The 71,811-nt window shown below is 39.3% G+C and overlaps 2 protein-coding genes across 7 annotated transcripts; one reads left to right on the top strand and one right to left on the bottom strand.

Moving 5' to 3' along the window:
• Window positions 1-6,044: 6,044 nt before the first annotated feature.
• On the bottom strand, window positions 6,045-24,011 carry NDC80 (NDC80 kinetochore complex component). 2 transcript variants are annotated; one of them, XM_065668074.1, is made up of 17 exons: window positions 23,742-24,011; window positions 22,266-22,376; window positions 21,715-21,801; window positions 20,893-21,016; window positions 20,600-20,772; window positions 18,037-18,139; window positions 17,134-17,223; window positions 15,986-16,079; window positions 14,712-14,818; window positions 13,491-13,635; window positions 13,012-13,217; window positions 11,244-11,396; window positions 10,867-10,956; window positions 10,255-10,347; window positions 9,217-9,347; window positions 8,566-8,668; window positions 6,045-8,210 (listed from the first exon to the last, which is right to left on the bottom strand). In XM_065668074.1, the coding sequence occupies exons 2-17, from the start codon at window positions 22,364-22,366 to the stop codon at window positions 8,088-8,090; spliced, it is 1,923 nt and encodes a 640-aa protein (XP_065524146.1). In that variant the 5' UTR covers window positions 22,367-22,376; window positions 23,742-24,011; the 3' UTR covers window positions 6,045-8,087. The 2 variants fall into 2 exon arrangements, with proteins under 2 accessions (XP_065524146.1, XP_065524145.1); XM_065668073.1 differs by lacking the exon at window positions 23,742-24,011 and adding an exon at window positions 23,450-23,684.
• METTL4 (methyltransferase 4, N6-adenosine) lies at window positions 23,855-41,703 on the top strand. Of its 5 annotated transcripts, none has more exons than XM_065668076.1 (10): window positions 23,855-24,001; window positions 24,624-25,132; window positions 25,871-25,933; window positions 28,362-28,728; window positions 30,655-30,724; window positions 32,546-32,720; window positions 32,929-33,035; window positions 33,631-33,719; window positions 37,393-37,533; window positions 40,545-40,625. In XM_065668076.1, the coding sequence occupies exons 2-9, from the start codon at window positions 24,704-24,706 to the stop codon at window positions 37,518-37,520; spliced, it is 1,428 nt and encodes a 475-aa protein (XP_065524148.1). In that variant the 5' UTR covers window positions 23,855-24,001; window positions 24,624-24,703; the 3' UTR covers window positions 37,521-37,533; window positions 40,545-40,625. The 5 variants fall into 5 exon arrangements, with proteins under 5 accessions (XP_065524148.1, XP_065524149.1, XP_065524151.1 ...); XM_065668077.1 differs by having other exon boundaries at window positions 37,396-37,533; XM_065668079.1 differs by lacking the exon at window positions 37,393-37,533 and having other exon boundaries at window positions 23,857-24,001; window positions 24,624-24,781; window positions 40,545-41,703.
• Window positions 41,704-71,811: the final 30,108 nt, after the last annotated feature.

The raw sequence follows: 71,811 nt of genomic DNA on the forward strand, positions 1-71,811 counted from the left end.
CCCTTCGTGTTATCTTTCACATCCCTAGCCAAGTTTAATTCTATCTGGGACTTAGCTTTCCTGACATGGTCCCTAGCTCCCTAGATAATACATCATTCTTTCCTGTAAGATGTGCAAGAAATAGGAAAATTTCATAAATACATTGTCACAGAAAAAAAGTCCTACTACATGTGTGAGACATCATGCTTTTCAAGTTGATATTGCTGCTACACGGTCTTAATTTGAGTATCTTCCATCCTTTTTGTAGCTGGACACCATTGCTACTTGCTTTGTCTCTGTAAGTCTCCTTCCCCCTTTTACTCTTCTTGTCAGCTCTGGCTTTTGCCACTCTTTTCACGCTCCTCCCCTTCACCTGGCTACTTTCTCTTGAAGCATCAAGGAATACCTTCAGCACCAGATCCAGAGGCAGTGGCACCATGGATTCTAAGTCAACCTGCCAGACAAGACTGGTTGATGGATAGTCGTCCAAATGCCTCTGCATGGTATTGCCTCATGCTCTGGATTTTGGGATTGTGACACAGTAACCATTACCCTGCCTTTCTTACTGTGTGCGTCTTGCTGGGCAGAGATTCAGTAAGCATGCCTCACAGAGGTTTTGTTGCAGCACACACAAAAGAGTTTGGATTTAAGGAGCGTCTAGCCTAAGCATTTGTGTGCTCAGCACCCATTATAAAACACCTGTGGAATATTTGCTAAGTAAACAGGCAGGTGGGAAGTGTTCCTCATTGCTGGAAGAGATCCTCTGTGATGCTGAATTGCCATTCTCTGATTTCTTGTTTATTCCTTTACAACTTTATATCTTCCACATTGGTGATTTTCCTCTTAAAAAAACTACGCTTGCCTGAACAGTTTAACCTCTGGCTGTAGTTTTCCCTTTCTTATGCTGTGTGACTTGACTCTGCAGCTTTCGTTATGGCTCTCTTACAACTAATGGCCAAACTGCTGGGAGGAGGAGAGGACAGTAAGTCACTATACGTATATATATATTAGTCAAGTGGAGCCCACTACTTCGGTGTCCTCTCTGCACTTCAAATGTAGCATACTGCCCCTTGCTGATTAAGACCAGTCAGATAATTAGAACTGGTAACTCCAGATGCTCTTTTCAAGGCAGAATAATGAAAGCTTTTCCTTTCAGCTGAGTGCACCAGTAGTCACACAAGACTGCTGGTATCCAGTGTTCTCAAAAGGGCCACGTGATTTCTGCTGATACAAAGGCATTCACTATCCTCAACCTTGCTATGAAAAGTGAAAAAAAAATTCCATACATCTTGTTTCAAAATATTTATACACATCCTATCACCACCTATCTTTCCTTCTGCTTTGGAATTTTGCCAAACTGGTAAATATTTCTGGAGATGAAACTGGCATAACAGGTGATTTCATGTGCCTTTTAGCCCTGTGCAAAGGGTTCTTAAGACTGAAATGCAGATAAGACACTGCCAATTAAAATTGTGATCTCATGCATGAGGAACTAGGGAAAACACAGAGACCACGCATCACAAAGAGTCCTTGTTGTCACAAAGCTGTTGATAAGGACTTCAGGAATGGAGACACAATACCAACAGTTATCCTGTAGTCAGAAAAGTGGTCCCATCTATTTCAGGCAAATACTGGGACTGGTAGACTGTTATGAGCTGGGGTTCACAAAGGGTCTGCTCTCCAACAGGGAGTGGAGCACAACAGACCCGGTATTTGTCAGGCATTATGTGGTACTCATGGTCAGACCACTACCATGGATAGTTTCAAGTGTGAGCAATAAATCTAGACCATTTTCTCTGCTTGGCATTCTTTGCTGCTTTCTGATTGATTTGTAGAAAAACTCTAAGAACTCGCTAACAAAGTGTAAGTTGACAAGTAGGTTTTCTTTATTGTGGAGCAGGGAGACATGGGGGGATAGCTCCTCCTAGTGCATCTCACTCAAGCACCAAACAAACCATGATTATATAATCATCAAACATACAAATTCACTCCCGCATGCGCACAATAATGTGGTAGTGGTCTTTGGGACCCCTAGTGGTCGTTTCTTCATCATCTTCCTCTTCATCAGTTCGTCTTTTGGCTGAACTTTGGAATTGGCCAGCCTTATTGTCCATTTGCCAGCTCCTTAGCTGATTCTAACTGGTTTCCCTAAACATTAACTGAAGAGGTCTCTTCCTTATCATTGTTATAGAGTCTACCTGGGGTCCAGGTCGCTTAGTTATAAGCAAAATGTTTGTTTTATTTATAATGAGCTACTCTTCATTCTGCTCTTTCTCCGTCTTAATTCCCCCCATTTTACTTCCTTTTGCAAATTCTTTTGCAACTATTTTATATAATTCCATTACCACTTAAAGTCTTTCTAACATATTTTGCTGTTTCTACTTGATGTTTAATCCTATTCCTCTTCCGTTCTTCATAATTCATCGATTGTTTACAACACCAAAAGAAACATTGAATAGAGATACATGTGATCAAGATTACAGCTATTATCATTTACACACTTATGAGCAGTTGTTTTAACCAGGAGAAATTGGGTAGCCATGATGTTATTTTTTTTCCAGATTTCTTCAAATCCCCATGAGGTGTCATCCTGAGCAACCTTGTAAAACACTTTGTTTCCAATCTCTTTTAGACCAGTAGTAATTCTCCTGCTTTGATCTACATAAGAAAAACAGCTATTGTTAATTACCAAACAAACTTTTCCCCGAGATACCAATAAAAGGAGGACCTCAAAAAGGCTAGGCGGATTTGCCAGGTTAATAAATGGTTAGAACAGTGGTGCCATAGTCAGGGGTTTGGGTATCTAGAACATGGGAGTCAATTTGGGAGGCCAGGTCTACTGGAGGCTCATAGAGCTGGTCTGACAATGAAGGGCAATAGTGGTTTTAGTAGGAGGCTTACCAGGCTGGTCAAGGATGCTTTAAACTAGATGTGCTGGGGAGGGGGGCATCATTCCATCCCAACACACCCAGTCAGTTACCAGCACCTACAATAAATGCTCGGAGCAATGAAGAGATATTTCAGCTGCTCCAGCCAATGAGCCTGCTTCATTTGGAGCTCAGCTCAGATGCCCCTATAAAAATGCCTGTAGTATGAGGAATAAACAAGAGGAATTAGAGATGTGTGCATGTCTACAAGGGTATGATATAATAGGCATCACAGAAACGTGGTGGGATGGCTCCTATGACTGGAGTGTTGGAATGGAAGGTTACAGGCTCTTTACTGGCAGGCGGGGGGGGGGGGGGGGGGGGGGAGGAATTGCTATTTATGTTAGGGATAGGCTGGAGAGTATGGAACTCTGTCTGGGAACAGGTGAACAGTCAACAGAGAGTTTGTGGGTCAGGGTTAAAGGGAGAACAGCAATGGGAGACATTACTGTGGGGATCTGTTACAGACTGCCTGATCAAGAGGACTCTGTGGATGAAGCGTTCTACAGACAGATAGGAACAGCCTCACGCTTGCAGGCCCTTGTCCTCATGGGGGACTTCAACCACCCTGACATCTGTTGGAGGGACAGTACAGCCCAGCACAAGCAATCCAGGGGGTTCCTCGATTGTGTGGAAGACAACTTCCTTCTGCAAGTAATAGAGGAGCCGACAAGGAGAGGTGCCATGCTTGACCTTGTGCTCACCAACACGGAAGGGCTGCTTAGAAATGTGATGCTTCAGGGCAGCCTTGGATGCAGCAACCACGAGATGGTCGAGTTTGAGATCCTCAGGACAGTGAGAAGAGCGTGCAGCAAGCTCACTGCCCTGGACTTCAAGAGAGCAGACTTTGGTCTCTTCAGGAACCTGCTTAGTAAGGTTCCATGGATATAGCCCTGGAGGGCAGGGGGGCCCAAGACTGTTGGTTGATATTCAAGGATCACCTGCTACAAGCTCAGGGGTGTTGCATCCCAACTAGAAGGAAGTGCAGCAGGAGGGCCAGGACACCTCCATGGAGGGATAAATTGCTGCTGAGGAAACTTCAAGGGGAAAAAAAGAGGCTTATAAAAGGCAGCAGCAAGGACAGGCAGCCTGGGAAAAATACAGTGATGTTGTCTGGGAAGCTAGGGACCAGGATAGGAAAGCTAAGGCCCAGTTAGAATTAAACTTGGCCAGGGATGTGAAAGATAATAGGAAGGGATTCTATAGGTACGTAGATAATAAAAGACACACTATGGACAACGTGGGTCCTCTCCGGAAGATATCGGGAGAACTGGCTACCCTTGATCTGGAAAAGGCTGAGGTTCTTAATGACTTCTTTGCCTCAGTCTTCACTGGCAAAGGCTCCAACCACACCACCTGAGTCTCGGAAGGCAGACACAGGGACTGTGAGAATGAAGACCTGGGGCCCACTGTAGGAGAGGATCTGGTTCAAGACCATCTTAAAAATCTGAACGTGCACAAGTCCATGGGACCTGATGGAATCCATCCGCGGGTCTTGAAGGAGCTGGCAAATGAAGTTGCTAAGCCACTGGCCATCACTGGCCAGACCAGTCAGTCTCACCTCTGTGCCTGGCAAAATCTTGGAGCACATTCTCCTGGAAGGCATGCTAAGGCACATGAAAAACAACAAGGTGCTTGGTGACAGCCAGCATGGCTTCACTAAGGGGAAATCCTGCCTGACCAGTTTGGAGGCCTTCTATGATGGGGCTACGGAACTGACAGACAGAGGTAGAGCAGTTGATGTCATCTACCTGGACTTGTGCAAAGCGTTCAACACTGTCCCACACGACATCCTTGTCTCCAAATTGGAGAGACATCAATTTGATGGATGGACCACTCGGTGGATAAAGAACTGGCTGGATGGCCGCACACAAAGAGTTGTGGTCAATGGCTCAGTGTCCGTCTGAAGACCAGTAACGAGTGGTGTCCCTCAGGGATCGGTGTTGGGACCAGTCTTGGTCAACATCTTTGTTGGTGACATGGACAGTGGGATTGAGTGCGCCCTCAGCAAGTCTGCTGATGATACCAAGCTGTGTTTTTTGGTTGATACCCTGGAAGGAAGGGATGCCATCCAGAGGGAACTTGGCATGCTTTTGAGGTGGGTTGATGGCAACCTTGTGGAGTTCAAACATGCCAAGTGCAAGGTCCTACACCTGGCTGGGCGCAATCCCAGGCACAGCCACAGGTTGGGCAGAGAAGAGATTCAGGGCAGCCCGGCGGAGAAGGATTTGGGAGTGTTGGTTGATGAGAAAATGAACATGAGCCGGCTTCAGTCTGCGCAGAGCTCGCAGCCCAGAAAGCCAACCGTATCCTGGGCTGCATCAAAAGGAGCGTGACCAGCAGGTCGAAGGAGGTGATCCTGCCCCTCTGCTCTGCTCTCATGAGACCTCATTTGGAGTACTGTGTGCAGTTCTGGTGTCCTCAACATAAAAAGGGCACGGAACTGTTGGAACAATTCCAGTTCTCCAACAGAGTCCTACTCCAACAGAGTAGCACCACAATGATGACCAGGGGACTGGAGCACCTCCCATATGAAGATAAGCTGAGAAAATTGGGGCTGTTCAGCCTGGAGAAGTCTGCATGGAGACCTCATAGCAGCCTTCCAGTATCTGAAGGGGGACTATAGGGATGCTGGGGAGGGACTCTTCATTAGGGACTGTAGTGATAGGACAAGAGGCAACAGGTTAAAACTTAAACAGGGGAAGTTTAGATTGGATATAAGGAGGAAGTTCTTCACTGTGCGGGTGGTGAGGCACTGGAACGGGTTGCCCCAGGAATTTGTGAGTGCTCCATCCCTGGTGGTGTTCAAGGCCAGGTTGGACAGAGCCTTTGGTGACATGGTTTATGGTGAGGTGTCCCTGCCCATTGCAGAGGGGTTGGAAGGAGATGATCCTTTCCAACCGTAAGTATTCTATATTTCTGTGTTCAAGCAGCATTGAAAAATTCCCTCCATTGTAAAATATGAAGACGCATCAGCTTATATATACTTGCCAATATTAATTGGTGCTCTGCTACAGCATAAAAATCCCCACAGTATTTTCCTGAACCTTGGTCAAAGCCTGAGCTGATTCTAGAGTCAACTCAGTTTTACTGACACACAGGTCAGTACAGCTGAATAACAAAAACATTTTGCCAACATTACAAATGTGGACCTTTTATTTTTGAAGGCTAATTTAATAATATTACATTTGTCAGTACATGAAAATGTTGTGACCTTGATTCTTTAATCTGTTAGCATTGGGTTGGAATCAGTCCTTGTAAATGACATTTATTTTGCTTTCGTTTACTCAGTTTACCAACTACCACACATGGCAAAGAACCTGTGAATACTAATGAACAGAAAAACAGTCAGTTACAGAAGCACAGACAAACAGCTATTAATAGCCCCTAAGTAAACACATATTTTAGAAGAACATGATTTTTTTGTGTGGTTCACAGTTTTCCTCAGAAGAATACTGCTTTAGAAAGCCTTTAAAGAGAAGGAACTGAGATTTGATAAGGACGAGGCTTCTACAGAAAAAAGGTTTGTAAAGGCAGAAATGAGAGAGGATCAAAGAAGGAAGCAGAAATACTACCCACCTGGCAGAAAACTTTTACAGCTGTCAAATTAAATGTCTGCAGTACAACAAAAGAACAAAGTTAGAAGCTTAAATAATGCCATCATTATCATAATATCTGAAACAAGTTATACCAGAGCCAGAAGATTCACACACTATGCTAGAGATTTGTATATCCTTTGCAAAAATAGTCTAGAAATAAAGACAATTCAGTTTCAATTTGTAGTCTGCATTCAGATTGAGTTTTGGTCCAGCTTAAGTTTTGCTGTATATCCTAGGGATCCGAGTTTCATTCAAATATTGTATCTCATTATAGAATTGAGGAACAACTTCATTTAGCTATTGGCTGCTAAATCCCTTTTTTCAGACTGTGAAGTTGTTTTTATCTTTTTATTTTTTTTTAATCAGTGAACTCTTAGAAACACTGGAATACTTCAGTACTTCCATTAGAAAATGCTACCATAAACTAAACTAACCAAGACATAAATGCTGAATTTTTATTACATTTTTTTTTAAACAGAAAAGTATATACAGAGTAGATAAGATACTACTTCCACATAGCACCGACAAAGAAGTACACGTTCAAGAGATGGGTTACATTTTCTTCAATGTATTTGGAATGGATTTCTCCATGCACTAATTTTACTGCTACGTTTCTGAGGAAGAAAAATAAATAAAACAGAGCCTGTCCTACTGTTCCAAGAATGCAGACTCATTTTGGACCATTTTGATGTATCAAACATTAGCAAAATCTACAACTGACTTAGCTGGACTGCCAGAATTCACGTTGCCCTACTTGAATGTGTAAACCAGAGGTAGATTTAAGTAGTACAGTGAGGTTTCATGTGCGACTATGAGCAGAGACCGAACTTTATTTTCAAACTAAGTATCTTCCTTTAGACTATTTATGAGACTGTAACTACTGATCTTTTCAAAGAGGTTTTCGTTAAAAAATATCTTATGTAAGAGGGGCCTTAGGGCAGTTTCATAGATAACTGAACAAGATGGAGGCTGAAATACACTCACATTTGGTCTTGCTACTAAATGTGAAAGGCTTAGGGATGGATATGCAGTCATGCATGTGTGCTAACTATATATGTATACTAGGAAATGCACAAGCTATACTCTAAAAGGGAGAGCATAACTTTTCTCAGTTAGAAATATTACACATCTACAAAAACCAGTAGTTATTTTTAAGTAGCAGTATTTCAAGTTGTCACTACCCTCTGCATTTTTGCTGTTACTTGCAGTTCCATCTGTAAGTCCACTCTGATTTGTTACTGTAACAAGTTAACTGTACTCTTGTCTTACTAATGTTCCCAGGAGATAAATGATTTTATTATAAAGAAAAATAAAATTTAGTTGTTCCACAGCTGTCTTGTAACAGATGTTTGTAATCATGTTTAATACATAGCAAGGAGGAAGTGTAAGCAAAGCCTTTTCTAAAAAATGTAAATATATTGGTTAATTTTTTTAACATATTTGTGCCCATATAACAAAGGAGATTCATAAAAACATTTATTTATACTTAAAACCAGTTCTGCTGCTGAACACAAGAAGGACTCATCCTTTTAGAAGGCACCATACAGAGCTTCAGAAAGTTTCATCTTCACCTTTTCAGCAATTACAGACTTTCAGCCTTCTTTTTACAACTGTCTAGAATTCCTGTCAAGGTTGACAACAGATCTTCAGACATTAACTCCTTATGGTCTTTCTCAATTTTCATATTCTGTTCCTCAAGGTATTTCTAGAAGAGTTATAGAAAGTTTATTAGATCATGGTCTCTATTGAACTGGTTCTGCTAAAGCATTCTAAGCAGTCATTGCACAGGTTAAGTGATTTCAGTTAAACACTTACCTGAAAGTTGTCTGCTAGAAGCAGATTAAACCTGACAGGATATTACTGCTGAAATTTAATGATCAGTTTTGATTACTTGTGCCAAAGGTTTTGTCAACAAATTTATGTAACTAGAATCCACAGACTCAGTGGAGCAGCTCTAAAATAACTTACTTTATTGGAAAAAGTAAGTTCCAATTTCTGTGCATTTAGCTGCAGTTGCAAATGTTTCTAGAAAGAATTAGGAATATCAAGTTTTAGCTTACCTCTGTAGATAGTACATGACTAGCAATGACTTCCAAAAGACGATGCAAGTTATCACCAGCTTTCCTTCTCTCTTCTGTTTTTGTCTGCAGAACAACTTGATACCTGAAAAGTAAAGACACTCAAAGTCACGTCCATAATTATTAAATTCCTGACATCTAAACCAATCACTTCAAGTCTGATATATTGTCATCATTAGCCATAACGTTTTTCTATTAGCCTCAACTTGAGCCAATATAGATTTATATATTAATACTCAAGTTAGAAGAAAAAGGACCATATTATGCTAACCAGTAAGAAACAAAGTGCCTTAGAGTCAGACTAGAGTCAGAACAGTTTTTCCAGACTGTAGGGCTGTAAAAATGTAGCTGTCACATAAGTTTGGAAACAAACTGATTACTTTACTATAACCATATATATGAAAAAAAATTACATGGGTATCAGGACTTCTGATACAGCAGAGAAATATTACAGCAAAAACACTAAATGTGGAGCAGAAAAATCTTTCAATTGTGAATTTGTGAAATTAATATACTGAAATGGATACCATCTCAGCAAGGAATTTTATGCTAGGATTCAAGAAAATGTCTTTATCCCCAGAACACAAAAATCCCAAATAAACTACACAAACAACTAGAAGTTATGGGCCTTACTTTCGTTGCAGATCATGCAGTTCATTCGTGGCTTCACTGAGACCTTCATTGATACCCCTCTCAAGTAATTGCTTATGCTGCTCTAACAATTCCAGTTCGTTTGCACATTTTTTCTCTTCCTCTTCTGCCTCCTGTAAACATAAGAGAAAAAATAAATAAATTGCATAGCTCAGGAATAATTAGGATTTTTTTCTCCTCATTTATATTACCCGATTACATTCTGAAACTTGAATGCGGAATTCAAACAAGTGACTCCAAACTCAGAACTAAGAAGAGAAAACAAAGACATGCTCCAAACCTAATGTTTCAGGTATAAACTAAGTTGATTGCACTCAGCCACCAATGCAGACATTAGCAATGAAATAACCCTGTTTTGTGGTTGTAGCTCACGGATTTGATTTAGAAGAGCAGTTATGCAAGACATTAGATTAGTTCAAAAGGCATTTTTCTCCTGGGCACCACAGCCTCACCAAAGTCATACTGATAGCTGGGAGGTACTGAAGCAGCCACTTAGCATAGGGTCCACACCCTCACTGGGGAGGGAAGAAAAAAAAACAAAACAAGCCCCCAAAAGCCAAGAAAGCAACAGTTTTATATTATTACAACATTTAGTGTGCTTTTAGTCAAATAATTTCTTCCTTACTTTTTAATGTGATTAAACATGTTTACTAAAACCTGTATTTATTATATATGAGCTGATTAGACAAGGCAGATTCTGTTAACTCTAAAATCTCCTTCAAGCACATGCTTTGAAAAATCCTGAGGTCAGGAGATGATTGCCACTACTTTTATTACTGGACGTAGTAGCTTATGATATACGGAATCTGCCGAAGTATGATGCCAGATTCTCTTACAAGAAAGTGAGAGCTGACTCACTTAAGGTAGCACAGAAATATTTCTGAAACGAATTAGAGAATCCTGCAAGAGGAATGTAACGAGGCCAGGCCGGAGGTCCAAACAAAAATACAAATCTAAAACTTATGTATAAAGATTAAGGACATTAAGGATAGATTGTCATCAACCGATAAAAAGTTCTACCTTAAGCTTCTGACGGTAAAGATCATCCAGTTTTTCAGCTTCTTCTTTTAGCGTTTTCACACTGCTTTTCTTGTCCGCTACCATTACATTCATCTAAAATGAAAACATGACTGAGAAAATAGAATACAAAAAGAATTCCACCATATAAACCCATGCCATCACAAACAACATGTGATAGCCAAGAAATATTTAATCCTGAACCCAATATTGCTAAAAATCTTCCTCATGACAACATGTCAGCGATGGTAAGCCACACAACAGATTGGAATGGGCAACTTATTAAAACCAAACTTTTCCAATATTTATGGTCAAATACACGTGAACTGTATAATCTTCAAAGCAGAGAATATATATTATTTAAAGCAACAGAAGGAGACCATAAGTCTCACAGAAACTTTTAGGTTCCACCATAATTAAAGCAACCTTCTCACAGCACCCCCCTTCCACCCCCAAAAAAACCCACCCCCTACCCAACAGCAACAACAAAACCCAACAAAACCAACCCAAACAAAATCCAACCCACCACACCACACTTAACCCATGCAAAACGCCAAATGAGAACAGCAGGTGACATTACAGTATCTTAGTCCTAATCTTCATTAACCAACAGACCTGTTCCAAAGTATCTTCCAAAGCCATTTTCTGCTGAGTAGCTTTCCTAATGTCTTCCTCAGTCTGGTTTATGATCTCCATAAGGGGACCCTGTAATACACATACAAGATCTGGTTAATGGAGTTTTTTAGTTTGAACTAAGATGCATCTCAGTATATCTCCTCCCTTTCCTGTTTTTATTTAGGCTGCTATACCCTTCAACAGCAATTTTCCTTCCTATATTATAATGCAGTTATGGCAATGCATCACAAGCTTTTTCAATCAAGTTTCATTGAGAGGTTAAGAGAGACCTTCCCAGCATTTCCAAAAAAAAATTTTTTTTTTTTTTTTTTTTTTTACAAGTGGTAACAGAAACATTTAGTGTTGAGTCTACTCACCTTGATCTGAGTTCTGTATTTGACTAGGCAACTTGGTCCTGCATCAGGATTAAACTGAATCTCAAAGTCGTGGCCTTTGGAATTCTCAGCACTTACTGGAATTAATTTCAGCTTTCGAGCCAGTTTATGATACTCCACCAGTTGCATTTCTATCTGTTCAGATGAGAAAAGGGCAAAAATAATACAGAAAATATAAGTGAAAAGTTTTGCAAAAATTACAGGGCTTTAAACAGGTGTCTGAGTTGCTGTGTAGAAACATGATTCCATGTCATGCCACAGTGTGCAAAAGCTGTATGCACTGGAGCACCTCCCGTATGAAGACAGGTTGAGGAAGTTGGGGCTGTTCAGCCTGGAGAAGAGAAGGCTGCGTGGAGACCTCATAGCAGCCTTCCAGTACCTGAAGGGGGCCTATAGGGATGCTGGGGACGGACTCTTCGTCAGGGACTGTAGTGACAGGACAAGGGGGAACGGGTTAAAACTTAAACAGGGGAAGTTTAGATTGGATATAAGGAGGAAATTCTTTCCTGTTAGGGTGGTGAGGCACTGGAATGGGTTGCCCAGGGAGGTTGTGAGTGCTCCATCCCTGGCGGTGTTCAAGGCCAGGTTGGATGAAGCCTTTGGTGACATGGTTTAGTGTGAGGTGTCCCTGTCCATGGCAGGGGGGTTGGACCTAGGTGATCTTGAGGTCCTTTCCAACCCTAACTATTCTATGATTCCATGATTCTGTGACAGTCTAGCAGTTTGCACTGCTTGGATTAAATGTTAGTTTACGATTCTTTCAGAATTTGCTCTTGAAGGTTTCCAGTGTGTATGGGTAAGACAACGGTACACCTGTTTTTTTCCCTGCTCATCTGCTGTACTTTTTTCCTGCCTCAGCTTTTTGAGGCTTAGTTGACAAGGAAGGAAAACCATGCTTGAAAATAATACAAATAACTAAAACTGATCAGTCATCATGTTGATATGTGTTCCTTGTTAGTTTTGACAGGAAAAGCCACATATCCTAATAACACTTGAGCATACCTCTAGCCTAAGCTTATTAAATGCTCTATGTTCTGATTAATGAGTGCCATTTACATGAAAACATCAAAAAACAAATATTTTTTACAGTTATGTGCTTCATACTTAGTAATATTAAGTTAAATTCTTCATACTGTGCAAGTGTTTGATAAAGGTTAACCCTGCCAAATGCAAGTTCTTTAGTTCTCCATCTAGCAAAGCAGAAGCTTTTAAATCACACCACTGACAGGCCCACATCTTTTCATCTGTTTGAGGGAACTGAATTTGTTCCTTAAAAATCTATTAGACCTTCCATATAAGGGATCAATCTGGTCCCAAATACATGCCGATACTGATTTAAAGCTCTAATTTTGCATTACTTCCTTGCCATGAAATCTTAATATTAGCCTGAAACTGCTAATGTTATAAAAGTTCTTGATGTTATAACACAGTGAGACCTGACAGTGGTACATATTCTACCATCCTTATGATGCAGGCAAAAAAGAAAAAAATGGAAAGGATACAGTTCCATTATGCTCAAAACAGAAATGTGGGGTGGGGTGGGGGGAAACAACAACAAAACGAACACCTTGCATTTTTTCAGCAAGACAGTAAACGGAAGCCATTCTTGTCACTTTAGGCTATTAAAGACATATCTATGCTGCTGTTAAGATTATTTAGGAAAGAAGTTAGAAATAGTCCAAGTCCCAGGTTTAAGCTTGTATGATGTAATCGGAGAACCACCTCTCAGTGTAGTAGGGTTTTCACATACCGCTTCTTTACTCCTAGCATATTTCAGCTCTTCATTCCACAGCTGATGTTCTTCTGCCTCTACTTCCTTCGTCAGCTTGTTAATGGTTTGCTGCAACTCGTTTCTCTCATGATTTATTCTCTCAATGTCCGCAACTGAGTACTTTTGGTTATCAAAGATGTGCTGGAGCCGAGCATTCTCCTGCTTCATTGCTTCTACTTCCATTTCTAAGTTTACAAAACATTTGTTAAATGTGTGTAAAATACCAGCCTATATAGTTAAATCTCGTCTCTCCGTATTTTTATTAGTAAATAACCGTATGTCATTACTCCAGTGTACAAGCAGCTATCAGCCAAAACCCAATCTCTACTAGCAATCCATTTTGCAAAGTTATTTGTGCCATCTTCATACACTAAGTATCTGTCCTGACACTGAGATTTACAATTATTTTAAACCTATTTCTAGCTTCACTATTGCATTTGTGACCAAAACCTTCTTACCTGCTGTCTCAACTTCCTCATTCACACCTTCCTTTTTTTGATCAAGGATGGCTATATGAGATTCCAGATTAGCTAAGTAAGCCTGGTATTTCTGGACATCTGATTGAAGAGATGCTTTCACATTTCGTAGTGATACTCTACGATCCTAGTAAATGGATTGAAAGAACAGCCATTATTATTTTAATCTAAAATAATTATCTTACTTTCCAGACAAGACAATAAGTTAATTGGTCAGCTTCAATAGTATAAACATAAAATTAAAGAACTTTAATAAATTTTACATGTGACAGCTGAGTCAAGTTAAGCATCTTTAAAAAATAAAAAGGTCTGAAAATATGGTTTGTAACTTGGTTCCTGTGTTTAGTCTTTGATTTGCATCAGGCATTGCATTAATAAATTTCTTACTACAGGTAATTCACAGCTTAAGTATAATAATACACAAAGGGCAGAAATCTACGGGAAGCTGGGAACACAAGCAGCACATTTTCCACAGTAGCCAGGGGTCTCAATTAGCCAGCTGCACAGCCGCTAAAGCATTTTTGAACTCCTGATGCATTAAAAAGCAGAATCCAACTTTTCAAACAAGAAATTTTCCCTAAAATATATTGTTACTGTTGAGTCAATGGAATTGTTAAAGATCACTCAGTTCCAACCCCCCTGCCATGTGCAGGAACACCTTCCACTAGACTAGGTTGCTCAAAACCCCATCCAACCTCGCCTTGAACACTGCCAGGGATGGGGCAGCCATGGCTTCTCTGGGCACCTGTTCCAGTGCCTCACCAAACCCACAGTGAAGAGTTTCTTGCTAATATCTCATCTGTATCTATCCTCTTTCAGTCTGAGGCAACTACCTTCTGTCATATTACTACTTGCTCTTATAAAAAGTTCTTCTGATCCCTAAGCAGTTCTCATACCAACATGTTTTGAAGAAATAATGCTGAAGTTCAGAGGAAAAAAAAAAATTCAACTATTTTATTACCATTTCAGTCAATGCAAGATTTTCTTACCTGAAAATATCTGCATAATATCAGTGACTGAAAATTCCACAGTAAATACCTTGTACTATAACGGTATAGAGTCTGTAATAACCTAGCCTAATTAAAATCTCTTCGAGCACTGATAATAATTTTCCATTTTTTAATATATCATCAGCATTTTTGCTTAACAATAACAGAAAATGCAACTTCACCATATAAACAAGTATAGACACATTTTACTAACCGGCTCGTTTTCCTTTTCTTTTTCTAGTCTTGCAATCTCTTCATGAAGCCTTTTGTTGTCAGCTGCTAAATTTTCTATCTGGAATTCATCTATATTAAATAAATCCTCTGGGGAGGTGGAAAAGAGGGTGGAAGTTACAAGTTAATGTCACTGAATATCATCACCTAATCTGAGTATCTGTGCTTTAGCTTCAGCACAGTAAATACCCATTATCTGGACAATTATTTTATGGAAACAAAACCACCAATAAACGAACCCAACCTAAACAACTAACAAAGCCATCAGAAAAACCACACACACTTCCATTACAAAGCAAATAGGCAAAACCCCCCAAACAAACAAGATACAAAGTGAGGACTGAAAAACTTGTTTGTTAAGAGGTCAAAATCACTCATGTGAGATCAGTTTCCAAACTGTCATATAGCCCACACTACAAGATAGTGTTTGTTAGGTAAGTTCCATCTATTCCAGGTTCACAAGGTAGGCTGATTTGTATACTCGTTTCTCATTCACATACTTCCTTGCCTCTTGAGACATCTTTTTCCCTTACTTCCTTCAGTGTTTGCTAAACAATGCCATGTTTACTTTTTCCTACTAATATCTAGTAACAATCTGGTAGCTTGTAATCTCTCCAATTGATGGCTCCAGCTTGCAATAGAAGTGTCCTTAGTCTGTCTTTTCATAGTAGGGCACAAAGCAAGAACTACTTCCTCCTTGTTCTCATATTCTTTTTTCATTTCTGTAGGTGATGAAATGAATAAGTAAAAAAAAAATAAAAATTAATACTTTTCCATCTCCCTGAAGATAAGCATGGCTGCATGGTGAATCATACACGGGAACCTTAACAACAGAGTTTGGAACACTTGCAAGCTGTTTTCAGAGCTTTTAGAAGCTGAACTTCCTTACTCATCAAATGTGCACCCTCTGGTAGTATTTTTCTTTTTTTAACTCTTAATTTTGTCAGACAAACAAGAACATCTGCATAGATGGAATTTGTATCTGAAGAACTGTATACTGCTTTGCTGCCACAAAGCCATGAAAACAATAGGATTGTACAGGTATAGCTGATAGTAGAGCATAACCCATCTGTCCAAACTAGTAAAAATGCACAAAAAAAAAAAAGAAAAAAAGAATTGAGTCAGAGTGACTGAAAGGTACTTTGGAATTTTGGCTTCCCCTACTTCAGGTCACTTTCACTTGCAGCAGTTTTGCTCACTTTACAAAGAGGAAAGAAACCAGTAACAAAGCCACTTCATTAAAACATGAAAACTTACTTAATTTTGACTGCACTTCTGCATCCAATTCTTCAAAAGTATCTCCCCCTTTCATGAATTGCTCATAGCACTTCACACAGTAATCCATGAAAACCTGAAAACAGTATGAAAAGTTTTCATTTCAACAATTCAAAGGGCTGTAAAATATCTACATAGTCTAAATCTACTCAACCAATGGGACTGAACTGACATCAAAAATATCTTTCACTGGTTTGACAGCACTTCCATAAAAAAAGAAAAAAAATCCCCCCCCTCCCCTCCAAAAAAACCATTTTCCCCTCCCTTAAAACATAGAATGTCAACAGATTATATCCTGGCAGGAGGCGACATCTAGAATTCACATTAAGAAAGGTCTGGAAATACTTGATACATTTTTCTGCAATACCTAACAATAACAGTAGATACCACATATAAGAATTTATTATCTTGAAGCATATGATGCTTTCATGCTTGTTTATGAAAATGGTAGGTCTGTTTAACAGACCTAAATAGGACCACTATACTTGAGATATGCAGACGTCAAGAGTACTGATCTAGAATTAAAGAAAGGTTATGCAAGAATTTACTTGAGACTTTAAATTACAGATCTTTCAGAAGCAATTACAACAGTATTGTAAATTTTGTCTCAACATACATGCATATGCATCAGGGTATAAGCACACAGTTTTAAATCATTTTTACTTGTCAACTGTTAGATTTGTAACCTTTGTCCAAAATTATGATTTAATTTTGTTTTTTTGCACATCGTATAATCCCTTCCAAACATCTGTTGTGGGCTGACCCTGAGTTAAATCTGAGCAGTACTAATAATCCCTGATAAATCTGAAAGAAAGCAAGCTGCTAGATTTTTAAGTGCCTGAATTACATTGCCACCCTATTCTGTGTCTCGAAAATCAAATATTTTTAAATGGTGAACTGAGTAGGAATCTGCAAGAGCTACCAAATTTATGATGAAGTCACTGTCTTTACACTGTACTCTGTTAAACTAGTTGATCAGGCTTTTTATATGATGATACTATACTTCCTAGAGAAAATTGTGAATATAAATCGGAACAGAATATATAAATTCAGATAATTTTTTTGTCTCATATTTGTGTTGTTACAGCATATAGAAAAATTCAGTTGAACAGCTCTGATAATCATGGTACCTTACTATGTACAATTCCATCATCTGTCTCTCCTCCCCTGTTCTGTCCATCATCAAACGATGGCGCATTTTCCCTCGCAGCAGCGTACAACTGAAAGGCACAGGTGCATACAAAGAGCAAGTGTGAAGATCTCCATTAGTTTTCATATTAGTTTCATGTTCGTGATAAGAAGCAGAGTAACACTGGATTAGGATTTCAGCAAGTGGGTGTAAAGATGCTGCTTCAGAATGTGACCAATCACATCAGTGTATAAACCTGTGTTTAGTTGACTTAAAAGGTGAAGAGGCATTATTAACTCCAAATTCAACACTGACAAATTGCCTTGCTAAACCAAATGTATCTTTTCAGCATAAAAGATGGTATTTTTACATGTGACCAATTCAGTAGTGAACTTGTCACAGATTCCAAGTTTTGTTCAGACCTGAGCCGGCAGCAGCAGAGTTAACACTTTCAAAACCAAACAAGCAAGCTGCTCCCAAACACAAACCTACCCCATTCTGTAAAATGATCACAGAACACTTGAATAATTGCTATTGAAAATTCCATCCTTAGATTTCAAATATAGAAGATGGCAGATCTCACAAGAAGATAAGCACTGAAGATGCATGAATAAACCCATTACCTTTTCATATTTTTATATGTAAGTTATCATCTCCCTCCACCTCTCTCATACACAAATTTATCCAGTGCACACAGTTAAAAAACTACCATACCTTAACATTAAAAACTCAATATTAAAAGTAAGGCTAAGGACTAGCTCCCAGACAGCAGGTAAGAACACCTACTTTTTTTCTTTATATAAATATCAAAGAAATATTTAGAAAGCATTTAAGAGATCTATATTGAAACAAACATTCCAGCCCCAAAATTGGAAACATTTGGCTAAAAAAGGACAAATGTTACCTTGACACAATCAATTAACCACACCAAAGCTGCCACAATCTGAGGCCACGTGTGTGGTGCTCCCACTGTGTACATGGAGCTTTTTGACAAAGCAAAGGGGTACCTACAAGGTCGAAGAAAATACATTTTTTATAGCTGTGGAAAACAGTGATAAACAAGTAGACATGAAAACAACAATTTACATGTAGATGAAGTCACAGATGAAGAACAAACTCAATTGTACTTTATACTGTACATCAAAGGAGGTAAGCCAAGTTCTTACAACACTATTTCATTCAATTACCATGGGTTTATTTTGTAATTCAGAGAATATTTCAAGTTGGAAGTGACCCATAAGAATTGAGTCCAACTCCCTGCTCCTTGCAGGACTACTGAAACTAAACTATATGACTAATGTTGTCCAGATGCTCCTTGAACTCTGATAGTGTGGGTGCTGTGACCACTTTCCTGGGTAGCCTGTTCCAGTAAGCGACAACCGTCTTGGTGAAAAGCCTATTTCTAATGTCCAATCTGAACGTTGCCTGACACAGCTTCATTCCATTTCCTTGTGTATTACTGCTGATCACCAGAGGGGAGATGAGCACCTCACCCTCTGCTGCCCTTCTTGGGGAAGCTGTAGACTGCAATGGTCATCCCTCAGCCTTCTCTTCTCCAGGCTAAACAGGCTAAGTGACCTCAGCTGCTCCTCATAAGTCTTGCCCTCAAGGCCTTTCACCATCTTGGCCACCCTCCTCTGGACACACTTCAATAGTTCGATGCCTTTCTTACATTGAGGTACCCAAAACTGCACACAATATTAAAGGCAGGGCCACACCAATCAGTGCAGAGTGGGACAATCAACTCCCTCTACTGGTTCACTATTGAAGAAATAATTGATAAAAAATGGACTTTTGCATATTCAAAGATTAGGAACAATTAAGGCCTCATACAAAAGCAATGTAAGCTATTCCTTCACACAGTCCTTAGTCCCTTCATACGCTCCTTAGCCTCTCTTACAGGGGAGGGATGGACAGTACAGTACTAAGGAAAAAGGAGTGGGTAACCTGTAAGCATGAGGCGATTCATGATGAGACAAAGACCTCAAAGGAAAGGCAAACATGAGGGAGGAATAGTCAATAGATGGTGTTTAGACTTCCAAAATAGGTGTGCAAGCCTGGAGGATTTCTTAACATATGAAAAGAAATTAGTACATAGGAGTTCTGTTCTTAGAGGGCAAGATTCTTGCTTCTTGGGTCTAAGGAACTTTGAAAACAAAACAGCTGATTATCAGCTTCATGTCATGCAATTACAGAAATGAATTTTAGAATAGTTGCATATCAAAGTATTAACATGCTAAAAACATGAAGCATGCTAATTACAGACATTTTCTCAATCTTCTGTTTGTTAAGGAGCACAGAAGTGCAGACTTTATTCTGTCTTTAGGCAGACTGCTGCCCAAAAATATTTTAAGAACATTGAACAGGAAGCTACCGATAAACTGATAGCTATAAATAAGTGCTCACAAGCCATTCAGGCTAAGAATCTTTAAAAATTAATTACTTAAGTCTGTTTTACTTAAGTTTTAAGAAAACTTAAAGTGAGGTCTCAGAACAAGTCTTTTTATGGAGGATTGCACTCTTGGTGCAGCAGAGTAAAGCCTCTTGAGAACAACCTCCTTTTCAACATCTCAGCTAGGTCAGCAGTTTCAAATATTATAGGCTAAACCCAGTTTTATAAAAATACCAAGAAGTGAACAGAACAGATTTGTACCTATATCTAAGGAGTCCTGGTGCTTTGACACCATCATGGGCTCGAATTTACACTAGCAAATTACACTTCACTTTTTTTAATAAGACCTAAATATTCGCCATTATCAACAAGCAGAGGATTTTCTTTCTTGGAAAGTGTTGGTGCATTACTGATTCCAAACACTTTTGAATGAGATTACAACATCCAGCTACTTAGTGGTTTTTCTACCTCAGTGGTAATTTTTATTATTTCTACTCTCTGCTTCAAAAGCGTACAGAGAAATTATAGGAAAAGTTATTTTTAACTAATCAAACATTCTGAAACCGTTTTTTTTTTCCTGTTCTTGGATTTTAACAGAATGAACCAGAACAGTCTGTTAAAAACCTTTTCATAGAATCACAGACTGGTTTGGGTTGGAAAGGACCTTAAGGCTCATCTAATTCCAACCCCCTTGCAATGGGCAGGAACACTTTCCACATGTTGCTCAAAGCCCTGTCCAACCTGGCCTTGAACCCTTCAAGAGAGTAGAAGATTTCTGTCTTTCAAAGTTTAAAAAAAAAATAAAGACAAATAATTAGATTTTACATTTCAAAGCAAGCTTCCAGCAACCTGAAGTTCTGCAAGCTCAAATACAAAATGTAAAGTCTGAGAATCAGAGAATCAGTTACTTCAGAGAGTAAACTTGGAGCTAAACAAAATTAATCACAACATTGTAGTTTCAGAGGAATAATGAAGCCTATGCATTCTCCCCAGCTATCACGCAGAATTCTTAGCTTTTAATTTTCTAGCTGTGTCATATCTATTTAATATGACAGACTAATAATAATAATCTTACCCAAGCTCTTTAAAAACTTTGGGAACTTCCTCTTCAAATTTGGAGTCAGGCAGTTCATAAGAAGGGCAAAGAAATCCATAGACAAAAGTGAAGATTTTTAAAAAATCCTTAACAGATGGAGACTGTAGTGATTTCATGGAAACATTATGGGCATAACCATTCTCAGCAAGAAACTGAAAGAAACATGGCATATTAGTCACTAAAAATCTAAAGTTGAAACCATGAAAAAGAAATATTCTTATTAGCATCTTTTATGCCTAACAACATATGTTTCGAATAAGTTTAAAAGTTACCTCACAAAGCTGCTTGATACATTGTTGGATGAATGCCTTGTCATGAAGTGGCCTGGGATCCTTGATCTTTTCTGTACCAAACACACCATACTGACTGTTGCGTGAGCCTCCAACCCCACTAGTTCTAAGAACAAAAAATAGATACAGTTCTTGTGACAATACAAATAAAGAAGGACTCCCTAAGTATTTAAGTCACTACAATTGCTATTTTTATGTTTCTTTTGCATTTGTTATTCAAAAGGATGCCTGAAAGTTTCTATGATGACTGGAAAAAACAATAGCAACCTGGAATCAATGATGCACATGTTCAACAGAGGGATTACTGCATCCTAGGTGAACATTTTCTTCAGTTTATTGAGCAAAATATAAAGACTGAAGTACTTAAGGAGTATTTAAAAGTAGTTCTCTGCAACAGCGGTGTCCTACGAAAGAAGATCCTTGCAAGACAATAGAACACAGAAAATCATGAACTAAGCTGAAAGATTATAGACTTTTGGAAGGTTTGCATCTCAGAAATTAGGAGAACCTAAAGCAGAGTGTACTGAAGACACTGTTCTTCCTTAAACAGGCAAATGTAGGGAGGATCTCTTAAGGTCTCCAACGCTTATCATTCCCAAGAGGAAGAACAGCTCTCGGAGCAATTCCTACTCCACAGCATTATTGTTTAGTGATCAAAGAATGAAGGATGGCAGACCTGAAGATATGCTCACCCAAGGTCCATTACTTGCTGTAATGAAAAGCAATCGAGAGAGAAAGAATACAAAATGGTGTGGGAGTGTTATTGTTTTAATTTACATTACAGAGATCTAAAGCCCTTAATACCTCTTGCCAAAAAAGCTGACTTTCCTTTCCGAAGTTCCAGGTGTAGGTTTGCTCATGCTCAGCTTCCCAAATGCACTTCTGTCCTTCCTGAGGGATAGGGAGAAGGAGTCAAGTGAATATTTCTAACATTTCACCTTTTGCTCATGTAAGAAAACTATAAACACATGCATATAAGCCTAAGCATCTTCAGCATATCAGCATCTCAGAAAAGCCAACTGATTTTGATACATTATTCCTCAATTAATCATTACTACTTCTGCAAGATATGCAAGTATACATTTCATACACATGCCCTCCCCCCCAGCCACCTCTAAAGAAATATATATGGAAAAGTGCTACAATTTGAGATGTGTCATGGGTATACAAATAGATTAAAGAAATTTTTTTTGCAGAACTGGATCACTTGTGCAAATATCCTTAGCTGCAAAAAATTTTCTTTTTGCTGTTCATGTTTTTTTTTCAGCTGCTACTTAAACACCGAAACACACTACAGTAAATCTCTTTAGAGTTAGTTTTACATACCTATTCTTAGCAAGATAAGCAACACTTACATCTGAGGCGTTTGAAGACCCATCTTATTGCTGTCCTGCACTCGCAGTGCCATCATAGACTGCCGACCAGTGCTGCCAGCAATACTTGAGCTTCGTCTCATTGTGACTGAACTGTAAATCAAAACCTATCAGTATTGGAAAATGCAGGATCCAAGAATATTTACATTTTAATCATCACAATGACTTTATAAAGGAGCAAAACAAACAAGTAGAACTGTACTTTGGACCAACCAGTGTTGACAGTTTAAAAAAATATTAGGTAAAAAAATATAAATTAACGCACTCACACACACTGAAAAAGTGTTTATCTCTCTCCAGAACTGTATAGCAGCAGCCACAGCCTTTCAAATTAACTATTTTATTGATAAAAGTGACAGTGCTGGTTGAAAATGTACTGTTTTTGTCTTTACTTATCTGTAGTAACTTCTAACCTACAAGTTCCAAAACCAAAACGGCTTAAGAAGTTTTTCAGTCTAATCAGCTGGGAGGAAAGCCACGTTAAAATGACTACTGTTTCTAACATTCTAGCCATTCATCTATTCCTTAGCCCCTAATTCTGAGCCTGCTTGCTGATTTTGCAAAATGATCTCACAATATCATAGCACAATAACTAGAAACCCTATTCTGAAATAGCATTACAGAATCATAGAATGGGTTGGGCTGGAAAGGACCTTAAGATTCCAACCCCCCTGCCATAGACAGGGACACCTCACACTAGACCAGGTTGCTCTAGGCCCTGTCCAACCTGGCCTTGAACACTGCCAGGGATAGAGCATTATGGTTATCTTCAGACTATACACACAAAGTGGAAATCAAACTGGAAGCATTGAACTATCCCCCCAGTGCCATTAAGTGGAACTTTGAGGCAAATAGAATTAATTTTGAAAAAAAACACCAACTTTTGCCCTCTACAGAGTATCTAGTTTGGTATGGGCTCAAGTGACCGAACTATAAGTAATCAAAAAACCCCTTCATTACAAACATTACCATAACACATTATCAATACAAACTGTGTTTACACAATCACATTTCTAGTTCCACTTCTAGCTCTCAATCCATGACAGAAGTTTAGCTTAGGCCCACTTCACAGGGTGGTTTACCCACGACCTCATACAAGAATCTACATTGTCCCATTCCTTTACCAGTGATGCAAAGCAAACAGTAAGTTGTCTTCACAAACATACCAAATGGCTGGTTTAAAAGCAGTTTGATAGTCCACACGTCAGCAGTAAAAAGGAAGGAGCACGGCAGAACTGGGCACAACTGCTTCCACTTGCATTAACAGCGCGTTTAATCCGTATCAAAGGCAAACAGGGACGCTAACAGCGTTTTACACGCCAACACCCCGACACTCGCGGCAGCCGAGACCAGCCCCCCAGAGCCCCAGCCTTCCCCCCGTGCGCGGCTCAGCCCCGGCCCTATTATCCTCGGTAAGAAAGGCCTGCACCACAAAGAACCCCGTCCCAGCAGCCCGACCGTTACGGCGAGCGGTGCCTGAGCCGTCCCCTCGATTTCAAATGCACCCGCCGACGACGTCACGTAGCGCGCCGTAGTTCCTGCGTCATAGAGGAGCGACGAAGAAGGGTAACGGGTGAAGAGACACGGGGCGTGTTCTGTCGCTTCCTTTTGACTGGCCTTTCACACACAGACTGCCGGGTTCACCCGGAAACTCTTAGGGGCACAGGTCGTGGCCGTACAACAAGATGGCGGCGCTCAGCTGTGGCGGAGCAGTGAAGGTAAGCGGTTGGGGTGTTGCTGTGCGATGATGAGTCCTGGTGTTTTTCTCCCTGCACAGCGAGGGGCGAGAGTGGAAGGCAGTCCCCTTTTTATTCACCGCCGTAATGAGCCTTTAGCAGCTTTATCACCCCGCGGCGGTAAGGAGGGTACTGCGGCGCCAGGCTGCTCGTCCTGCCGAATTGCGGTGGGATGTGGCATCGGAAAGGGGGTCCCGGCAAAACCGAGCTCGCTGTCCCCGTGTACGCGCGGGTACGAGCACTGTGGCCCTGCCTGCGCCGCGCTGGGGCGGCGGCTGTCCCCGGGCTTGTGTTACAGCTCTGGGCGCTGCCGTGTGAAATCCTGGTCTATGCAGCTGCTGTGTCATGGTGCTGTGTTCTAACTTGTTAAAGAGAATAAAGTTCACTGTGCTGTATGAAGTCGTAGGGACTTTCTCGAAAACTTATCAACTATAAAAATGTGGAATAAAGATAGAACAGAAGCGACAACTAGGAAACCAGCTGAAGGCAGGAGTTTCTACACCATGTGCTGAGTGCACATGGAGATGCCTGTCAGGAGATAAGTGCTGCTTTATTAGACAATGGTAATTCTGAAAAGTGAACTCTGTAAAACAACTTCCCACAGGAGGAGTTTGCTCCAGGAAGCATGTGTGATTGCCAGCTACAGTTTCAGGGAGTTGATTTTTCTTCTTGAAAATCAGAGCCATGATGTCTGTGGTACATCGGCTGACGGCGGGGTGGCTTGTGGATCATCTGTCTTTCATCAACCAGTGTGGCTATGAGGTCTGTGACTCCTTTGCGTACCCTGATGGTGTCACTCTCGATACTTCTGTCATATCTACTAGAGATTGTCATCCTACTTCTGCCTTTGCTGCCACTTCCTCAAGTGATGGTCCTATTCCTGGTACTGGAGATGCAATAGAAACAGAAGGTAAACCAGCAAAAACAAGATACATGTTCCGGGAGGAATTCTTTAATGTTTCTAAGCCCCATATAGCTGCAGCTCTTGAGGAGCAGCTGTGGCAGGGATGCCTTGAGGCAAGTCTCACAGAACTAAAGGCCAGCAGCAACAGAGGGGAACACCAAGCAGAAACCAAGAGTGGTGTCGGAGGTTCTCTTGCCGGTGCTAGGAAGGTATGTTCTCTGTAATACAGTAAGCTACAGTAACCCCTTGGTAAATAACATACCACTAACACTGTCTTGCACACTTCAGTTTCTTGAGATTATGTAGGAGATAAGGAACTTTTCCACCATAGATGTCAAGATGCATGGCAAAACATCTCTCACAAGCACTCACAAAGGTATTCTTGTGTCCCTTATGTCAGTAATATGCATCCTTTGATGCTAGAAGTTGTGTGTTGCTCACAGAATCTTCTGATGTTGGCTGTGATCAGGCACTTGAGCTGAAACTGTGGTAGCTGTCAAGATTGTGCAGATTAACAAGAAGGGAAGGACAGTATGAATTTACTATAAATATGTAGATTGCTCAGTCCTGTTCCTTATGAACAAAAAAGTGTTGCAGGTCTAAACCAACAAATGTAATCCTGAAGGTGTGGCTAATTTTCTCCTGTTACTGGTAAGCTGCACTTGAAGCCCATACCTTCAAGTATGGGTCCAAAGGAGGTATGAACATGAGCTGTGCATGTGCTAGGTATGTTCAGGTCCCAGTGCCATGAGTAGCGTAACAGCTTTAAGCTTATGTACCTTGAGAATGCCTACAGCAGACGAGATATTTTGAGATCATATTTTTGCTTATTGGAGTTGTGATAGAAAACCATGTAATTCTTCTGCCTGTAATTCATTTATATTTGATTATTTTTTTCCTTTCATTGTGGAGTAATATTTTTTGTTCATTGTTTGCTCTTTGTGCAGAAACGTAAAAGGAAATGTGTATTCAACCAGGGTGAACTGGATGCTTTACAATACCATTCAAAGGTAAGTCTGAACTGAAGTATAATTTGCAAATACATGACATCTGACTTCGGGCATGTACAGAGTGCAACATGTGGTTGCAGGCAAGTTCTGTTCTTGTAGCTTATTCCACTAACGGTAAGCTCTACTCTCTAGTCCTTAAATGAATAAGGGCTTACAGAAACTGTCTTCTGTGTAGATGTATGTGAAATGAACTAGACATTAAGCTGTGGCTAAGACAGTTCAGAGAGCTGGAATCTGCATTCACAAAATATCTTTTACTGTTATAGCAGGGGGATTGGAACTAGGTGGTCTTAAGGTCCTTTCCAACCCTACCTATTCTATGATATGATTGTGATATGTTGTATATTAGTTGAACATGAAGTGACTGATTTGAAATAAACCGCATAGTGTGGTTGAAGATTGATGCAACTTTAGTGTATCAGGACAGTGTGCTGAAGTTATTCAAAGTTTCTCTGACCAAATGTACTCCTAGATGTCTCATTCTGCTAATGAGAAGAAATTTTCTTCCCATCCCCCTCTCTTGCCCCCCACCCCCCAGCATTTTACATTGTAATACTAAAGTATCATGAATGAATTAGAATTCAGGTCTCTATTTAGGGTTATGTCTGTGATGTACTGATGAAGTTACAACTGAATGAAACTGAGGCGTGTTAGTAAATCCTGGAAGTGTAATCTGTAGATGATGCTTGATGCATTCTTGATGCTTTCTGAAATAGTGTGAACTTCCTTTCTGACAAAGGTGTTAGTCATATTTGGGCTCTTGTTTAATTCTGTTCCTCTTGGAGTATATTTAAATGACTAAATTTTTCTTCTTTTACATGGCAAATTTTTATAGTAAACATGTACAGTTTGCTATAGTACAGTGTAGAGGTCCTGTAGTTGTTGTGAATAGCCATGCATGTGCAGGAATTGCCTTAAAGGGGCAAAGAGAAGTTCAACAGCAAGAGCAGGTTTATAAGTATGAAAATCTTTAAGCTAAAATAAAGTCATTCAACAGTAGGAATAAGGGAACAAGGAAGAGAAGTTTGATGTCTTGGAGGCCTGTGTAACTTCAAATGATTTTTAGTGAATATGCAAAGAAGACACTGTTTTGAAAAGTCTGTGGTCCCAGTTAGCCTCTGATACTAATCTCAGACTAGAATGTATTGGTTTTTCCTGTACTTGTGTTAAAGGCTGTAGCTCTGCAAGTCAATTCAGATTATTTTGGCACTGACTCGTATCTTCAGAATAATTTGAAAAAAAGAAAAAAAAGCCCAAATTTGTGTCTGCTACTGTAAGTAGGCATTGAATCCATTTATGATTTTCAGTCAGAGTCAACATAGGAAACAGTAGAAAAGATGCTAAATTCCTTCAGCAGCCATTTGTTTAAACTACTGTTTGATAGTTAAGAGGCTTTGTCCACCTGTGAATTAACACGAGTGTAAAAGAAAAGCTGTCTGCATTAATTCAGCTGTACACCTTGTAGCATTTATAAATAGACATTTATTTTGTTAAAGCAGTATGAACTTTTACTATCACAAACCTAGGTACTGAAAAGCTGCTGCTTTTCCCATCAGATATCTAGATGGTAGTGCTATTAAAGGAATAATTAAAATTTTCTCTCTATTAATTTGGGTATTTTAATAAAGAGTATTTTATAAAAGTGTCTTGTGAAGCTGAGCATTCCATAATCAGGAGCTTTAGAAACCATAAGTATTTGTACCTGGGACTGTTGCTCATCTAAGTGAACTATAATGCCTCACTAATAATTACAACTCATAAAGATCAATGACTTGGGGATAAACTAGGTCTCTAAGGGAAGGTGCTGGAAAAGGAAGGTGCTGAAGGGAATGAGACTGTTTGTAGATCCAGTAATTTTGTTGTCCTGGACTCACTGGTAGATTATTTGAGAGGTATGTTACTTAGAAAATTTGCAAAGCCAAATTATTATAATTTGATTTGCTGATTGTACTTCTGTTTTACTTTGAAAAACAACAGTTTATGCATTCTAAAAGTGAATTAAAATGTGAAAAAATACTGACTTTTTGATCCCAACATACCTCTCAAAAATGTGTTTATGAGCATGGTAACCTCAAATTAAATGAGAATTTTAACTTGCTTCAGATCATTGCATTGAAAGTTTTAAGGTTTTTTTGAACAATAATATTCCTCCTCTGTTGTCTGTGAAATATTTTATTCTGTAGTATCTCACTCTTTCTTTCTCCAGACTTCTAATTACTGTAACTTTGTTAAAACAACCCTCAAACCAACAGCAGAAGTTAGCATGGCATTATTATCATTACTATTGTAGCTCTTGAGTTAGTGATCTCAGTACTTGGCAAAGATCCTTTTCCCACTCTGCAGATTGGAAATTTTTTGATTTCTATCACATTCGCTGATCAAGTAGACACTTGAAAGATAATTCCCTTATTTCTTTATGGCCATACAGGTCAGGAATCTCATTTGGGAAGGCACATTGCATTTAGTCCAAGAAGGACTCAAAAGTGGTTTTCTCCACCGCACTATTGCAGAACCCAGTTGCAGGAAGAATGCTGTTCCTGGACGCATTGGCTGTGGGTTGGCTGAATTATGTGAAATGGCAAAGCAGCTTCTAGCTGTGAATGAAAGTGACCATCAAGCTGTACATGTGCTGGATGATGAAACCTCCATTCCAGAGCAGGACCTGCTGTCATGTGTTACGCAAAACAGCTCAAACTGTGCAAAGATAGTTGAGCTAATGGGGCAGAAGTACTTGGTGCCACCAAAAAGCAGTTTCCTTTTGTCTGACATTTCATGTTTACAGCCTCTGCTGAACTGTAAGTATCTTTAGGCATTAGAATTTACCACTTCCCTACTCCCTGAGAAGGGCAGTTAGTGTTAGAGATGGCTAATGACTCAATGAACAAACTGTAATATACAGCATCATGCTGATAGGAAATGCTGCTGCAAACTTTCAAAGTGGTTTGTGCAAATAGGTTAGGGTTTTCAAAGGAATCTTAAGTGGTTATGAGCTCATGTCATGGGAGGATTATCTATCTCCAGAAGCGTTCTTTAAAAAATCTCAGCCAAATTACAACAGTTTGAGCATGTTCTGAGCTACTGTCAGTACAGAATTCATGTAAATGCATTCAATTGACTAGCTGTGCTGCTGGGTCCCTATCCCCACTGTGAGGCTTTAATAGATAAATTTAATAGATAAATGCATGCTGCTGCTGTGGTAGGTCTTTGGTTTTAGCTAGATTAGACCACGTGAGAGGGATGAGACTGTACACCTTAAAGCAAAGGTTCCCTTACAGGTTCATCTTGTTCAGCAGCAGGAGCTGTTTAGATTTAGAATCATAGAATAATTAGGGTTGGCAAGGACCTTAAAATCATCTAGTTCCAACCCCCCTGCCATGGACAGGGACACCTCACACTAAACCATGTCACCCAAATTGATTCGCATGAACTGATTGTGAAACCAGCCTCAGTGTCCCCCAGAGAAGACAACAGTTTGAGAGTCTGCTGCATCCAGCTGGACCATGAGTAGCCAACATGAGTTGACTTCTTAGCTGCTACGTTTCACAGCTGAGAATATAGAATATAGGGGTAAGCCAAAATCTGTGACAGCAAAATGGTGGGATTTTATAATTAGAAACTCCTTTGTAAAAGCAAATCCAGAGGTATCCAAGTCAGTATCCCCAGCCTTAATGGGCAGTGCAGAAAGCCTTAAGCTGACAGCATGCAGCAGTCTTCACTGTACATCACCATTCCATTAGCTTTCAGTTTAGCCTTTATTATTATTAGCAGCAGCTAAGCTTCATCAGACTGTCTTATAGGAAAGATCTTGCCTGTGAGTAAGACCAGGGGATTACTGCTCTACCCTGTAATGCCATGACTTTACATTTTTTATTTTTCGAGCATATCTGCAGTCCATTTTAATTAATATTTTTCTTCTTCCTTTTCACCTGCCAGAAGAGAAGTATTTCTGGTCAGTGCGCTGTCAAGATGGCCTCTCCAATGTTAATAAAGGGATAAGATGTAGAAAGCATACACTTATTGGACATTAAATATAAAGTTGTTGTTCTTACTAGCTGTTTAAATAATTAGTGTCAGACTTGATGAAGGAACAAATATGTTCTGTGGATAAAATAAAATTGAAGAGTCCCTTTTTTTCATGGATGTGTCCTGTGTCTTCTATCCTCCAACTAAAGTAAACACAGCTTCTCCCATGGAAACTCTCTCAATTCTCTTCCTCTTGTCCATTGATTTCCATTTCATACACTGGGTCTAGCTCTCTGTCTCTCTTGATCTTCAGCAGTGCAAAACACAGTTTTCCGGAGCTGGTTTGAAGCTCTACATGACCTAGTTGGCCTGTTGAAAGATCAAACAGGACAGGAATCTTGCGTTCAGGGATACAGCCTTTTACTCAGCTAGGTGCCTTACTGAGTAACTTCTGTAACGAAAATGAGAAATTTTAATCTTAGAGACTTGCACTCTCAGAATGAAAACTGATAGAAGAGTTCCCAAGATGCTCCAAATTTCTTAGGGGGATCTGACACAGATCCCATAAACATCCTTTCCTTAGGTAATCAGCCTAAACATTTCTGAAGTATATGATTGTCTGAATTAAAACAAGCATGCTAGAAGCCTTATTTGGAAAGATCAGAAGAAACTTGCAGTTTTGCTGCGTATCAGTTTTAACCGGTAGATCTATTTTAAAATTAGTTTACTGTCTTTTTTATTTTTATTTTACTTTCCAGACAAGAAAAAGTATGATGTAATCGTGATTGATCCACCGTGGGAGAACAAGTCTGTTAAAAGGAGCAGCAGGTAAATTTTATAGTAAAACTTTGTCATCTTAGCTTACAAAGGGTGATTAACATTTTAATATACTGATGCAATCCAAGACCAATATAACTGTGAGACTATAGCTTAAACTAGCAAATATTTTGGAGTATGCCTGCCTTCAAGTTTATGAAACATCTCAGGGACTTCACTGAAATGGCTTGGATACTTTGCATACAAAGTATTTGCAAGGGTAGATGTTAAATTACCTAACTGGTGGGAGATTGTTAGCCCCTGAGATTTACAAGGAAAGTCTGGGTCCACTGTTTTCTAAGGCCCAGATCATGCAGATCGATCATGCAGATCGTTTGAAAATAATATGGTTACTTCAGTGGGCATAAGCTAGATAAATATGTGAGTGTTTCCAGGGCTGAGGTCCTATTTAGAAGTCTTACTTTTTTTTTTTTTTTTTTTTTTTTTTCAATTTGAGTTGTAGTTTGAGCTTTAGTCTGATGGGTAGAAGAAAGTGATAATGCAGCAGTAAAATCCTCAAGTGCAGTAGGAACTGAGTACTGCAGTTTATGAAGTCATTAACTTAAAATTTTTATGGCCTTCCTTTTCTACTGAGTAACATCAGGCTTATGCCAGTGGAGCTCTCTTGATTACTGTAGAATTGTATCCATGTGAAAGAAGGGCAGGCAAGAAATACAGCCTTACAAGAATAATGTCTACTGTAGCTTTTGAAGCTTGTTATGAAGGCATAATTTCAAGATGCAGAGACTGATTGGTAGGTTTACTTGGAAAGCCCTATAGAAACCTCCAGAAACTCAGAGTTAAACTCATTCAGGTGTTTTTCTTAACTATGTAAGTTACTCAGAGGAAAATTGTAGTTATTCACAAGCATGAATTAGCCAGCAAGACTCTGGCAAAAGCTGTAAAGAGCCATCACTGCTGTTAGCTACCTTGTTGACAGCTAATCTTTGTTTTGCATTTCGCATTTGTTGTGGATATTATTATCTCTGGGCAGTTGAATTGTTTTGGATTTTATCCTTGTTACCTGTTTCTTGCTGTTGTTCTCACTGTTCCATTGTAAAGGGATCCGGGGTACCCAGACGATGGGTGTTGATTCCAGTAGGCAGTGTGCCCATGTTTTTGATACTTCAACATGTAGGTTCCACGAATTGTAACATCACTAATAGTGTAGAATAGCATCATGAGGAAAGTGGTAGAGCAAGACAGGACCTGGGTAGTACACTGGTGTAGCATATAGTTTGCTCAAAAATATGCAGAATTGTTCTGAATAACCTAGGCAACTTTTATCATTAATGGTAACTTAGAAATAATGAATAATTTCTGCAAATAATTGGAGAAATGATTACTCTTTCTGACCTTTTAACTTGCCAGTCAAATTAGTGTTGCCCGTGCACTTGTAAATGGCTCACTTGTCATTTTCGTTCAAAAGAAAAATTATTATTATGAAAAGTGAGTAATGTTACATTGACTAAAGAGCTACTTTTCACTAAGTATCTTTGTTGTGATGTAAAGATGAGAGCATTGAATTACATATGATATTTCTTAAATGTGGTTTTTTAAGTAGCTTCAGAGTCACTCGTAATACTTTATTTTGGGGAATAGTAGAAGAAGGTCGCTAAAGGTTCTGTTCAGTAAACATGCACTAATTAATTTTATCAGAATCCCAGTATCAGATTTGGCCACTGGGTGTCAGTCTTGATCCATTTTATGATGCGTTGTCAAAGACGATTCTTGAAATGCCTTGGCCATGTAATTTCTTTATCCATTTGTGTTGCTTTGCAGTTTTTGTATTTGGTATATGCTAACTTGTTTTCTCACTGTATTGGCACACAGATACAGCTACTTGTCTTCATCTCAAATCAAGCAGATTCCTGTACCAGTGCTAGCTGCTCCAAATTGTCTTGTAGTCACATGGGTGACTAATAGACAGAAGCACTTACATTTTGTTAAGGATGAACTTTATCCTTGTTGGTCTGTGAAAACACTCGCTGAGTGGCACTGGGTAAAAGTAAGTTCTGAGTCTGTTGTGTTGCTTTCTTGGAGACTGAGAGGGCTTGCACTGTAACACTTTATATTATGATTTGTCTGTTTACTTCCACGTGCTTTTATATTTGAGAAGTATGATATCATCAGTATCTTCCTTATGATCAAAGAAAAATATCTCAAAGAAATGGATATGAAAATCTTTCACTGTCTATTTTATTCCTTTGTGACAGATTACTAGAGCTGGAGAATTTGTATTTCCTTTGGATTCTTTACACAAAAAGCCCTATGAAGTTCTTGTACTGGGGAGAGTTCAAGGAGACGTAAAAGAAACCTCAAGGTATGCTAGGATATTTATGGTAAATGTGTTTTTTGAGGCTGCTAGGGTTCTCTTAATACATATATGTATGTCACTTGTTCATAATACAATGTAGTGTCCCAGAATCTTCTTTTGGCATCATCTTTATGGAACTAAAAATAGCATTATTAGTTTTGGGATGAGAGAGTGCTTTAGTAATATTGAAGGATGGAAACCTTTTGTTCCTTACATCAGTCTGTGTTGGGGAGTTGGCTGAGATAAAAGCCTTGTGGACAGGGCTTCGTTTGCTGGCAGGTTCTCTTGGACTGTGAGTCCTTGGCATAAGCTGATGCCATTTTGGAGATGCTGATGTTTTTCTACACATGAAAACACACAGAACTATGTTGTTTGTTCTCAATGTCTTTGCTGGCTTTTTGTTAACCATGCTTTGAATAAAGCCTCAGTGATTTCATAAACTGTCCTAAACATATTATGGCAGAGCAACATTTAATTTCCCTTAGACTTATCTGAAGTTTGACTGTGAATGAACATTCTGTGACTTAACTCCCATCTGAAGCTGGAGCATCGCATTCAGTGATACTCATTCTCATACTTCTTGTTCTGATTTATACAACAGGAAATCTGAAGATGTACTCCCAGTTCCAGAACATAAATTAATTGTCAGCATACCCTGCAGTCTGCATTCACATAAACCCCCTCTTACTGGTACGTTTTGTGTTGTAATGTTTCTCTAGAGCATTGGGATTGGATGTCTGAAGTGATGTACCTAGAATGAGGTACCTTTTTATATGAAGCGCCTTAATTTCTAATATGCCAAGTAATTCTGCTCAACAGGACTTGTGGTTCCTCAGCATTTCTAAAAATCTTCAGGCACCTAAGTCTTGGTCTCTAAAGTTGAATATGAAAAGTAGAACTTGAGACATTGTTGTGTGGATATTTTGGGTAGACATGCAAAAAAAGTAGCATTTTTAAATATTTTTTTTTTAAATGCTGCAGGAACAGTTTATAGATTATGTGTGAAGTTATGCCATATAACCTAAAGTACATTGTGGGGGGATGGATGCAATGACTTTGGGTATATGTAAATAGGATATCTTCTGCTCAGTTAATAAAGTAGAAATCTTTTTCTTTATTATGTCATCCTGAAAGAAATATTTTTATTTCTGCATGAGTTGCTTATACCCCTGCAGTACAGTTATGCCTTTAAATCCAAAAACTTAATTATTTAAAAGCTGTTAACAATATACACCAAATAAGATATGCCCTGCTTATTTCCGAGGAGCTATATTTAATTTACTGAAATTGATGCAGTAATTTCAGCCAGATAGTGTGGGTGTGAATTCAACTTTTCAGAGTTTAGCTCAAAGAATTTGAAGTTTTCTGTGTGATACGTTACCTTTTGCACATTTTGTTGGAACACTGACTAATTTCATCAATAGCAATAGTACTTCTTCCGTCATCATAGGATATTAAATATCTCTCTCAAAAATAGTTCTGTTCTTCCCTAAGAGGAGAACTCAGGACAAATCTGCAAATATTCCAGGTGCACATAGTGCTATGTAATCACATCAGAAAACGCAGGTAGAACAACTGCATAATTCTTCTGATAGGGCAGGCATCACAATTTGCTTCACTGACATGCATTCCTTTTCCTGTTCTCAAGGAATCGAACAGCTTCAATTAGGAAGCTGATCTGGACAGTTGTTACGTGTTTGGAAAGGCTCTAAAATTTGTATTTTGGGCTTGTGTTTGTTAAATTAACATACGTATGTACCTGTTCAAATTAGTAGAAGACATACTTTGGTTAGATAAAATAATAAAAGGCAATTCTAGGAGGATCTTTTTGCAGTTCTGAAGTTACATCTTTAAGCATTAGGGCTATAACAGGAAGTATCTTTGTTGATATAAGGTAATGAATGGTTGGGTAGTGATTTGTGAGGCAGCCACCTAGGGCTTCTTCAGAAAACTAATGCTTAGCAGCACTCTTGGACACAAACATGAAGCTTGTAAGGTATCCAGGGGTGCAAAACAGCAGCTTGTATGTATTTTAGAGAATTCTAGTGCCAGAACAGAATAATTCTCTTATAGGGCAGAATCTAGAAACCATATTGGGAGTATCCTTTATAAATTATAATCCTTAATGGATTTTGAAAGAAATTGTCTGTGCTAATTTATGCTTGTCTTCAGTCTTTACTTGAATGCTGAAATTTGATACCATTATGCAGCGTTTCTGTTTCTATTTGGAAAAAGGAATTTGCTGTTGAGCAATATCAAGGTTTTTACAAGTGTTTTATAAAACCCACATGTATTTTACAGTTTTGGCAGCTCCATTCAGAACATGGTTATGGAATGAAAAGGTAGACTATAAGGCAAAACCTAATCGCTGATGCTTTTGACTTCAACGTTGCAACAGGGTAATGCTTTCAGGACCCGGCAGTATTCTCAAGTGGCCAGTAGAGAGCAGCTGAGCTACATCCTAGCTACATTCAACAGCAATTTGAGCAGAAGCAGAGATTTGGCAGTGGGGGAGAGGGACTCTTGAGTCACACACATTCTTTATGCTTTGTTTAAGTAGTAACAAAGCCAAAAAAAATTAGTATTTACTGATGCTGTCTGGCACTTTATTTCTTATTACTACTCTAAAGGTTGTATGTTGGTACATATGTAGCCACTCATGACTGATTATAGCAGTTTATCTCTCTGGAGGAAGAGAAAGATGTAAATTAAAGTAAGCCATCAAAAAGAGATGCTTGGATTCCTACAGTGCGTTTAACCATGAAATTGTGACTGTAGGGGTTTTTGGTGATACATGTGCTGAGTTCAGTGCTTAGGGCTTTAATATGTCATTGTAAATGTACTTAAGCTTGTTTATGCAAATGTGTTAAAATGAAATTTTATTACTCCTGGTTTTGATTCAAATAACAGCAGGTTTTCTTTCTAATTCAATACAGTGTTACAGAAGATACAAAAGGTATTCTGTTACACAGATGATGTGAAGTAATGTAGTTTCAAACACCTTTTTTGTTTTTCCTGTTTTATAGGTTCTTCTTATTATAGCTATTTTTTCTCCAGTTTTCAAGCATGTAGGCTTATTGTTAGAAACTAATGCTGTTATACAGATGTATGCCTAAAATTGGAATTAATTCTCAGCTATGTTCTAGCCGCCTTGCATATCTCGAGCACAAGAGTGTAATGGGAAATCTTGGGAACTCTCCTGCTGTAGCAACCCTGGCTTGTAATGCCATATTATAAAAGTGCGCTTGGAAGCAAAACCAAGTCGATGCTTTTTGTTTGCTTACGTACCTTGTGAGGCCTTACTGTTAGACTGCAGTTGACAGATGCCTCAACATCTAGCTTTAAATTGAAGCTCAGGAAAGATGCTGAGATGTACAACCATTTTTGTGCTGAGTTTCAGATCTTTTTCTGGTCCTGCTCTGTTCATGTATTAGACAAACTGAGCAATAAGGACCTATACATTGCGAACTCTTTTGAAAGCTTACTGTGAAATCAGTTCAATCATGTGCTTTGTGCTTTGCATGACTCACAAATCAGATAGTGTAAAGCTGACAATTGTTTTCACTTCATGTATCCAATTTGCCATGAAGAACTTGCTACTTAGGTAATTGAAAGATGAGGGGAAACTGTTGCTTGTTTCAGAGATGTTTAAAAAAGCAGCATGCATCTTCAATGCATATTTAGGATTATGACCAGAAAGGTATGGCAGGTATCTTGCCTTGACCTCCAGATTGTGCTTCAGAAGGAAGTGGGTTTTCTGGAAAGCCAGTGTTATATATACTAGTCAGCTTTGAGGTAGCTGTGTGTGTCCGATGGCATTAGATGCTCAGTATAGCTGCCTTAGTTGCTGTCATAGGGTTTATGACACCTACAAGTGATATAAAATAATCTATTTACTGTCTATTTAAGCTGTTTATTGTCAGTGATATCTGTAAGTGGATAGAATTAATTGTGTGGATGGCTTTTTAAAAATCTGTTCTATGGTAGAGGAATTTTAGTATTTCATCTTTCTATTGATGTAGATCCTCTAACATGTTTTCAGAGGAAAAAACTCCACAGTTTGCTTAAGGGCTGCAAGTCAGATACATGACAAGCCTAACAAAGAAGCTGTGATTTGTAACTTGAATGCTGACTTTTCCTGTCTTAAGGAAACCAACATAATGAGACTTTATTCCAACCAAATACAGCCACATTATTGTCCTCTTGATATGGTAATTTCCACTGCAGTGCAAGTTACTGCCTGATGTGATTATGTAAATACCTACAACCTAGCAATGAAAAATCATTTTAATGTAATCTTGATTTATATGTAATGTCTGTTTTTAGAAAAACTCTGACTTAAAAAAGACTCTGTCTCTGGCAGCAGGAGAGAGAGGATTAGATTCTTGGGACTTCCTCGTTAAATTCTACGACCAAATTGATAGACAGATTGGCACAAGCTTCTGCTGCACTGACCCATTTATTGGCTACTTCTTTTTTCCTTTATGGTGAACCAAACTTTGAGGTTGGTTGGATCTCTTTAAGTGTGCTTTTAAAATTTGTTCTCTTAGACATAGAAGTCTTTAGTGCTTAGTAAAACTACTTTTGATTACTGGACTTAGTGCTGTGGTGATATTTTTAATTATGCATTTTGAGAACAAGTGTCAACATTAGTAATGTGCTCTTAATGAAATTATGTCACCTAATTGCTACTTTTACTTACAAGCCTATGTAAAAAATAAAATGGTTCTATTTTGGTTTTGTATGGGGTGGGAAAAAGGTTATATAAAGCTGGACTGCAGTAAGTTCTGCAAGACTTTATGCCCATTAGGGTAAAAAAAAGATATTCTACAGATGTCAGGATCTGCAAATAGAGCTTATTGAAAGCTTTGGAGCTTTGCTTGGCACAGTCTTTCCCTTCTCTTCTGTGGAAAAAGTGCAACCTCTTACAATATGGGCTTTCTTAAATAATCAAGAAAATAAATTTTTGGAATACCTTTGTTAGTCACAGAATCATAGAATGGTTTGCGATGGAAGGAACCTTTACAGGTCATTCAGTCCAACCCCCCTGCAGTGAGCAGGGACATCTTCAACTAGATCAGGGTGCTCAGAACCCCATCCAACTTGGCCTGGAGCACTTCCAGGGATGGGGCAGCCATAATTTCTCTGGGCAACCTGTTTCTTATTCCTTCTATCTAACCTAAATCTCCTGGCTTTCAGCTTAAAGCCATTCCCCAATGTCCTATCACTACATGTCCTAGTAAAAGTCCATCTGGAGTTTTCCTGTAGGCCCCCTTCAGGTACTGGAAGGCTGCTCTAAGGAGTCCCTGGAGCCTTCTCTTCTCCAGGCTGAACAATTCTCTCAGCCTGTCTTCATAGTGGAGGTTCTGATCATCTCTGTGGCCTTCCTCTGGACTTGCTCTAAGAAGTCCACATCCTTCTGTCCTCCTTTAGTTTAAGCCCATTACCCCTTGTCCTATCACAACAGGCCCTACAAGGAAGTCTCTCCCCATCTTTCTTATAAGCCCCCTTTAAACATTGAAAGGCTTCAGTAAGTTCTTCCTGAACCTTTCTCTTCTCCAGGTTAAACAACCCCAACTCTCTCAGCCTGTCTTCGTAGGAGAGGTGCTCCAGCCCTCTGATCATGTTGGCAGGAAAGTGTACACAAGAAATCCTTAACTAAACAGAGCACGGAAAAAGAGCAATAAATTTTACCACTTTTTTTTTTTTTTAGCTGTATGGTGGTTTTGCAAAATGGTATAAAAGCAGCTACTCATAAGTAGTGTCTAATTAGATGAACTCCTGTGACACCGATGTTCAGTGCAGCAAGTTTTCTGTCAAAATGTAGATTTTCCTCTAAATTTCCCAGACTCTTCTCTGCAAATGTTAGATTTGTTTAAACATTTTAGCTTGCCTCAAAAAGGAGCAGGTTTTTAGAATAAGATTCCTCTTGGTAGTAGTATTTTTTAGAATAAAAGCTGCCTTAATGATAACCCATCTGACACATTTGTTTGACATTTGTTGAAGATTGGGGGAAGGAGGTTAGATGTATGTTCCATGCCAAAATACAAGAAAGTCCAGAAACATCCATTACAAAATACTTAAAAAAAAAAAAAAAAAAAAGTTTTGAATGGATTGAAGTCTTGGAAGAGGTAACCACGTAGGTAGGGAATGCCTCTGGGGTTGGCTAGAAAATAAAGTGGATGCTCGTGTTTCTGCAACAGGAGCAGTCCTTGACAAGATCAGCTTGGTTTTTACACAGGGGGTCTGTGACTGGCAGATTTGATACAAAAAGTCAGAGCTTGGATTGTACCAAAAAAAAAAGAAAAAGCATTCCCTCTTCTACATTGATGTATACTGATTGGATGTGTTTTTGCATTCTGCAATGATCATATCTGAAGAGACTGAGTCAAGCAACATAATGTTGGATGTATGGACCATATTTTTAAGCTGTGGAAATTCAGAAACCACTGAGAGATCTGATAAATGACCAAGAGACCCTTTGGAGCAGAAAATGTTTTCATTTAGTTTTTCTTCTTTTGTCCTCAGCAACAAAAATAAGAACTTAACATCTAATTTTTAGTAGAGTTGTTTTTTTAGTCTTTCTGCCCTCTCTGTGTTGGGTACTACTTAAACCTTTGCTTTTCTCAGGCATATTTTTATGCATAATATATTTGTAGATACTAGGTTTCCTGAAACCTAGTTCAAAATTTGTTTGACCCAGGCACGAACCTGAATGGCTCTTCATGACATATAACATGTTTAACAATAAGCTGTTTGCAATAATACTTTTTGAGCAAAATGCAAGATCTTTTTCTGTCAGTCCAAGAATAGTGGTTATAATCAGTGACTCAATTGATGACAGGCATCTGGATTACTTGGATTTAAGCAGTAAAAATTCCCAACTGTAGAAGAAATTTAAAATTTATGTTACTGAATAAAAGAACACAGTTATATAAATATTTCTTCAATTGCCAGGCTAGTATTGGGGAAAAAGAAGTCCCTGCATTTTTATAGTCCTTTTATTGCTATTCTTATTTAACTGGTGTTTCTTCAGTTGTCATTAAAAACAAAAAGACCTGCTTCTAGCACCTTTAAGATGTGGAGGAAAAGAGTGATCTTAATTAAGGAAAGGTTTTATTTATTTATTTTTATAAACGTTGCCCCTGTGTTGTAGGAGCAAAGAGAGTCTTTAGGAGGTGTTTGGTTGATATTAGTGAAAAATTCAGAACTCATCAATGTGGAGGCTGAAATAAATCCTCATTCCCTTTCCCTAAATGAAAGCAAATAAATCAAGGCTATTGAAGGCCTTGACAGTGTTGTTCAGAATCTCAAGGGCACTTAAAATTACTTTCTCACTATAAATAGTCTAGCTGTTTGATGAAACCCCTGAAATTAATTTGCTGTCTCTTCCTTTTGTAATAAACCACTCAGTTTTTCATCCACTAACTGCACAGAGAAGTTTTTACTTGTTTGATGTTGTTATTTGTACGTTTGTCACTGTTGTTGTCTTCTTTTGTTTCTTATCTTGCATAGGAGTTCTGGCAGAGTTTCTCAAGCCAGATGTGGAATGCTTGGAGTTGTTTGCTCGCAACCTACAGCCCGGCTGGACCAGTTGGGGAAACGAGGTTTTGAAGTTTCAGCATATGGATTATTTCACTGTTCTGCAGAATGAAAGCTGAGTTGGGTCTTGTAGCGTTGTTCTGAAATTCCACACCTTCTCAGGAGGCTCCCAAACTTGCCTCTATTAGTGATGGTGCACTCAGAAGGTAACAGAAATAAAACCAACTGCACTTCAGTTAAAATTCTTGAAGTGGTAGGGTATCTGTTAAATGGTATTTCCATTTGTATGAGCTGATCCTTTATTTTGATTATCTTGAGATATTTAAACACTGATATTAGAGTGTAAGGCCATCCCTGGGTTTTTTTTTTCAAACCTTAAGAAAGGAAAGATATTTTGAGGCGTTCTTACTGCAGCTATCAAATCTAAGCATCATAAGCACGACACTGTTGCACCTGTATTATTTTTAAAGAATGATGTATTATTTTTAAACATTGGCAATAGAAGTTCTGAATTCCATAATGCTTCCTTAAAGAAGATTGTTTTACATGGAACAGCGGGTTTGAAACTGAAATAAATGAAGGCGCTGTATCCTAAATGTTTGTCTACCTCAGAGAAATAAAAGGAGCAGTGCTTGTGTTAATTGGCAAATGGATTGTTGATTGACCATATTCTATGTAAAATTACATTTTTTAAACAGTCAGCAATTCTGTCTTTCTGTATATGGTGCTATTTCTTTGAACACTTTGTAAATGATCAGTCTCAACATCTTACAAATTCTTCCTGTGAAGCTGTTAGATTGACCTGAAACTTTAAAAGATTGTAAGTATCTTAAAAATTCTGTTTCCTTACGTGACTTAATGAAGCCTCTGCCACTTACTCATTTGCAGCAGTAGAGGCAGAGCTGCTGCACAAGCTGATTTTCCTCATGGAAGCTCCTGAGTTCTGACTGCTTATGATGGGGAACAAAATGCATTGCGTACCTTCTTTACATTCATTTGCCTTTAGGTAGTCTGAGCTGTGAGGGTTTTTAATCTTTAAATGTTAGGAGGAGGCTTTTTTTTAATATATAATTTTGTAAAAAAAAAAAGAAATAATAAAAATTAAATAAAACCTGTCTGTATTTTATTTGCAGACCAGTTTCTATCCTACTGTTCAATTTCTTGTTTGGGAGTTAACAAGAAAAATGCCCTTCTTTTTTTCTCCTTTTTTTTCTCCTTTTGTTTCCATTTTTTTTTTTTTTTTTTTTTACTAACAGGTAAATGTATACTCAAAAATCAGTAAATAATGTAACAGTGAAAGTTGTTATCAGGCCAGACACTTCTTGCTGCATGATTTTATTCAGCCTACATTTTAAACTGTCATGACATAAGCAATCTTACCTAGAACTGTAAGGGATAAGAAGTGAAAGGTATCCCTGCCTGTGGCAAGGGGGTTGGAACTAGATCATCTTAAACGTCCTTTCCAGCCCTAACCTTTCCATGATTCTGTGCGGGTTTTTTATTTGCTTTCATTTTTACAAGATAGTCACTACCTGGAGCTTCTGTGTTCCCAGCCAGAATTCTCCTGCCAAGATCATTCTCCCAAGGTGGTCTCAGTACTGAATGGCTGTATGAGACTCAAATATGGAATATATTGTAACTGCTGCGCATATCTAGTTTTCCCTTTGTACTTTAAAAAACACACAAGAAATTATGATGGCTGTTCCACGTCCACTGCTATGTGTGGCTCTGGATTATCTTTTAATTGCAAAAATGGAAAGGTATGAACAGTCTTAGAGTTCAGGGAACCACCTTTCTCCTCTGAGCTAAGCAGCAGAACCCTTCTAAGGGAATGACCTTCTTCAAGCTGTGTAGGGATTGATGAACTATTTAATCTATCTTTTCTGTGGGGCCTGTTTGCAAGTCATGGCCTTCTAGTCCTCCTTCTGTCTTCTGACCTGCTGTGCCGAGAGACTGAGCAGCTAATTTTAGCAGCTAGTTCCAGGCCCCAAGTATGGTTTATATGTAGAGGGCATGTGTGTTCTCAGTCTGGAAATCAAAAGTTGAAGATTGATGTCTAAATAATACTTGATCTTGTCATACATGGTTACAAATTGGGCTTTGGACAGCTGTTTGCTCAGCTACTTTTCCATCAGTCTGGCTATGAAGAAAACCTTGTGAATATTATGGAAGTGGTGCTCTACATCTGCAGCCAACCGACCAGAAACTACTGGGTTTTCTCAGGAGGAGGTTCAGTATATCTCAGTTCATTGCCAGCTCAGAAGTCTCATGGTGCTATTAGCAGTTGGTAATTTCAGGGTCATCTTTTAAACATAATTATTGGTCTTTTAGGCTTAATTCAAAATCTGAATAGCCTCTTTTCTAGCTATCCAAAATCCCAGCTGTCCCCAGCCAGCCATAAGATCTTTCAGTGTCAGTCAGATGATTCCTCTAAAGCAGAATTTGAAGCGTATTGAAAATTCAGTGGTAAGGGAAGCCAGCTAATGTAAAAGGACGGTTTAAGATCTGGTTTATTTTTATAAAAGAATATTATCTATATCAGTTCTGTTATTTTGTGGTGGAAAGATGTGTCAAGCCTTGTATAAAAATAACCCCTCCTCTGAAGAGTACAAACTTGGTAAGAAATTAAAGAACAAGAGAGAAGATAAGGATGAGGAATACAGGATAGTAATGAGATGTCGAGGTGTGAATATGGTGAGTAGCAGCCCTAGGTATTATGCACATCTCAGGTGTTCCTAAGGAATGGTATTTTTTTTTTTTTAATCTCTTTCTACTTTTCTATTTTGGTATGTTAAAATACACACATTCCAAGGAAAAAATAGGTGAAGCCTATGTTTGTAAAGTATTTTACTAATGACATTGACAAAATAAGTTTTTTTTAGTTCTAAATTCTTTTTGTAGCACTTTGGTGAAGTGAGAAGTGTGATTTTCAAAAAATACTATATTTGGTACATCTGCTATTATTTTAGTAGGACAGTGTTAAAAATCTGCGTCTGGGTGTTCTGTACTACTTTAGGCCTTTTAAAATTATGGCTGATTGCAAAAATAGTTCAGTTCATAAAGCAATAAGAAGTCATTCTAAGCTGCTTCTATATGTAGAGTACATCAAGTGTCATAATCAAACTTACTTTTATGAAGCTTCAGGTTTGAGTATGATTTTTGAAATGTCAAATTAGCATATGACCTTTACTTGTATTTTTAAACTTCTATGAAGTAAAAAGAATTATACCAGTAGGTTATGTTTTAGGAGTAGTGATTGCTAGGCATGAACTCCTGTGGAAACAGCAAAGTTTCTTTTGCAAGATTAAATGTTATTAAAAAAGTGAAGTGAGCAGCTCTTACCTCTTTATAGGACTCTGCTCAGGTAGGTGTCTGTAAAGAGTAGTAAAGAGTTGACTTCGAAAATCAATTTCCAAACCACATAAAGAACTATCAAATCACAGGAGGAAAATGCTACTATGCCTTGAGATGGTGTCCCTTCCCTCCAGCATGTCAACCATACCACACAGCTTGGTGTCATCGACAAAGTTGCTGAGGGTGCACTGGGTCCCGCTGTCCATGTCATTAATGAAGGCATTAAAAATTACTACTAAACATTTTCTGAATGGTCTGACAGTCCTGATCTTGCTTGACTTGACTTTTGGTATAGTAACATGCTTATGCTGTAATGAGTAGGAGTGTCTTACTGCAGCAGCACGTTGCTATCCTGTGATCTTCAGTCCTCACCTGGGCAGGGATTGCTTTTTGAAGAGAACAGGGCTATGGAAAGGAGCTGCTGCTCACAGAGCCAAGGTCTAAACTGCAAGACCTGAAAAAATGTTTCTCTGGTTTAGCTGTGTTCCCTGGACACCCCCTGGCTCCGTAGAAATGACTCGCAGGATCAGGAGGAGACTCACTGAACTTTGGTCAGGGCTGGTACTACAGAGGAGATGCGTGCTGTGACCTAGTATTAATCAAGGGCTCTGCTGTTCCAGGAAGCAGCATGATAAATTCTGTTCTTTAAAATTTCTAGGTATTTTCCATTAGTGATGGTAACTGATAGCTGATGTTGTTTCAGGGAAGTGGGGAGTTGGAAAAAAGCAGGAAGAGGAACTGGTAGGTGTAGGTAAGCTGCTACCCATGCAACAAAGGCATGGCCTTTGTCTTGTTAGGATTGTGTCTTGCTTAGAGCCAAATTCTCCTTTGTAGCATTGACAAAGCTCGAGTCTGCAGCTGTTAAACAGTTGAAAATCATTGTACTGGGCAGGGTGAAAGGAGATTTTGGTTGTCAGAAGCAACTTGCATGCACCAGTCTAACTAGAGGTCTTTGGCAGAGGATGCTCCTGCAAGACAGCATTCCTAAATTGGGTCTTAGGGGAGAAGAGAGCTTCATACAGAATGGTACGATGGAAATCTCACCCAGAAAGCTTTCTATGGCACAATCACAAGTGATCTTTGGTGCTGGAGAAAGCATCTTGGGTACTCCAACCTAAATGGTGATCACCTGAGAAGAACAGGTATAATACTCTTTGTGGCCCAGTGCTCAGGTAAGAGAGGGCATAACTACAGATGCTAAGCCTATGGCCTGGTTTGAGAGAAGAGCATTTGTAAGGCTGTGATCAGACAGAACTGGGAGGGTGACTGCTCTGCCAGTGTTCTGTAGAGTTGCATATGTGTGTGTATTTGTGTGTACATGCAAAGCTGGTCTGTTGGAGTAGTGTTAATCAGGGGTATACTGTCCTTTCAATAACAATCAGAGTTGTGCATTATTAGGAATTTAACACCTTTGTATTTTTACTTGTCAGTGCCCTAATGCTACTAATGTATGGGGAAAAGGTACTTCGATTTGGTTAGAGATACCCTCATAACAGGCATGGTTTAAAAGCTTGCCTGGAGACTGCATGATAAATACTTTTTTGTTTGGTGTTTTTTCAGAGGCCTACATTGTCACTGATAAATGAACAGCAGAGTAGCTGCCAAGGTGGGTTTCTGTGGCTCTGGCCATATCTTGACAGTGCAGGAAGCATGCAGAAGGTTGGCCAGAGGGGCTGTTTCACTGGTCCTACGGCAGCTTCAGTTTGCTTCAGCCTCACTCAAATGACATCAGATCAGCTCTAACTAGGCTGGATCACCTTGCTGGGCCTAGCTATGGGGATTTTCATTGCTGGCATAAAGGAGGTGAGGCTATTGCCTCCTCAGGGTTGTTCTTTTAGTGGACTGGACATTTTCACCTGCAAGCATTTTTTATTAAACTTGTTGAACTCTGCAGGTATACTACAGAGCTTGGCTTTCAGCTTTGGCTCTGAGCCTGCTGTATGCGTTGTCCTGGGATTAAAGAGTTATGGGCCTTGCTCTGTGGGGCTGAGACCCAAAAAGCTCATTGTCTCTTGGAAGCAGTCTGGTTGCCAAACTGCAGGCAGTACTCAGCGGTCCTCTGTTCCAGCTTTTTAAGTTTTTAGTTCCTTATCAGTCCTCTGAGATGAGGGGTTGGGAGGTGCCATTGACACTGGGGTCTTGGCACTGAAATCTCAGTATTGTTTTCCTTAAGAAATATGGATTTTTAATCTTTTCCCTGTGATGAGAAAACTTGAAATTTCTATTACCCGTATCAGAACATTTACCTGTTTCAGTTAGTACTTTGCCACTTACTTAGGACAAAGTAAGTCTGACTTTCCATAAGCGCTGGTTATTGCAGTTTAGTTCTTCATTTTTCCTTTTCCATCTTCTGCTTCTCAATTGATTTGCTTCAATCAAGCATCCATTTATACATCAGTAACTTTATTTTGTTACATAAGAGTCTCATTGGTGTTACTGGAATTGCCTTGGATTTCATGTAACTGTTGGGAAAGAGTGGCCATAAAAGTGTGGTTTAGGAAAACCCAATTTGAATTGATTTGTCTCCTGTTCTCACAAACAGCTGTGCATAACAGTGTGTAGCATGAGGCTGGAAACAAGTAGTTGCCGGTGAAGAAAGACAGAGGGGCTGCGAGCAGCAGCATCCTAGAATGTGCAGCTGCAACTGTCCTGAGGCATCTGAAGTACAACACGACCACACCCTGGGAGCTGAGAATTTGAAATCATAACAATAGCAAATTGGCTGCTGTAACAAGGACATGAAAATGTGCAAGCCATGTGAGAGGAAGTTGTGATTTCACTGTTAATCCTTGTGTTGCTTAATTTGTAGAAATGAGGATACAAAAGACAGCAGTAAATGAGAGAAACACGCAAACAGTATTGCAGGAGGATTCTTTTCCAGAATTTTATTTACCAGTTTTCTGGTGCTTCCTGTCTGATAATGAAAGAATGAAGTGAAGCCTCATTTGAGGACCCTAAAGGAAATGATAGTCCTACTTCTGAATATAGGCGACTTTCCAGGTCAGCTAGAGAGATAGTATTCATGTACTGCTAATAAAATGCTAAGAAGGCAAATATTTGAGTAAGATCTTTTCACCCTGACATTCAATATGCAGTGCCATGTCTTCTTTTTTCCCCTGTGAGTAAGTAAATGGTCTTAAAATAAAAGCATTGCTTATTGCTAGTTGGAATATTGGGCGTCCTCACTCAGTTCTTTTATTTTGTAAAAAAATAACATCATCTGCTGAGGGAGGGGGATGTCAGACATTCTTGTTTTGGCTGTAACATTTTCTCTATTTCTCAGGTTGAACCTTGTGGATCTGGCAGTCCTGTAAGCAACCCAAACCTGTGGGATATTACACACCTTGGCCTGTCTTAGACCTCCTCTTTTTTTCCATTCTATTTCCCTCCTTAAGCAGCCATTTTTAGCAGTGTGAGAAAATGAAGGACTGTAAAGAGGAAATAACAAAGTGGAAACTGGTGCCCAAGATGCAATGGAATAATGAGAATTGTGTGCTTTCCTAGTCTATTCCGTAGCTGGTGCCGCTGCAATGCTTACGGCTCTCTAAGCCTGTACTGTGGGCTAGCTCATAAAGATGTTTGAAACTTTACAATCTGTAAAGTTCAGTAGAATCACAGAATGGTTTGGGTTGGAAGGGACCTTAAAGATCTTTCCAACGCCCCTGCCACAGGCAGGAACACCTTCCAATAGACCAGGTTGCTCCAAGCCCCGTCCAACCTGGCCTTGAACACTGCCAGGGATGGCACAGCCACAGCTGCCCTGAGAAACCTGTTCCAGTGCCTCACCTCTTCCTTGCTTCCTTTCTTCCTTCTATCTGATCTAAACCTTTCCTCTTTCATCTTAAAGCCGTTTTCCCTTGTCCTGTCACTACATGCCCTCGTAAAAAGTCCCCCTCCAGCTTTGGTCCTTTAGGTACTGGAAGCTGCTCTAAGGTCTCCCCAGAGCCTTCTCTTCTCCAGGCTGAACAAGCCCAGCTCAGCCTGTCTCCATAGCAGAGGTGCTCCATCCTTTGGAGCATCTTCATGGCCTCCTCTGGACTTCCCTGTGCAGGTCCACATCTCTTTTTTTTGTTGGAACTGCAAGGGGAGTCTCACGAGAGTAGAGGGGCAGGATCACCTCCTTCGACCTGCTGGTCATGCTCCTTTTGATGCAGCCCAGGATACGGTTGGCTTCCTGGGCTGCAAGCGCACACTGCCGGCTCATGTTAAGTTTCTCACCAAACAACACTCCCAGGTCCTCCACAGGGCTGCTCTGAATCTATTCTCCACCCAATCTGTATTTCTGCTTGGGATTGCCCTAACTCAGGTGCAAGGTCTTGCACTTGGCCTTGTTGAACTTCATGAGGTTGGCATTGGTTCACCTTTCAAGCCTGTTCAGGTCCCTTTGGGTCCCATCTCTTCCCTCCATCGTGTTGACTACAACACACAGTTTGGTGTTTTCAGCAAACTTGCTGAGGGTTCACTCAGTGCCACTGTCCATGCTGCTGATAAAGGTATTAAGCAGCACCAATTCCAATACTGGCCCTGAAGAACACCACTGTTCTCTACTTGGACATCGAGCCACTGACCACAACTCTTTGAGTTCGACCATCCAGCCAATTCCTTACCCACCAAATCTCAGCCTATTTGGAGATGGTAGCATTTTTCAGTGTAAAAGAGTGAGTGCATTTCCACTGGTTGGCATCGTTAGCACAGTGGACATCACACACTGCTGGTTGCAGGTCAGTTGCAGAAAGGACAAAATCTGAATTTAATTTCTGACCTTTTTTCCCCTATCGTAGTTTTAATTTTTAAAAACTATTTTGCTTAAAGGAGGATCCAGGTAAACAACTGTGTTATTCATGCAAATTGCAGGATGAGGGTCAAAAAGACAAAAATGTTGTAGTTTGCTTGTCCTCCTAAAAGATTATTGTGATGTAACCCCAGCTGGCAACTAAGTACCACACAGCTGATCACTCACTCCCCCTTGGTGGCATGGGGAAACAGGCAGAAACAGCAGAGATGCTTTGAGATGTACCTACTTTGATATGGACATATTTACAGCCACATATACTTCTGTATGTCTTGCCCCCATGTGGACTCATCCACAGGTCACTGTCCCTGTGACTCGAGTCCCTATTGGAGTTCCAGCCTGTCCAGTACAGTGGCACAAAACACAGCGATGCCATGGCCATCAGCCAGCCCAGGCACATGGCCATTGCTGTTATAAAAATGTTCCCAGGCACAGGAGAGTAGGAAGATCAGCAGTACAGCACTACAGCAAGCAGCGAAAGCAAAAAGCAGCCACTAATGAGCACTAGACTCTAATATACAGAGGGGCAGGCAAGCACAGGAACCTGCTGATTAAGAGATAAACAGTTTTAACAGCAGTAAATGCAATCTAGCACTTTCCAATCAAACCTGTTGTTATCTTGAACCCTTCAAGCCTTACACTGAGTGCCAAAAAGGACTGTTGTGGTTTAACTGCAACAGGCAACTGGGCTGCTCACTCACTCGCCTCTGAGTACGATGGGGGAGAGAGTCAGAAGAGTAAAAGAAAACAGGTAGGTTAAGGTAAAGACAGTTTAATAACTTAAGTAAAAGCTGCATCCTCAAGGAAAGCAAACTAAGGAATTCATTTACTACTTCCAATGGTCAGGCAGGTGTTCAGCCATCTCCAGGAGAGCAGGGCTCCGCCATTCTAATAGGTACTTGGGAAGACAAACGCTGTCACTCCAAATGTCCCCTCTTCCTTCTTCTTCCCCAGCTCTATATGCTGAGCATGATGCCATATGGTATGGGATATCCCTGTGGTCGGTTGGGGTCACCTGTCCCTGCTGTGCCCCCACCAACTTCTTTGTGCACCCCCAGCCCACTCACTGGTGTGATGGCGCAGAAAAGGCTTTAGCTCTGTGTGAGCACTGCTCAGCAATGACTAAAACATCCCTGTGTTATCAACACTGTTTTCAACACAAATCCAAAACATAGCCCCATACTAGCTGCTATGAAGAAAATTAATTCTATCCCAGCCAAAGCCAGCACAAGGAAGCAGAAATTATTGTCTATAACTTAAAATTGAAGTAATTGCTAATAATGTAAAAGGCTAAAAATATCAGCAACGGGTCATGATTTTGCACGATCATTAACTGATGGTTGTAGCTAAATCTTACTATTTCTTTAATAGTATTGTCTTTTATGCTATTAATTTAGGAGACAGCTTGTTGAAAATATTTTTATGACTCTGTTAACTTCCCTCAAACTGTTCAGCGTGTGGTTTTAACTATGTAACCTTTGTGTCTTTCCTTGCTATATGCCCACCAAAAGTTAGGCTGAATTCAGAGAGAAAGTATGTGTCCTTTTCTGAGGTTCATGGTTCATCTATTGGCTCATATAATTTCAAAGAGACAGTTCTGACATAAAAACTGCATTTTCCCACATCAAAGTGACCCAGTCAAAACTTCCATCTAAAATTTTATGAGGCCTGCAGCCTAACTCGTTAAAAGAGCCCAAGAGGGTTTAGATTACAGAGTGCTATTTCTGACCAACTAAAGGGCAGGCAAAGTTACAAGGATTTCTAAATTTCTAATAAGGTCAAGGAAGTGCAGAACATAAGAGGAATCTAAACATTATTACAATTTTCACTGTGTGATGCAACTCACATATACGTAATTTTTTAGGTCCTGTGAACTTCAAGGTTAATTGTGATAACCCTCAAAGTACAAAATGCAACAGGAATCAACAATGTTAATGCTCATCCTAGCATTACAGGAGGAAAATTTCTGGTTTTGTAGTGCTGAAAAGCCTCATTTACAGAGACTGGGAACTGTCTTACACAACAATTTCATTTTCTTGATATAATCATGGCTTTGGATAGCCATTTACATAACGACATTATAGGTCTGTAAGAGAAACAGGATTATATTATTCCATAACAAAGTTACTGAGGTTTTGGTATTATACTAATACTAAGACTCTGCTTTTACATATGATTTTATGAGAATGCTCTTTAAAGGAAACGATTTGCCCGTTATCACATTGCTCTTTTTGAGGTCTTAAGTATACCTCTAAAGCCCAGGCCTTTTGCTAACTGTCTGCTGGTGATAGTTGTCAGTTTCGCTCCATATCACTATGGTCAACAAACTTCTTCTAAATGTGTAGCTTGTCTATTATTGTCCCCTGCATAGGCATATGAGAAGGTGAAGAACAGTAAACTGAATATCTTGCTTTATCACACGTTTCTTTACAGTAAGATTTGATTATTGTATAAAGTGGTGTGTGCAAAAGAAGAAGATATCCCATAAATTTGGAGAGGAATGATGGGCAGTGAATAGTGATCAGATAGTGGGATTGGTCATCTCTGTGGGGGATGCACTTCCTTGTAGTCAGTCCCTCCATAGTGGTGAGTACTCTACTTGGAAAGGTTGCATAGATAACAGGGGATTCACTTAAAATGAAGGTGTTGTCTCTGAGCTTTTAATTCTCAGTCATAAATCTTTGCCAGAAACCTAAATAGCTCTCTTGAGTTTTCCAGATCTGATTATTATGCAAAGTCTCTTTGATGACTGTAGTAGCAAAAAAAAGAGTGAAAATAAATCCAAATGTACTTGTAGAGTTAAGAATCCCTTTGCAGCCCAGAGATGTGAGATCATATCTGTTGTCATTTTTTACTGTCTAGCCATTTATGAAATGCTTATCCAGTGAAGATGTAATAGGTTTCATTTAAAATCTTGGTACTAGATATTTAGTCTGAGACCAGCTGTGACACTTAAGTATTTCCTGCTTTGATGAACCAGATGATGGTATAATCTAATTAGTCTCCTCATGAGAAGCAGTCAGATGTATGAGAGCTTTACTATTTAAGAATCAATAAAATGGCAAGATGGTAAAATCTGTCAGGGCATCTGTAACGTGAATGTTTTATTATGAAAAAAATGGTAGTTTCATACAGATCTGATTATAGAGGATTACTTATCTTGCTTTGTAATAGGAAGGGATTAGCAAAAAGTTGTTACCCTTTTTCATACTCTGTATATTTGTGTGTTTTTGAGAGAAGCGAGTATGTGAGTAAGGTTTACAGATGCAAGTATTAAGTTTTCTTTCTGTCAGGGGGTACTGTAGGTGATGGCTTAATTTTTGCAAAACCTTCATTCATTCTCACCTCTCTTCATAACAGTACTTGGAGGTACATGTGATGGTTCTCATCTGGTATGGACATAGGCAATTTCACTGAAGTTGATGAAATGCTAGTTTACATGAGCAAAACCTTTACATGAGCAAAAACCCTTTGCCTGACAGCTCCTGGTGTCCACTTTCTCCATCATTGATGATCCCTTCTGTGAATTTCTCAGCTTATTTGGACTGTAGAAAACAACAGACATCTTGGTATAAGGCGGGCATAGTGTTTTCTAAACCATCTGTGACTATTTTTTGGTTCATCTTTTTCTATGTGAATGCAGCCTTTTTCCTCTCTGCATCAGAAGTAGATCCTTCCATGTCTTGCAGGGGCAACAAACCAAACCATAATTACAGGCTGCATGTGTTTATACTTAATCCTTTGCCTTGAAGGAACTGAGCTGCTGCTAGCGGTTAAGGGTATTTTCATTTTCCTGTCTAGTGAATCTTGCAGCCTTGTGTTATGATCTGGATTCATATCCCACCTCTTGTAGAAATGAGCTACAGCTGCTCTTGCTACCTAACACTTTTGACCTCTTTAATATCTTTTATTGATCATCAGAAGCATCACAGACCAGAGTTTTGGATGTACTGAGCTAAGTGTCTAGCAATTCTCACTTCTATGTCACATGGTGTGCTGGAGCTATGGTTTCTCTTTCATGGTAACACTTTCACCTGCAGACATTCCCTTTTATCTGCTTGTCCTAGTATAGCTTGTTCATGTTTCGATACAAAACTGCTTAGATTGAAAAAGACCAAATATTTCAGGAGGCTTTCTAAAAGCGGCTAAAGCATTCATCTGCTTCAGTTACAAGTATTCCAGTTCTGCCTAACAGACCTATATGTCTGGGGAGAGCTTAATATCATGCAGTTCTCCCACTGGGTGGAGATCTTTAATGTGTCATTTGTGAGTAGTAGGTCTCTTCTTTGACATTTACAGTTGCTGTTGCCATTTCTTACCTTCTAACATTTCCAGGCAGTGTGTCTTCCAGGAAGGCCTGAGCTGTCTCAGGCTGAGGCTCACTTGCCTCCTCTGGGAAGTTGTTTTGCAGTTTCAAATACCTCAGCTATTCATAAAAAGGCAATGCAACTTTGCTAGCCCTGTGGAGTACATCTGTCTCACTGACTCACCACGGAGATGCTGAAAACAAATATACTTGCCAGTCCTGATAGCAGTGCTTGGTTGGTTGCCTGTTTCATGCAGTTGGAAGCACAAAAGGAACGCTTCTCAGGAAGGCCTTCGGGCAGACGGGTCAGGATGGCAAAGCCCCCCCAGCCAGGACAGTAGCTCAGTGGCAGTGAGAGCTAGCCTGGTGCTGGTTCATTAGAGGAGGAAGCACTTAACTATCACAGGCGGTGTCAGACTGAATCTCTATGTAGGAGAAGAAAAAGGACTGTTGAATAGGACGTACAGGGCCTCTAGGAAGAGATGACTTGTAGGTAGCATGCAGTGAGGGAGCTTTTATGAGGATCTCCAAGAAAAAAGTAAGAAGTCTATATAAAGGCTGAATTCCAAAATAAAGGGTCAGTATAAAGGTTAGGATTTTTCATGAAAACTTGTGATGCCAAACTTGTGTTAAAAAAGCAAGTCTCCACTATTAACCTTTAAAATAATGAGCAAACTTTTACTTATTTCTTGGAAATTTTAACTATGATGAAGATTCTGGTTATCTTGTGTGGTCTGAACCCACTGATGGATTGTTTTCTCCTCCCAGTTTATGTTGGCAGTATGCTCAGCCACGCATGGTGCAAAATGCTTAGCCATTTATAATGGAAAAGATCAGAAAGGCAACTCTGGCCTTCAGTTGTTTTTCGAGAGCTACCTTTCACATGTTCATTGCCGAGTAAGAGGCATATGTGCTAAGTCACTTTTTTGGTTTATTCCATCTCTGGGAGCATGACTGTAGGTGAAGAATAAAAATAGAGGGTCCAGAACAAGACAAGAAAAGCAGAAGTGATGGTTTCAAAACACTGCAATGAAAGGTAATGTCTAAAAAAGTGTAATTTAAACAGATGGTGTTCTATTAGACAATGTTGTGGTATGTTGTGCTGGTTGTAGCAGTTGGTCTTATGTCATGCTAGACCTAGATTTGCTTGGGATTCATTTATACTTTCACATGACTTTTCATGTCACAGAACATAGTCATCTGACTCTTGAAAATCCAGCTGAGACAGGGGTATTGTATTTCTTCAGCTTTAAACAATACAAATGCTTAGCAGGTACAGTTGGTAATTCCTCAGCTGATTAATAGAACAAAATAATACAAGTTTTTCTTGAGAACTTTATTTTGCTTAACAGCTAATATATTTATCGGTCACTCATTGCCAGTCTAAGCTTATATTTGCAGTGTACAAAGGTTTTTAAATGTGCTAAGTATCCGTTAGAGGTTTTGTCTTGCCAGACAGCCAAAATGCATGGACGCTATTAATGCTCAGTTCTAATTTGACTATTGCTTACAACAATGACAAAAAGATCCCAGCAAAGAGTCCATAGTTGCATGAAAGAAGATATGCTGGTTATCAAATGAGCTGAAAGCAGATCCAGATGTTACTGCAAGTTCTTTTACTGTGTGCTCAAGAAAAGTATCCGCGGTTTCCTGTCTTACTTGGCATGTTCTTCTAAAACCCCTCTGTTGTGTTAAAACTGGTTGTCAACTGAAGGAAAGCAGCAAATACTGAAAACCACTGATGGTGGCACTAGAGGCCTATCCCTCTATTCTCCTCCCCAGAAAGCTAATAAAGAACATCAAAAATAGATGGTATCGGGCCATCAAGAATTAACAACATGCAGCAGATGGCAACACCTACCCTTTGCTATATATCTAATTTTAGCCCAGACTATTTACCAGAAAGTTGTGGCAAAGGTTAAGGAATCCAGCACCGAGGAGTGGGAAGTGAGTAGAGGCAGAAGAGAGTGGAGAGGTTCTCCCTCACTTCTGGCCCTTTCTGTTTTAGGTTATCATTTTAACCAGTGGATTTGTACACCATGACTACTCTCAGTAAAATGAATGAAAGTGATCATTTCAACCTCAAACTAGTTAGCAACTACAGCACTTGAAATCTATGACCTATCCAAGAAACGGAAGCTGTATTTTATGGCTGAAACAGGTATCTCCCTGAAGGTATTATTAGGTGAAACGCAGTTCCATTACACAGCATACATGTGGGGTGTGTGCATGTACTTAATGGGTGTACATACATGTATATTTTCAGTCGTGTGTTGTCCTTACCTGGTATTTTCTCTCTGCTTTACTCATTTTTCTTTCCTGACACTAGCAATAGTGTGATTTAGGACAGTAAATGCACATTGATGCAGGCTGGATCTGCCATTCTTGTGACTGATCATCTAGACTGAGAGCATGTCCTCACTGCAGGCTTAACTCAGGCTTCCACCCACATTTTAGTGCAAATCTCTCTGTCAGCAGAGCACTTAAACTTTTCACCTGGGCTTTCTGAGCTCTGAACAGACGTCTGCTGGCCCAGCAAGGAGCATAGGCTAAAGCCAAGATGCTCCTGAAAGGCAGTCTCTGAATGCCTGATTTGGCAGTGCCGGTCTGGTACAGGGAATGGCTGCAATGACTGGGAGAGAATGAAGGACGTTGGTGTTTCTGCCCCCAGGGTGAAGGGTGCCACTGGCAGGGCCAGCAAGTGCCACACCAGATGAGTTTGAGACTAGGTGGTCTGGTTTCTCGGCTGGAGGAGAAGCTGGTGCCATCACTGGAGGTGTCCACCCTGGAGGCTGCAGCCCCCCAGCAAGTGGCACCTGGCCTTTAACAGCCTCTCCTCTGTCTCCCTCCCCACCACCCTCCATTGAGGACAGACCATACTGACTTTGCTACAGACTTAGCTCGCAGCTGTGCATGCTCTCATTCCTGCAGTGCAAGAACATTGTCTTGATGCTAACGAAGGGACTTACTGGATTCTCTGTCCCAACCTCCACTGTTTATGAGCCTTTTCTTGCTTGATCCCAGCCAGGTCTTTTGGCCATACCTTAAATTTGCCCATGAGTCTATATCGTGAAAATGCAGAGGTATGCAGATTAGAAGAGAGGTGAAGTCTTCTGAAGCAGCATGTAAGCAATGGGAGGATTTTCTCCAAAGCACCAGAAGACACAATCCTTCCTTTGCTCATCCTTTAAGAAGGTCAGGTGTAGACTTAATTTCTTTTTTGTTTAATTTCCATTTCACAAGCTGTGTTTCCTAATAGGAAGTTCCGTACACAAGATATTTAAATGCTTTGCCATGGGTGCTTTGTATGAACAGCACTTCAGTGAGAAACAAACTGCTTCAAGTTACACCAGTGAATAAAAACGGCTTGAATAGCTGGGTCTGATACACTGACAAACTACTGTGAGTTTTCTGTATATTGTGCCTGCTTTGAAGTGCCTGAAAGTTATTGGGTTTTATATTTATTATTTAAGAGACTTTATCCTGGGAAAACAACTCTGGCCTTTCAAGTTGGTTGAGCTTTTTGAATGTTTTTCAAGAATAAACAGTTCACAAACCTTTTAATTTTGAAAGTTACATTAATGGAAAAAGGGCTGTTGATTTTTATAAGGTTCAATTTTCACATTTACAGTTGGAAAGATCATTCATAAGGAATCATTTGAGAAGTTTTGCATTTTCCTTTATAGGCCTGCTGCAGATTTCACAGGTCGATTTCACAGATTTCACATTCAATTTCTGTGCATATTTCAGCATTAATATTTTTTGAGGGATGCAGATAGCCTTTTGTGAGTAGTCAAAGTCTGAAATGCTTGTCGTATTAGTTATGTAAAGCACAATTTGTTATCCCTGAGTGAATCTAGTAGCACTGATGATTACAAAGTACGCAAGAAACTCCAGTGATGCCAGTAATTTTTGTGTAAGTACTAATCCACATGAGCATTTAAGACGGATAGACAATTATTAAAGTAGCACAACTGTGTGTCCCAGGATTCCCAGAGCTTCAGCTTGTATTTGTATAACATCAAGTAAAATCAGTTGCTGGGCAAATACTGCTCTGGCAACTGAGCTTTTCATATTTTTTTTCTCCTTGTTAGTTAATGTGAACAGCTGAGAAACAAAGGGAAAAATAATTTTAAGTTTTCTTATTCCCATGCCCTTCAGGTCTCAAGAAGTTAATAACTTCTAATAAGTTCTATAATAAACCAGAGAACATCTGGCATTTAACTTCACAGCAAACCTGGAATGCAAAAAGGCGCATTTTTACCTTTATCCAGCTGACTGCACCATCCTCGGGCGATGAGCAATGAGCCAGAGTCTGATCTGCTTCCTCAGCTGCCTTACACTGCGACAGGCCTTAAAAAGATACTTTCTAGCACTAATCGTGCTGAAATTAAACTTTCAGAGCATTCATTCAAGTTGAAAGTTTGAATATTTTCAGGCACAAAAGGCAAATGCCATTTCTCTAAAGGCCTTTATCCTGCAGCATGCTCAGGAACTAGCAACAGCCTTGAGTTAATTGAATGCAGTTTACGAGAGAAGTGTGACATAGCATCCAGGCGCAATACAATATATTCAAGTATTTGTCCATATGTAAGTAGTTAATAGATTGTGTTGCTATGAAGCACAATTCAAGGTTATTTTATTATCTTTACACAAAGCTGTGCAATTACAAAATCATACAGGTTGCAAAATACATTTGAGGGCAAGGAAGGCTTAACTACAATGTTGCAAATGACAATGGATTTTTTTTGGTTGTTATTATCTTAATGTGCCCTTTGTAGCTCAGAGACAGCATCTACTGCTCAGTGAAATCCTCGTTCTATTTAGTTTTTCTTTTGGGAAGAATGACGGTGAAAGAAATCGTGGGTGGTTTCCAAGGGCATGCATTCATGCAAAAAATGGTTTACATTTAGAGTCCTGATTCTTGACCAGTCCCAACCGCTCATGTATTATGATTTAAGCCTCTCAGAAATATGGAGATGTTAAAAGAAGCCTACCCCAAAATCCTACACAAGGGTTTGTTTCTTTGTCCTCTCTTTCTAAACCTTTTAAATCCCTTTTTGCATGACCATGAAGTCTAGAAACATATGTAAAAACTGAGATTCTCCTGGAAGTCATTATTCAAAGGTCTGGGCAAGTGCTGAAATAAGACTTTTAATGAAATCATGAGAGGTTGAGTCTCCTTTTTCTTCTCCCCAAGAATCCTTCTGGACTCTGTGAGGCTGATGTGAAGATGAATGCGAAAGTAACACTCCATCTTACGTTCCCTTTCTTTACATCCAAATACATGAAACCAGAGAGATCTTGCTGGGCTAGAAAATTTTGCATTTTTGGATGGGATCTCCTTTTTTTTTCTCCTGTCAGCCATCAGTGTAGCTGCAGCCAGTGCTGCACTGGATGAGGAGCAACATGGGACAGCAGGCAGAGGGCAGACAGGACCCAGGGTATGTGGATACTTCATGAACATATGTTACCTTTGGGGCACAATGGTGATGAGGGGGTGAAAGGGTCAAAGTGAAGGTTTTTGTATGTTCAGGAAGAAGCTAAACCTCATTAAAGGCATACTGCATTTCTACTGGCCACATGAACGGCACAAGCTTTCTTTACCTCCGTTCACGTGTAAGCACAGATACATTTCTGTGTACAATGTACAATTTTGTGTGTGTTTGATTGTGGAGATGGAGGAAATGACATAATCTAAAATATAAAACTGCAGCTATAACTTACAGTGATGAGGTAGATACAAATGCTGTTATACAGTATTTGGCATCTTAATTCCTTGCTATTTAAGGCAGACAAAAATGTTTGTGAAAAATCTCAAAAACCTGTTATTTTTAACAAGTGACAGGCTGATTCTAGAACATAATGGCCAAGAGCTTTTTAGCAAATTAAATGGAATGATACTCTTAGGATGAGTATTAGATAAGAAAAAACTTCCCAGAAACAAGTATTTGAGGGCTAAAAATGAGGTTTAATTGGAGAAATAAAATTATTATAAATTCTGAGTAGCTTTGGGAAAGGAATTTCCATACAGAAGTGTTACCTTATGTATTTTATCTATACGTTAGATGTAGTCTGTCTGTATCTAAGAGAGTGAAAGCATGCCCTCTACATCTTCAGTTATAGTGTCTGTATCAGCTAATCTTCCTGAGAGTGCAAATGTCATGGTTTCCTCTAATACAAAAAGAGAATATGTATTGAATGTCACTGTATATGTTCTTGGATTTCTTCTTTGATTTTGATAGAAAGTTATAGAAGTTTTCACATTAGTGTTGAGAGCCTAAAGCTCTGTACACAAGCTAAGAAATGCATCATATTTAATAAGAAAGGAAATTGAGAAGCTGAAAAGGAATAATAAAGAAGAAAAACATTGATGCCCGAATGATCCCGGAAAATGGCTGTTATGTTCTGTTACGGAAATTAAAATAGCTTCAGCAAGGATTTATTGAAGAAAATTAGATGTGGGACTAAAACCCAGGAAAAAAAAAAGCCAAAACATCACCACAAACAAAATGCCTTCATCAGAGAAAAGACACCAATCGAGACACAAATTGAGTTTTCAAAGTATTTCTAATTAAAATGTTTCATTTAATATGAAAAATAACACAAGAGATGTATATTTGAAATTCAAGGCAGGTTTATTACCTATAGCAAAGCTTCTAGATGCTAGTTAAGGAGTTGTGATTTATAAGAGCCCAAATTAACCCAGCTATGAAGAAATCTGTTAATAGTTTTGCTAATGGATCTGCCATTTTAGTGCCTAAGCAACATTAGCTCTTTTTATATGGTGTAAAAACCAACAACTAAGAACCTGTGGAGTGTTCACATTTTTAAGGGTGTTGTAGCCCAATCTAGCCACCTCCTATAATTGCCCAGCCTGGATATCCATTAGGCATTTGTTGAACTTTGTTTCCATGACAACTTCTTATATTATACTATCTTATAAACTGAGTAGAATTCAGCCATCAACTTAAAACACCTAAATGTTTCTCTGAGTTGCATCTCCTGTTTCCTTGGCAACTTCCTCTCAAGTCAGCATAGGATATTTCAAGGCACCCAAGACAAATTCCATCACATTGATCTTTTTAATGAATTTACACTGACCTGCAGTATACACGTTGTACCAAACTTAAAATATTAGATGACAGAATCTTTATTGATTTCATTCAAATGCTGCTTCTCAGCTGAAATCCAATTACTTTGCTCCAATGCGTACATTTTCCCCATTAAGGCTGCAAAAACAATGCTGTAAGGCGCTCTCTATATGTATGCAGCCCAATCTGAAGATTAAAAACAACTTTGCATACTAAGTGCAATATTTCTGACAGAAACAAGGCCACGTTTTTTTGCTGCTCTGGAGTAATGTGTGATTATTAGGATAAATTCTAATGAGAAAAGGTAAATGCAGAAGTAATAGCAAGAAGGACTGAGACTTGCATTCTTTCTGGTACATTTGAATTGCAGTAGTTAAAAGATCATAACACAAAAACATCCCAGATGCTAAATCCCCCTTCCCACCTGAAAGAAAAGCAAACAAACAAACAACCCCCCAAACCAAGACTGATTCCATGCTGGTCATGAAATACGGCAAGAATTGGTGACTCAATAGGTCTTCCCTAATTCTGCACATGATATAAATTGTGCTGTCTTATAGCAGTGGAAGATGCTGAAACAAATCAGGTGAATCTTGTATCTTGGTTGCAGTCTCTTCCTCCAAAGTCCCTCAAGGAAACAGTGGTCAGTTCTGAGCCAGCATTTAGTCTCTACAATGGGCGAAGACCATTTTTATTTCCCACTTTTCTCCTTTCACATAGACTGGTACTACAGCCTAAAGAAGAAGTGTGACCTGGATCTGTGGTATTTGAATGGAAAAGTGGGAAGCAAATCAGACCCTGAAAATTAATTTCTTTTGGAGATAAGAAAGGGCTAAAAATCTAAGCTCCATGCACTTGAGTCTTACATCCATCTGCATTATTTAATCCTACCATAGCCAAATTTCTCAGTGTAAATCCATATCCTATTATTTCTAAAACTGGCCTGCCTTGTTAAGTTGGCATCTGTACTTTGCTAACCTCAACCCTGGTTTAGCATCTTCCCATTTTTCTCATGGATTCCTTTTATCGGGCTTATTGAGTATGCTTCACTCTAAAATAAAACTGAAACCAAACCCAGAGAACACAATGAGTGCACAGGCTGGTTTAGCCTCTGAGCAGATGAATATGAGCATATATTTACAAGACCATTAAACTTAGCACCCGCAGCATCCTTTGCTGATGTCATTTTCAGATCTTTCCTGCAAGGGTAATTTGCTGCTTTCAGAGATGTTCTGTAAGTTTTTGTGTCTCAGTGTCTAGGAGATTTTGAATGTTTTTCAGAAGAAGAGAGATCTGAAGTCAAGAGAGTGCTCTGCAGTGCCCATACTTATGGCTTTACCAGCCTTTAGCAGCATCTGTTTGTGAAGCCAGAAGAAAACTCATGTTTGTGCTTGTATCCACAGAGGCTCAAGGTTTAGGAGCAGATGTTGACTGTTAGGATATTTCAATCTCTTTGTTCTTAAAATTTCTTCACTAGGGTGGAATAACCCTCCTTCATGGCGAGAACAACTTCCTCTTCTGGGTAGGTGTTACTGAGATGAGCTGGCTCAAGCAAGTGCAATTTTCGAAGTATGTCTGAATCTGAGGTTTTAATCTGAACCAGTCATGCCTGGGGTAATCCCTTTTGGTGAAGATCCTTGAAGTCTACCTCCAGTCTGGTGCACGTGAGATCAGAAGGAAGGGGAAAAGCAGTTGGAGAGAAGGACCATGTTTTTACTGCCATGGGAGCTGGCTGTCACGGTGTCAAGAAATACCAATATTTGTGTAAAGGAAGTAGAACTGCTGCAGACAAAGAAATAAATGAAGGGTTTAAAGAGAGAGAAGAATGATTTTACTGACTTGAAATTAGGTTTGGTGCTGAGCAGCAACCTGAGAGGAAATTAACTACTTTAAGCTTTTAAAGGGCTTATCAAACAAACAGACCTTAACAGAGCCTGTTATCACAGTAATGGTAATTGGCAGATGTGCAACATTTAAAGAAAAGATTTGAGGTGTACATAAAAACTAGGTAACAATGGCTTACTAAGAGATAATGGGAGATTAATTCATACTCTTAAAAAAGAGAATTAGTGTGCTGTTTGTCTAAGCCAGTCTGATCGTTCCGCTACCTTGTTGTCTGCTGCTTTCTCACTTTCACCTGGCAGGAAATGATCTTTTGAAAATGTAATGACTTGTCTAATTTTCTGCGTGTTAGAAAACTCATTAAGTATAATAAATTATTAATGCCAAAGAGATTATGGTAGAGAGCAATTGTTGGATCAGAGCTACAAATATTAAGCTTTCCTGGACAAAGCTGTGGCTTTTCTGCCTATACAGTAGCAGGTTACTGGGACCCCAAGCTTGATAGCCTGATAGCTTTATGTAGGATAAATAATAACATTTATAAGGACCAGATTATATGATAAATACGTAATTTCAGGAAAACTTAAAATGTTGGGAGAGTCAAATGCTATTAAACATCCTTGTCTCTTGGGCTAAATGATATCTTTTTTAAAAAAGAATTGCACATGATCTTTCCAAATTTCAAATGCATTTCATAGGGTTTAGTAGATGACTTGCACTGCCAAGACTTGCTGTTATGCAGAATTCACTTTAATTAGGACTTTAATGGATTTCTTATGTCACCGTTTGGAGTTATAATATGCTGTTTTCCCTGGTGTTTTAGCCTAGTGGTAAAATATTAATATTAAACTTTTAGTAGAAACTGTTCTTTGAAAGTATTTTTTTGTTCTTGCTTTTCTGAGACCGATTGTTTGCTGATGCACAAACATTTCAACTTTATTTAGGTGGGTGTATTAATATATAGTAGACTGTGATCACTGGAGAGGATTAAGTTCAGGAAAGACTGTGAAAGTCTTTCCAAAGATTTCAGTTGGCTTTGGATCATGCAGGAGCAAATATTTTAAGATACGTCAGTTCCATATTGACACTGGTGTTACAGCAGGTTCTTAGTAAGCTATTTTATTTTTTGTCAAAGTATATGATGCTAACATGTATGACTAGAAAGATGATTTCCTGAATGTGATTATCCATTTGCTTTAGTCATTGTGTAGCTCTGAGCAAGCAATACAATGTGTGTGTGTTTTAAATAAAGGGTGTTTGTTGCATATATGGAATTTCATGTATATGGAATCTTAGATTTTTGAGATAATGTCTTATTACACCATCACTTTCATATCCTTGACAGAACTGTGTATATTTTTGAAGAGAAGGAACAATAGCAACAACAGCTTTATTTACTCTGGAGACGGCTAAAAATCCCACAAGTTTTGAGAGAGGATGCTGATCTGTGCTTGTAGTTTTGGTGTAAAGGACTGTAAAATATATGTCATTTGTTCCATTTACATTCCTGACTTAAATTCAGAGGGATTGCCAAAACCAACAAAATGCTGCATGACACTGTGGTACCTATTTGCAGCTGGGCATGTGCCAATGGCCTGAGGGTGACATCTGCTTTGCATATGAATTTGCACAGTATATTCATCAGAGCCTAATGTGCAGAGTTAGCCTTTACATATTTGTATGAATTATAAAGCAACTGTGTAAAATATGTTTCAAAGGCTGCAGGGGAAAAGGGTATAAAAAGGAAAACTGACATTTCTTGTGTCCATCTCTCTCCTCATGCATTATTTAACATGCCTTCCACTGCCAATATCCATCAGGCTGAAATTCTTCAAGAAAATAAAAAGCTAAAGCTTTGTTTGGAAGACAAAGAGCCTTGCAAGTCACATCATATTTGTCCTGAAGCTGAACGTTCACACCCCTAGGTGCAAAGCAACATCAGAATAAAATAGTAAGATTTTGGTGCCAGCAGCACCCTCAAGAATATGGAGGAGTGCTTGGAACGGCCAGTGAAGTGCACCATTCACCCTCTTTTCCTGTTACTTTTGATTTCCCTAGGCAGAGTCCTACAGCAGTGAAGACTTTGGGGTGCAGTGTTCAAATGAAGATTGGCCTCAGAAGGCCCAAGTTTTGGTTTCTCTCATGTCTGCAAAGCCAGGAGAGTGTGGCATATCAAAGACGGACTCCAGTTCTGGTGAAATCTGAAGACCTTTATTTTATGTCCTGCATCCCTTTTATAGTACAGTAAGTGCTAAGCAGTAACTTTCCACTCTCTTACTTCCTTGTCATCCTGATTGGCAAAACAACTAAGGGTTGCAAATATTTACATTGCTTGGTCTGTCTTTGAGTTGTGCATCCTGCTTTGTCTCACAAACCACTGCTTTGTTTTGCTAACCGATCTTGACACTTCATTGTTCTCTTTACTGATCCCAAGGCTTAAGCCAGACCAGGGCGATAACGCCTGGATCCCACCTGGATCCATTTCGTTAACTATTTCTGTCCCTTCACCCACAGGAGAGCTTTCCACCAAGAAATTCCTGGTGGCTAAGGATAGTCCTCCTCTACCCCTTACTTTGGAGAGGGACCTTGTGCGAAGGTGTATTGAGGAAGAAGTGGCTATGATAATTTCAAGTTGTGTTCTGGTCACTTGACCTTTATGCAAAAGTTTATTTAAGGAACTTTCTTCTCCTCCATAGCATGTCTTGTTGCACGGAGAATGAGCACTAGGGGTACCTCAGGGAAAGTCTGTTCTTTGATCAGGAAGCTCAAAACCATCAAAACACTTTAAAGAATTTCACTTCAGAGACAGAAAATGTAGAGATTTCCCTTTTGTGTGCTGTTTTTACTTTTGCTGGTGGTGGTTTTTTGTGTGTGTGTGGGGTGGCTTTTTTTTTTTTTTTTTTTTTTTTGGGTTTTTTTGGTTGTTTTTTTGCTCTTTATTTCCTTCAAATGAAAGCTTAAATCTGTCTCAGTTGCTGAGGTCATCATAGTGTGAACCATGGGAGACAAATGAAGTATTTTTTAACAGGATATCTTAAGGCCAGCAACCATACAGGCCAAGGGCTATGCAGTCCAACGACATGTTAACAGAGAGGGACTGAACCTTTCATGGCCCTGGTTCAGTTGAGGTCAGCAGAAAGCAGTGCACTGTCCTCATGTATAATCTCTTTTGTTAAGAAATTGTAAAAAAGTAAGGTTGAAGTGTCAGATTCTGTGCTTGGGTCTGTGTTAGAGCCCCCTTTGTCTTTGTCAGGGACACCTATTGGGTGTGCAAATGCACAGCCCTGGTTTTAAATCAGACCTCAATCACAGGTGAGACCTCAGCTTGAGTCCATCACACCTCATGCCCACCATGCTTGTGAGGCCTGGAGAAATGGATAGATGCAGTCATTATAGCAGAGTCCTTCTGCTGTTGAGGCTGCATACAGTATTCATTTGGAGAGGTCTATTTGAGTCTATTATAACCTTGTCAAATATTTGCCTTTCGCTTTGAAACACTTCATGCCCATTGTCAGTCAAGGTCACATCTTTTTTTGTCAGGAGGTTTGAGCTCTAGCAGATCTTCTTTTCTGTGAAGAAAATTACCTCCACCTAAGCCACCCATATTATTGCAGTGCTAAAGGTAAAGCCTCGGCAATTTAAACAGGAAAGTGGTCCGTGATTTGGAACAAACGCTGTAAATCCAGTGAGAATCAGAGGGCTTAGGTTACAGGTGTGCGACCCAATAGCCTGGTGAAAATCCATTGACTGGTCTACTTGTGAGGGTTTTAACATCACACTTTGACCATGGATATTCTCTTCTGGAAGACAGAAAACCGCTTTTTCTTTTAAACCAGTGATGTACCAATATTGAACGAATGTGAGCTCTATTCATGTTTGATTGAAGTGCATTTGTCATGGCATGATCAGTCCTCCCTGAAGCTCACAGAAGCCTTCCAGCTGCCTTTGCTGAACTTTGTGCTGTCTTTAATGTATGATTGTAGTTTGTAAGAGTAGGCTTCAGAAGGCTTTGCTTGTCTTAGATATTGTTACCCCAATTAGATGTGCCCCAAGAGTTATAAATCCATATGATCGTCATGTCTTTGTTTTTTCAAATCCTTGCAAAGGTTGTTACTTGTTATAGGTATGGTGATGGGATTTGTTTTTTAATAATGTATCTAACAAAATTGTTGAAATTTATTTTTGCAAATAAATTTAACAGATATTGCTGTGCTTGCTACACATTTTATTAAAAGCATGTAAAATGATGGAGGCTATGTTTTAGTGACTCTAAATGAATATTTGCTCAATCAGGGGGTGTAATGAATGTAAACCTCAGAGGTTTTTATCCAGAAAAGTTACAGCTAGCTTCTGTTTTTTATGGGTTTCTATTCCATAAACTCCATAAATCTATTCCATGATTGTATTTGGAAATTATCTGCAGCCTCTGGAACAATTATAACTGCATAGTTATGAAATTCTGTTGTAACAGGTGGTAGCCTACAGTGCTGCATCTACCTTCTCATGTGCCTGAGAGCTCCATGTTTAGGTTACAGCAGTATTTTTTCATTTGTCTGTCTGAGGCAGATGTGGATGTGTAACTAATATCACTGAAATATCTGAATGCATTTCCATAATTAGTGTCTTGTGAGGATAGATTTGGATTTAATGGGGGATTCAAGTCTTCAGTGTCTTGCAAATTTCAATATATTCATTAATACTATCCCCTCAACCAGAACTTACTTTAACAGCCACCTGTTTCCAAAAAATTCAGAAATCCACAACTGAAGTAGCCTAGCATTTAAATCAGAAAAAACGAATGAAGTAGGTACACTGCAATTAAGCTAGCCTGGTAAAGGAATATTATTGAAGCTGTGACTGGTAAACATTTGGAAATGGTTTTGAATATTTTTAAGCAGGATGTATTCAGCAATTGGAATTGGCCCTCCAGGTCACCTTTCATATAGGAGTAATAATATTTCAAAGTGGAAAAGCTGAACTATTAAAAGACTTAAGGGCACAAGATTTACCAGATGTAATCAAACAGAGTTTAAGAATGAAGAACAAACAAGATTTGCTTTTCTGTATAACTGCTTCCTGCAGTAATCACTTGAGCTTCTAAAATTGAAATCAGGGTATGTGCGCTGGGCAGGGAAAGGTTTGCTTCCATTGGTCCTCCTTAATTAAATTCTCCATGAACGCTACATTGAGACCATAGTCACCCAAAAGGAGCAACAAAGGAAAGTAAGAATGCTGTGGAATTTAATATCACTTTTCCTGTTTCTATTGGGCTTGCCTTTGCACAACATGCTTGGAGCCCCATTTTACATATTTATTATGGAGAATCCAGCCACAATTATCAAAGGATTATAGCTTCTAAAAGAGGCATACAGGAGGAACTAAAATGAATGTTAGTAGCCAGAGTTTGTTTGGTTTTTTTTCTGTGGGAATGTCAGTCAAATGCTGAGAGCCTGTTACTCTCTAATGAACCAGCTGCCCAGCTTTCTCGCTTTTGCTATGTATCTCTGTGTCTTGGTTTGCTTTTGGATGGGAGACTTTTCTCACCTGTTATTTCATGAGATGAGAAGAAAGGCAGAAGAAAAGGATAACAGAGCTAATGACCTGCTAGGCAATATCTAGTTGATTTATCGATCAGGCTTGTGGGGGCTCCACTGGATCAGATGTCCTTTGATGCCTGAGTTTGCTGCTGGATAACAAAGTCTGCAACACCTTCTGTCTACAATAGAAGGCAACTTCACTCCTTTTAACAAGGTGCCTGCAACAGAAAGGTTCTGTGAAAGACATGTCTACCTTTATCTATGTTTATCTATTTCCTTGGACCAGAATTATTTGGTCTAAAGTCAGAGTATGAATGTCCAAAATTTCAGAAGCAGAAATGTTAAGCATTTCCCTTCTGTTTTGTTAAAAGCACACCAGAAAGAGTTCTGAAAGCAACGTTGTAGAATTTCATTTCAAAATACTTTCCTATCTAAGTAGGATAAAGGAACAAGTGTGTGATGTCTACAAAGTCTGCAGTAATTAGCTGAGACCTGTGATTCTCCTTAAGCAGTAACTGAGTCCTCTCTTTAGGGGACTACAGAGCAGGGATTGCCTTCTCCCTGCAGACAAGTGGCCTCCCACTCCTTATCTGGTTGTCAGAATTAAAAGAAAAAGGGAGAGGCAATTGCAAGGGGAAATGAATATTTTTCAATTATAGAGATTTCTGTGTCCTTTCATATCTTGAACTTTGTTTATTGCTACACTATCTGTGATCCTGTTGCTAACTACTGCCCATCAAAGTACATGCATGGTCAGAGCTCTCTTGGACTGTCTGTCACCTCACACCGGGAAGTGTCGTCTCCTGTTCTGCTATCAGCCAATTCTGAACTGTTATTGAAAATCATTCTTGAGCAGGTTTGTGCTTTCTTACAGTGTCCATAAGACAAATATTGGTGTTTTCTGTGCATTTTGCACAGAAAACCACAGTTTTACATCTTTGTATCTGCAACCCAGGAATCAAGGACATTGACAGCTGTTGAAAAGTGTCTCAGGTAACTGGTCTATGTGCAAAGGAAAAGAGTCTTTGCCCCAGGAGCAAAGATCCTTCTGGTATCGTTACAGAGAATATTAAATTAAAGTGAAAACATTGCCCAAACTGTAGGCATTTGTGAATCTACTTGGGAGTTATCTTGACATGTGAAGGTGATGTTGCTGGGGTTGTAGAGGAAGGAAAAAAAGAGAAACAGGACAGGATGCTCCAGTCAGAGCCTTCACAAACATTGATACTACCCTGAGACAAACATGAAGAGAGCACGTACATTTTTTCAGAAAGAGCTTGAAAGAGGGAGCTCAGGGAGAATAGCTCTCCTATCTGATTCTTCTTGCAGCTCAGGAACCAGGCTTTGTCCCCCTGTCACTGAAAAACAGCTCTGCATTCTCCATTCTGAGCTGCTTCTCTGAGCGAGAAAGGGAAGATGGTTCATCAGCTGCTTGGACTCAAGTGGGCAATATTACCTTTTTGCATGCATAGTCCTAAATGCATACATAAAATTAGACATTTTTCTGAGTATGTTTTTTACAGTGATGCAAAAAAGGGTCAGCCTCTGGCACTGTGTGAATGCAGTGCCAAAGAACTAAAGCCTATCTCCTAGTGCTGAGCAGGACTGCTATTAGCTAAAACCACCCCTAGCACTCTCCTGTATGTCTCATTGCTGAGTCTCAGATTTGAGCTTTGCTTTTGACTTCCTATCTGGTCCTTATACAAGTGTGAAGAAAAAGTACAATCCCAGTTTTTCTTAGGAACATATGAGGAACGTGCTGTTGGAAATTTAAACATAATATCCCCCACCCCTTATATAAGACTTTTTTTTATTTTGGCTTGCATTTCATCAGCCAGTGAAACTTCATCCATAAGAAATGTAATAAATCTGCCAGGAAAGCTCATTAGTTTAATTTATTCTGATTAAATACAAGGATTGTTCACTTCCCTGTTTCATCAAGGATTATAATCAAGATTTTAAATGTGGCCAGAAGGGACATTTCAGCTAGTGATTCAGCCTGTAAGAAATAAAGCATGTTTTGTATAGGAAAGCATAGTTAAATATGCAAGCACAGTTTGCCTGTGTGTGAATTTGAAATACAGTTTCGTAAGGATCTAGGCTTTTAGCATAAAAAATTTCTAGGAGGGATTCATTTGAGGGTGGGGGATGAACACCATTATTTTTATAAGGGCATGTAGTGATAGGACTGATAAGACAAGGGGGAATGGCTGTACACTGAAAGAGGGGAGATTTAGGATAGATATTAGGAAGAAATTCTGTTTCTTGAATGACCTAAAATATTACCAAAAGCAAATTGATGTTTTGAGTGACCTTTCACATAACAGTCCAACTAGCAAGCTAGTGTTGCACTGCTCCTTGTCTCGCCAGACAACTGTGCCCTGCTGCAGCATGTGAGGTGGCCTGCCATGGGGTATGGGGACATGCTGCCCTTTCTTCCATGTGACCAGCTGAACTATGTGTTTCTGCTTGGACTATATAACTTCATCGGCAGGTCCTGTGCTCGGCCATCTGTCTCATGCCCTTAGGACTGGGAAATATGGTTGCATTACTGCAGGCTTTTTATCATATGGAGCCAGGTGGCATACCTTCTACTGCCATTAAAATGCAATTCTCTTCAATGAATCCTTGCATTCATGCAGGGGCTGCCACACCAGATCATTTGCAAGTCCTGCCACCATTTGAGATTTATGTTGTTATTCAAATGATACACGGGAATGCCTTGGGAAAATAATGGCAGCGAAGAGAATGTACATTGAATGCATTCATCGACCCTATTCCATCTGAAGAAGTGCTGTCATTCCCAGATACAAATTTTCTATGGCCAAAGAGGAAAAAGAGAATCCCTTAGAGTCTTTTGATTATGGTTTTTTTACAAATAATGATTGTAAAAAAGGATTTTGTGTGCATTAAAGTTCGTTTTATAAGAAAGAGGGTGAGTGTCACAAATATATTGGTGGATTATTTTCGGGTTTGGGCCCATGTATCTGACTGATTAAAGAAAGCTTGAGTTTTTCAGGCAGTCTCACATGTAATGAGGTGGTTGTTATGGCAACAATACATTTTTTATGAGTTATAATAATGACAGGACAACATCTTTTAAATTATCAGAATTTAAAGTTGCAGCTGCTTTGTTTTGTCTTCCATACACCCCTTGAAAATACTGAAATATCTTCATGACTGTGTGGTACCATCTGTATGCTTTTTTTTTTGAGTATGAAGGAAAAAAAGGAGCTTTAAGAAGGGGCATACATTAAATAAATGGTAACTTTCAGTGTGCCTCATGAATATTCTTTATCCCATCCTCTCTGTGATTACTTTTTACTATTCCTTTATACAGATATGTTTCTCACTTGCAGTGTGACAGCCTGAAGTGCAGCCGAAGTGCTGGAAAGATTGCTAGGTGCTCCCAAAAATTAACATTGCTGATACAGTAACTTTCAGCTAAGCTTGAAGGTAGTAGTTTTTTGGGATGCTTCTGGGAAGTTTACAAAGCAATGAAATTCAGTGATTTTCATGACTTCTAGATATCCCTGCTGAAAAGATTTGATCTTAGGTGTATTCCCTACTTCAGCCTGAAAGGTTATGGTCATGTGCACCTGCTCTGATCGTGACCACTGCCCTCACCAGAAGTCCTGATGATACTGTGCGAGTGCAAAACCAGACTTTTTCTCAGGAGAAGGACTTGTGTCCTCTTCCATGGAGAGAGAACAGGAATTACATTCACATGTATCTTACATTTGTCATTGCTCATGTATTAAGCAGAAATATCCAGATATTTCAGTCCTTAGGCTTTTTTTTTGGCTCAGTTGCCCTCAACACATCCAAGTCTCCTACCTGAACAGGCCATCCAGCTGTTAGTGACAAGGACAATTTTATTCCTTTGGATGAGCTAGTCTGTGCTAAAGAGAAATCTTGAGTAGTAGCTTCAAATAAACTAATCATGGCTAGGCTACTTCTGTAGTTACTTTCTGAGATTATTGTCTATTCTGGAGTGTACTCCATTCACACACAGGAGCTCATGTGGTTTCTCTGCACTGAATGCAGGCTCCTTTCCTTGAAGCATGAGGAGCAAATATTTCAGCTCAGTACTTCTTCTTTCTACTGATATTATTAATACCAGAAAAAGGGGGTGTGGAGGAATAACAAATGTGAGTTATCTGCAGAACTGTGCAGTAAAAACAGGATCCAGGAAGAATTTATTCATCCCTCACAGGAGGAAGCCACACACTTAAATAAAAAAACCCCAAACCCATACAGTGTGTCATTTGCTTTCTTTACACATCGTGTGTGTCTAAGAAAATATTCTGCTTAC

This window comes from Lathamus discolor, chromosome 2 (genome assembly GCF_037157495.1).
Source record: "Lathamus discolor isolate bLatDis1 chromosome 2, bLatDis1.hap1, whole genome shotgun sequence".
Classification (NCBI taxonomy): domain Eukaryota; kingdom Metazoa; phylum Chordata; class Aves; order Psittaciformes; family Psittacidae; genus Lathamus; species Lathamus discolor.

Coding starts and splice junctions, on each gene's coding strand:
- NDC80 (XM_065668074.1), bottom strand. CDS start 22,366: ATGAGACGAAGCTCAAGTATTGCTGGCAGCACTGGTCGGCAGTCTATG. Junction 16,080..17,133: donor ATGGAATTGTACATAGTAAG/GTACCATGATTA, acceptor TACTGTTTTCAG/GTTTTCATGGATTACTGTGT. Junction 10,348..10,866: donor TGGAAGATACTTTGGAACAG/GTCTGTTGGTTA, acceptor TTTTCATTTTAG/ATGAATGTAATGGTAGCGGA.
- METTL4 (XM_065668075.1), top strand. CDS start 24,704: ATGATGTCTGTGGTACATCGGCTGACGGCGGGGTGGCTTGTGGATCAT. Junction 30,725..32,545: donor TCTGTTAAAAGGAGCAGCAG/GTAAATTTTATA, acceptor ATTGGCACACAG/ATACAGCTACTTGTCTTCAT. Junction 33,036..33,630: donor GACGTAAAAGAAACCTCAAG/GTATGCTAGGAT, acceptor TTTATACAACAG/GAAATCTGAAGATGTACTCC.